The sequence below is a fragment of the Balaenoptera acutorostrata genome, chromosome 6 (genome assembly GCF_949987535.1).
Source record: "Balaenoptera acutorostrata chromosome 6, mBalAcu1.1, whole genome shotgun sequence".
Classification (NCBI taxonomy): domain Eukaryota; kingdom Metazoa; phylum Chordata; class Mammalia; order Artiodactyla; family Balaenopteridae; genus Balaenoptera; species Balaenoptera acutorostrata.
The window spans coordinates 92,172,983-92,244,487 of NC_080069.1; the positions used below are offsets into that span (position 1 = coordinate 92,172,983).

Sequence of the window (71,505 nt, forward strand, 5' to 3'; positions counted from 1 at the left end):
TAAGGAAGGAGATTGTTTAGGTGGGCCTGATTTAATCAGTTTAAGTCCTAAAGAGCAGAACTGAGATTGCCCTAGAAAATAAGAAATTCTGCCTGTGGATTGCAGCTTCTGCTTGTGTCAGAGGGTTTCAGCCTGTCCTTCCTGATGACCTGCTCTATAGATTTTGGACTTGCTTAACCAGTCTCTGCGATTGTATAAGCCAATTTCTTGCAGTAAATCTCTTAATATATCTCTTCCTGCTTTTATTTCTCTTGTGGAACCCTGACTAATACACAAAAGGATGATGTGATCTTTAAATACGTTTACCTAAAAAACGATGGAATTGCTGAAGGCTTCATGGAGGAGGTGGCTTTTGGCAGGGCCTTGAAGGATGGGTAGGAGTTGGCTAGGTGGGGAAGGGCATTTCCAGCAGAGAGAACAGCCTATGCAAAGGCCTGGAGTGAAACCGTGCCTCCCCTATCCCCCAGTGGCTGGGGATAGGCATTACAGAATTTGGAGTCACATTCTGGGGGTCTCTCCTGTCAAGCTGAGGACTTCAGCACTTGTTCTGGAGGCTAGGGGTTCTCCTTTTTTTATTCTTTGTTCTTTTATTTCTTTATTTTTTGCTTTTTAAAAATTGAGATATAACTTTCATAAGTCAAGTGCATGGGTTTTAAAGAACTTGATGAATTTTTACATATGTATTTAGCCATGTAATCCTCACTAAAATCAAGATATAGAATCAGGTCTGGGATTAGGGTGAGGTGAGTGAAGTGAGCTGTGCAAGCACAGGGTCAGATTCTGCCTTTAAAATTTTGGTATTTTGTTGTCATGGATTTTTTGCATTCATTTTCATTTTGAAAAATATTGTTTATTTTGATTACTGAGGCTTATTTGGCCCACACTTCAATTTTCTGCCTTGGAGAGAGCCTCATGCCTCACTCTAGTCTGGACCTTATTAAATATTTCCGGCACCCCTGTGGCTTCCTCATTCTCCCAATCCTCCCAAAGGAAACCTCTAGCCAAGACCCGGGCTACTTAACATGAGGGGTTGGCCTGGGGTGTGTGCAATCATGGGTGTGTTTGCGTGTGTTTTTCTGAGAGGATAGTTCATTTCTTTGATAAGTTTCTTGGAGGCGTCTGTAAAGTGAGGAATAAGAAACAGATTACCGACTAATAGGGAGCCAGAGGAGGGTTTGTTATTCAAGGGATCTGAGCAGTATGTCTTAGGTCGGTATGCCTGCAGGCCTCCATGAGATAGCCCGGTGTAAATTAGCCTCACTGTGCCCCAGTCTCCTCATCTGTAAAATGTACCTCTCTTATTGGACTGTGTAGGGGTCAGATGAGATAATGGCAGTGAAATTCATAGCACCCTGCACAGCGCGTTCGGCCAACGTTTACGGAGCGCTTACGACTTGACAGGCGCTGAGCTGAGGGTTTTACGGCTGTTACCTTTTTAATAAAGCACACAGCCCACCAAGAAGGTGCACGTCTCAGCGAGCCCTCGTGGGGACCCTGTAACATTTCGCCCCTTGGGCGGGCAGGCGGGGCGGGCAGGGGGCGGGGCGCAGGTGGGGCGGGCCGGGGGCGGGGCGGCGCGCCGGTTCCGGGATCCGGGTCGCGGGCTGCGCCACCGCCTCGGGGCGCGCCGGGCGCTGGGCGCAGCTCGGGGGCGCATGTTGGGGCGCGCGGCGTGGAGGCGCTGCCCGCGAGGGCTGCGGCGCGGCCGGGAGGCGCTGCTGGCACTGCTGGCGTTGCTGGCGCTGGCTGGGCTGGGCTCGGTGCTGCGGGCGCGGCGCGGGGCCGGAATGGCCGAGCCGGGACTCCAACGCACCCCGCGCTCCGGGCGGCGAGACCCGGTTCTGGCGCGGCCGCCGGTGCGGGAGGACGCTCTGGGCGCGCGAGGCGAGGCAGTGCGGCTGCAGCTGCAGGGCGAAGAGCTGCGGCTGCAGGAGGAGAGCGTGCGGCTGCACCAGATAAACATCTACCTCAGCGACCGCATCTCGCTGCACCGCCGCCTGCCCGAGCGCTGGAACCCTCTGTGAGTCCCCAGGTGGCGGGAGAAGCACCGCCCTCGGAGTCCCCGGGCCTCAGTTTCTACAGCTGTGAAGTGGCAAGGTGGAACCGGGGTCTCGAAAGACCTGGGGCTCTCGCGTCTTATTGAGTCACTTGGAAGTGGGCAGTGAAAGTGTTCATACTGCGGGGTGGGGGAGAAAGATTTAAAAAATGAAAATAGAAAAATCTCAGAAATTGACAAATCTGCAGAAAGGTTTCAGATGAGACCCTTTGGGTGCCCTTCCTGGGTCCAAAGGCACCCCCAGTCCAGTTACGCCTGTAACGTCCTGCTTTGGCGAAGCTAAGGACCTGTGGGGTTCGAGACAGGCTTCATTCACTTACTTGTGTGCACCTGTGTGCACCAGGGCCCATGAATCAACCAGGAGGGGAGGGCCCGCCGGGCAGGTGAGATGAAAGGTGGCTGGAAGGGCAAGTCGGAAGCCGCAAGCCTCCTTGCCCTCTCTCTGGGAGTTGGATTCCTGACCTTGAAGTGGAGGAAGTCAGGAAGGAGCGGCTGCTGGGAAGGGCTCCTTCTGGCTGTGGTCCAGCAGAGCTCACTCCTGTGGGTGACACAGTCCTGGAACCTGTGTGGTCAGAGGCCTAATTCCTGTTGGAGCTGCTGTCTGGAGGTGTTGTACCACTGCTTAGGTAAGAAGGGAACAAGCTGGCAGGTGGAGGATGGCCCTCCTGGCCTTCTATCTCCTTTCCTCTTTCGGTAGGGATCTTCCAGGTCCCTGCTGGAGCCCCCTCCTTAAAGACTTTGAGGGAAAGAGGGCTCAGAGAGGGGGTTCTGGAGCCAAGTGGGCGGCCTCCTGTATGTACCAGGCATCTGCCACTCCTCCCTGCTCCTTGTCCCTCCTGTTTTACAGGTGTGGAAATTGGCCCAGAGAGGTCAGGTGACTCACCCAAGGCCCCACAGCTGGAAAGTGGTGGAACTGGCCTTGGGGGACTGTGACCCTCCTGGCCCCCATGGTACTGTGCTGATTTCAGGATTTTAGGCAACTGCTCTGTGCATCCTTGGTCAGAGAGAGCATGAATGTCTGCAGGAGGAGGCCCCACCTCTGCCCTCACTGGCAGAGTTTGAATGGATTTGCACCTCACTGTCTCTGCTGTTTTTCAGGATCTGCTCATGCCTAGCCTATGCTTTTACCTTAGGCATTTTCACTGTTTATCTTTTCGAGTCGAGCTTTGTTTGTTGGGGTTGATGGTAGTTCCTCCTCTTCAGCCAAATGGCTGAATATATGTTTATCTCCTTGAAACGCCAAGGGTGCTCACTGAGGCAAGGTCTAGGGGAAGCTTTCAGGTCAGACTCAGGGTTCAGACCCAGCTCATGTGAAATAAAATCGTGGCTCTTTTGCTCATCAGCTTTGTGATGTTGGGCAATTAATCTAGCCTCTCAGCCTCAATTACCCTATCGGCAAAATAGGGGATGAGTAGAAATAACACAACCTAGGAGTTAATAAAACACCTAACACCTGGGAACACACTGTGTACTCAGTTCTTATTAGTTTTTCCTGCCTTCCCTGTTGCCAACAATACACTCAGGAGGTTGCTTTTAAGAGTCATCCAGGGATTGGTCATAAAGTTTTTCTTTTCCGGGTTCCAACTTCCTCTGTTGTCCCAGGTTGTGAAGTCTCTTTGAAACACTGTGGATGACCTGTGGGGCTTATGGTGTCCCATCTCCATGGTGACACAGCTGCCCTGTGTCCTATCAGGATTTGCTTATAGATCCTGCTATTGCAATGACCCTGGGAAGTTAATCCAAACCCAGCGTGATAAGGAGTGTGAATGCCTCCTGCCTTTAATTCCTGCAGCAAGGCCTGTTGGGTCATTCTTGTCTAGAGAGAAAGGTGAGCTCCATCTGTGTCGGTCTCAGCCCAGCCAGGCCTTGAGGTATAACTTAGATGTAGCCAGTAGCGTCCAGGCCTTTCACGAAGACTCACTTTTATTATAGTTCATACGGGCGTGAGGACCTAATAAGGTCTTGAGATTTAGCCTGAGAAACCAGAATGGCAGATTGAGTTCACAGTCGGGGTCCTGGGTGAGGGGGAGGGTTGGAACTAATTAATAAGCAAAGGTGTGGTTAGGATCCTTGAATGTCATAGGAGGGAAGGTCCTGAGGGAGCATCCAGTCTAACCAGAGAGGAAAAGCCATGCCCCCAAGGTAACACACAGATCTGGGGCAGAGCTGATCTAGAACCCAGATCTTTTATTCCCTCCTCTCTTTCGAGATGGAGGCAATTATTTATCTATTAATTTTAATTACAAGAGCAATACATGTTCACTCTAGAAAAGTTTGCATATACAGAGAAGCAAAAAAAAGAAAGAAAGAAAAATCATCCATAAACCTACCATCCTGGGAAAAACCACTATTAACATTTTGCTGTGTATCCTTCTAGACTTTTCCAGGTATAGAAATAGATTCTGAAAAAGATACACACGGGTAAGTGGGTGAGAACATATTCAGACATGAGTATGTACGAAGGCCCACACATGTTTTTAACCAAATTCTTTGCACTATAGGGGATAAATGTGTTATCATAGGCAAGGGACTGTTTGGCTTGGTTCTTCTGGCATCTGCAAGCCTTGGTAGCTAATAGAGACACTTCGAAGTATTGGCTCTAATCCCTCAAGACTTGGTGTAGACCCTGGCCCTTCTGTGAGGCTAATAATTCACATGCCAGTAGGTTAGTGCATCGCTTTTTTTCTATTAGTTACGGCACTGAATCGAGGAGGGAAAGGAGGAGGAGGAGGAGGATGACAAGGAATTCTTGCATGGTAGTATAGTAAGTATAGGGTTTGCAAAACTCTTTCACAAATACCGTCTCATTTGAGCCTAGCAAGGAGAGGAAACTTTCACTGTGAGATGGCAGCAGGCCAAAGTGGGGAGCCAGATAGCTGGGTCTGTGGCCTTGGGGAACTTTGAAAAATTATGTGAGGGATCTTTCCCAGAATGATTAAATAGAGTTTTGGTGGGTAGGGCCTAGGCTGAGGCTGATGTGCAACTAGTGTTGAAAGCTACTGGCTCAGAGCCTGTGGATTTCTCACTCCGAAGATTAAGGGTGGGTGCTTTTGAAGGTGTGGGAGAATACCAGAATTAGACAAAGTGGGGACTGATAACAGGTCAAATGCAGATGAAACTAGTGGTGACATCACAGTCAGTTACAAGGTGTGTCACAAGTGGATGGTGGCTAATCATGCACCAATACTTACAGGAAGTTTTAGTTTTCATAGATAAGGGAAGCCTTGAGATAATCCTATACTGTTATTCTCATTTGCATTCTGACCTCTTTAGCAGGAGAGAAAGGTGGAGTGACAGCGCCCTTGGGGCTGTGCATTTCCACCACACATGTATGGGGATGCCACGCATGTGACCATCAGCTGTTCTCTGCCACTGCCAAGGAGTTGTGAACCGCTGGTTAGAAAAGTGTGTAAATAATACAAACAGGTGTTTGCATTTCCTGAACGCTTGCTCTGGTTTTAGCCGTATTAGTGCTATAGTTGCAGAGTGTGTATCCGAGTTTAAGGACTAGGACTTGGGTGCTAGGATGGCAAAGTGTCTCAAAATAGCTCTAAATAGGTAATTCAGCAAAAGAAAGTGTTTGTGTCTTGCTGGGGTTGGCAGGAGGGAGTTGGTTAAGATTTCTCTTTTTGCAGAGAGGTAGCCTGCTTGTCTGTTCTCTTAACATTACCTTTGGAGAAACATCACACATGATGTGGAGATTAGACTGATGTTTCTTTGCTTCCCCAACAAGGTTGTAAACTGAGGCTATTTTATTAGTTTTTACTAGACCCATCTTGTGGTTGTCAGAGTGGCGTCCTTTCTTTGAATCAGTACTTTAAGTCTACAGAACATGTTCCTTTTGATTAGAGTTGTCATGATACCTTCTCCCATCCTTTTACTTTCACTTCTTCTGTGACCTTAGCTTTTAGGCATGTCTCTAATTAGCGTGTTTGTGGATTTTGTGTTGTCATTAAAAAAAAAAAAATCCAGACTGACAGTCTTTGACTTTAACTAGATAGTTATGTCCATTTATACTTACTGTGCTTACTGATACTTTAGTGTTTGATTATGCCATCTTACTTATGCTTTCTATTTGTTATGCTTTTTCTATGTTTTTTCCCCTTTTTTCCATACTGCTTTTTGAATTGATAGAACCTTCTGGTTCCATTTTTCTCTCTCTATTAATTTGGCAGTTATCTATTTCCAATCTTTAGTGGTATAATTTGAAAGTATATATTTAACTGAAAAAAGTCTAAAGTTAATCAATAACTATGGATCCTAGAATGCTTTAACATTGATCACCTTCTTTCCCAATTTGTATGTCATTTTACTCCACAATTTTAATTCTGTCTTGCTTTTTAAACCAACACATTAGACATTTTTAAAAATGCAGTATTTGTTTACATTTATCCACACGTTTACCATTTTCTCTTCCCATCATTCTTTCCTGAATGGTCATCTTTGGATCTCAGATATCTTTCTGGGATTCTTTTCTTCTTCCTGAAATATATCATGTATTTCTTGCTGTAGACAAGGTTATTGTTGTAAACACTCAGTTTTATTTATCTGAAAATGTTTTTATTTTGCTCTTGTTCTCAAAAAATAGTTTGGTTGGGTATATAATTCCAGGTTGATAGTTTGGCATTTGAAGATAGTATTCCACTGTCCCCTGGCTTGCACCATTGCTGTGAGATGTCTATACTGAGTTAAATTTGCCTGTCATTCTTGTTTCTTTGTCATTCATTTGAGGTCCTCTTTTATTTATTTAAGCATAGTAAGCATACTTATTTTATGCTCTGTCTGATACCTCTAATATCCAGGTTCATAGATTTCCTTGTTGTTCCTGCACTCCGAGGACTTCTTTTACTTTTTTGTAAGCTGATCCATGCATTTAAAAGATTTTTTTTAAGTATTTTATCAAGAATTTTTTGGGTGTCTTTTACCAAGAGGTGTTCCCAGATATTTTAAATCTTTCATACTGCCCTGAGTGGAAGTCCTATATTCACTTTAAAAAAAAACTTATTTTCTCTATTAGTTAGGGTTCTTTGGTTGAAAGTGACTGAAAACTCAATGCAAACTGACTTAAATATAAGAGAAAATATATTGACTTCTATGACAGAAAAGTCTGGGATTAGAACTGCATTCAGATTATTCTGGGCCCTGAATACAGGGACTCAACTGGTTTCATCAGCAAAATGTTGATTGGTCAGGCCTGGGGCATGTGACCTTCCCAGAGGGGTGTGTATATGTGCGTATGTATACACAAGTGTGTGCACACACATTGTATGTATGTGTGTGTGTGTGTGTGTGTATGTGTGTGTATGTGTCCAGCCCTGCACAAACCATACAGCTTGAGAGTCCAGGAGGCATGGTTCCTGAAAGAGCAAAGTGCAGTAAGATGAAGAAAGGAGAAAGCATTCTGGGCCATTAAAACACATCTATGTATATTATGACCTCCCTGGCCTGTTCTCCAAAGTATATGAATTTTCATTTTTTTAAAGATGTTTATGTGATAACCTAAATATAATATAAAAGAAGATATGGAAGTATTTGCCACACCCATTCATTCATATCCATAAAGTACATAGACATATATTGTACTGGTGGAGATTATGGTAGTCCATACCCAGTAGGGTTGTTATGAAGGCTAAAGGGAATAATGCATGTAGAATGCTTAGCACACTGCCTATCATATAGTAGGCACTCAATAAATGTTACTATTATTACTAGGTACAGTGCAAAGCATGCAGAAAATACAGGGAAAAACACAATTCAGCCCCTGCCCTTACAAAGCACATGGATTATACCAGAAAGTTAAGGAAAGGATGGCTTACTATGATTTAGCAGTGAATTTGGTTCTGAGCTCTTTTTTATCTCCTATGCAGAAGTGGAACCCTGAGTGATGCATAGTTGCCCTTGCCTAATGGAAGGATGCACAGCTTTTTATCACCCAGGAGAAGGGGAAAGTGTTTTTCCTGGATGCAAATTTAGAGATATTCAGGAAGGATATATTGAACTTCATGAAGGAGAATGCTTTTAAAGGATGTTTTATCTTCTTTTTTTTTTTTTCAATTGAAGTATAGTTGATTTACAATGCTGTGTTACTTTCTGGTGTACATCAAAGTGATTTAGTTATATATATATATATATATATATATATATATATATATATATATATATATATGCTTTTCCATTTTGGTTTATTACAGGATATTGAATATAGTTCCCTGTGCTATACAGTAGGACTTTGTTGTTTATGTATTTTATTTATAGTACTTTATATCTGCTAATCCCAAACTCCTAATTTATCCTTCCCTCACCCATTTTCCCCTTTGGTAACCATAAGTTTTTTATCTATGTCTGTGAGTCTGTTTCTGTTTTGTAAATAAGTTCACTTGTGTCATATTTTAGATTCCACATACAAGTGATATTATATGGTATTTGTCTTTCTCTTTCTGACTCACTTCACTTAGTATGGCAATCTCTAGGTCCACCCATGTTGCTGCAAATGGCATTATCTTATGCTTTTTTATGTCTGTGTAGTATTCCATTTTATATATATATATATATATATATATATATATATATGTGTGTGTGTCTGTGTGTATATACCACATCTTCTTTATCCATTTATCTGTCGATGGACTTTTAGGTTGCTTCCATGTCTTGGCTATTGTAAAACGATATTTTAAAGAACAAAGGAGAAACTATACCACGTCAACAACAAAAAAAGGAGAGGGAAGAATGTTAAATATTACTCAGTGAAGACATTTGCTATGGGAAGCTAAAGAAATATGATTCAGCTTATTAAAAATCTTTCTTGTGATTATAAAAATGATGCATGTTCATTATAGAACTATTTTATTTTATTATTTTTTAATAAATTTATTTATTTTTATTTTTATTTATTTTTGGCTGAGTTGGGTCTTTGTTGCTGCACGCAGGCTTTCTCTAGTTGTGGCGAGCAGGGCTACTCTTCGTTGTGGTGTGTGGGCTTCTTGTTGTAGTGGCTTTTCTTGTTGCAGGGCGTGGCTCTAGGCACATGGGCTTCAGTAGTTGTGGCATGCGAGCTCAGTAGTTGTGGCTCGCGGGCTCTAGAGCACAGGCTCAGTAGTTGTGGCGCACGGGCTTAGTTGCTCCGCAGCATGTGGGATCTTCCTGGACCAGGGCTTGAACCCGTGTCCCCTGCATTGGCAGGCGGATTCTTAACCACTGCGCCACCAGGGGAGCCCTATAGAACAATTTTAGAATGCAGAAAAATATAAAGAATTAAATAAGAATCAGTGATAATCCCACTGCTCAGAGATCACCATTGTTAACATTCTTGGTATATTTCTTTCTATTGTTTACTGTTTATGTGTGAGTGCATGCACACACACTTTGTTGTTCGAAGAACTGACATGATGCTGTTTATAGATCTGTACCCTGCTTTTCTGATTAAACGTCAGAGTGTGGTCATCCTTTTTTTATTGCCAAATATTCTCTGAAAACATGGCTTTGGATGGCCATGTAGCGTTTCTTCATGCAACCATGAACATTTATTCTCCTACATTTAAATTGTTTACAGAATTTCACTATTATAAATAATGTTACAAGGAAAAATTTTTACGACAAGCCTCCTTCAGGGTATCTCTGATTATTCACTTGGGTGAGAAATTCTTAGATGTATTGATATGAGATGAATGAGAAGAGGAACACTTTAAAGCTCTGAGTGTAGGGAATTCCCTGACAGGCCAGTGGTTAGGACTCCAAGCTCTCACTGCTAAGGGCCCTGGCTGGGGAACTAAGATCCCATATGCAGCGCAGCGTGGCCAAAAAAAAAAAAAAAAAGTTTAATAATAAAAAAAAAAGAAAGCTCTGAGTGTATATTGCTAAATTGGTATCTTGTAATCTAAGAGCACACAAATAGCCCACCTGGACATTTGAGAACAGTGCCCTTGAACTTCTGGATTTTGCATAGCAGTGAAAACACATAAACAAAAACACTGAGGAGGGGCTGACATACAGTCCCAACTCTATTTGGTCAAACAGAGTTTGTTCTGCTCTCCTATTTACTCCCATCATGAGAAGAAATAAGTTTTAATCCAAAACAGTAAGGATGTGATTTCAGACTAAAGGACAGTTCTTTAAATTGAATAAATTTCATGTTTGAAAACCTCATTGTCCTTATTTCTACCCATTTCTCTTTGGTGCATATGTGAAACTAAATTTTAGCTTTACCTTGTTTTTAAAGATAAAAAAATGTTTTTAGTTTCACAAAAACACATTTTTTTTTCATGTAGTATAAGCAGTTCTTTCTGATGCTTCTAGTGGGCTATGGTGGCTTTTCTAAGCACCCTGTCTAGTACTCAGAGAATATTAAATCCAGACATAATTATTAATATTCTTATACATATATGTGTGTGTTTTCCATTTGCTCTAACATATATTTGGAGGAAGGCAACTGTTTTTTGTTTTTGTTTTCATCAACATTTTTTTAATTAAAATTTTTGCCTCTGATTTTTTATTCTTTTTAATTTTATTTTGTTCTATTTTATTTTTAAAATTAAAAAATTTTCAGATTTTTTATACAAATTTTAAAGGTTACTTTACATTTAGATTGATTACAAAATGTTAGCTATATTTCCCATGTTGTGCAATACATCCTTGAGCCTATCTTACGCCCAATAATTTGAACCCCCCCCCCAGCACTGATAACCACTGGTTTGTTCTCTGTATCTGTGAGTCTGCTTCTTTTTTGTTATATTCACTAGTTTGTTGTATTTTTTAGACTCCACATATAAGTGATGTCATATAGTATTTGTCTTTCTGTGTCTGACTTATTTTATTTCACTTAGCATAATGCCCTCCAAGTCCATCCACATTGCTGCAAATAGCAAAATTTTGTTCTTTTTTATGGCTGAGTAGTATTCCATTGTATATATCTGCCACATCTTCTTATCCATTCATCTGTTGATGGACACTTAGGTTGCTCCCATATCTTGGCAATTATAAATAATGGTGCTATGAATATTTGGGGTGCATGTATCTTCAAATTAGTGTTTTTGTTTTTTTTCAGACATATACCCAGGAGTGGAATTCCTAGGTCACATGGTAGTTCTATTTTTAGTTTTTCGAGGAATGTCCATACTGTTTTCCACAGTCTGCACCAACTTACATTCCCACCAACAGTGTACAAGGGTTCCTTTTTCTCTACATCCTCAGAGGGCAGCTGTTTTGGTAGAAGTGGGAATGAATGAGAAAGGAGAGGGCCTTGGACAGGGCCACTAAGATTGAGATACGTGTAGGTCAGAATTGGCTTGGTGTTTGGGTACACCCTTTGCAACATTAAAAATTTTCTTTTCTTCTTTTTGTATTAAACTTTTAATTTTGAAAAATTCAAACCTAGAGAAAATTTGCTAGAATAGCCAAAATCCTCTATATCCTTCACCTAGACCCTCTCATTATTTTGCTACATTTACTTAATTTTTCTCTTTCTATATGTATCCTATAATATTATACACATTTGAGAATAAGTTACAGAGATGATAATCTTTTATCCTTTGTTACTTCAGTGTGTATTTTCTAAGAACAAGGACATTCTCTCATGATACCATGAAAGTAGTTATCAAATTTAGGAAACTTATACAATATCAGATGTTTCCAACTGTCCCAACTTTTAGAGCAACTTTTTTCTTCCTTACCCGGTATCTAATTGAGAATCAAGTAGGACATTTAGTTGTCCTGCCTCTTTAGTCTCCTTTAGTCTGAAATGGTTCCTCAGACTCTCATTGTCTTTTAGGACATTCACGTTTTTTAAAAGAGTACAGGCCTGTTGGTTTATAAAATGTCAATTCAGGCCTGTCTGATAGTTTCCTTGCGATTTATTTCAGCATATGTGTGACCGTAAAACTTAATGACTTAAAACAGCAATAAACGTTTATTATTTCGCATAATTTCTGTGGGTCAGGGATTTGTGAGTGCGTTATCTGAGTGGTCTGGCTTGGGAGTCTCTCATGAGATTGTAGTCGATATGCTACCTGGGGTTTTTGTCATCTCAAGGTTTGATTGGGGCTGTTGAGGCTGGAGGATCTGCTTTTAGGATGGCCCATCATATGCTGGAAAGTCTGTCTGGGCTGTCCTGGCTGTCAGAAGCCTCAGTTCCTCTCCACGTAGATCTCTTCATGGGACACTTGAGTGTCCTCACTACATAGTGGCTGGCTTTCCCCAGAATGGATGGTCCTTGGGAGGGAACAAAGAGGAACCTTCGGTGTCTTATGACCTGGTCTTAGAAGCCACGTACTGTTTCTCCTGCTGCATTCTGTTCATGTGTGGTGGTTTTAAAATATACCTGCAAATTCTTTGATAGTCTTCCCTTTAAAAGAAGGAGCCTAATTCTCCTCCCCTTGAGTATGGGCTGGACTCTCCTCTGTGGAGCACAGCGCTAAGTAACCACTTCCGTGATTCGGAAAACCAGCGTGTCCAAGAATTCAGGTCCCGCTGGCTAGGGCTGGTGGGAACGCCTTATCGCTTCAGGACACCAGCGTGGTCATGCCTCCAGCCTACAGATGAAGCAGGCATAAGAATGTAAAGGGGGCTGAGAAGAGCCAGCCCCTCTCAGAGACTCTCAGATAAGCCTATTCATGTGGCAAGGCCACCCCAGTGACAGCAGAGCCTGGGCTGCTGCCTGGGTAGCCTCGGAGCCCTCTACAGAAACTGTCCTGGCACTTAGGAAAAGGGACCTGGAGCTACTTAGAAGACCCTGAGAGGGATGAGAGGAGAAATTGCCTGTTTCTTGGTAGGAGGGAGGGCTGGTTGAGGAGAGGGCATGTAGGGATCTTTATTTAGATTCTGATGGCCCACCTGAGCCTCCCGCAGGGTCAAAGGCATGAGCCAGAACCCTGTGACAAGATCGCACAGGGACACAAGGAGCTCCTTGGACACAAGGAGCTCAGCCAAGTACATACACACTTGCAGGCGCTCTGAGAACTGTCCAGGTTACCCTGCCTCTCAGCCTTGTCTTTAAAATAGGAACAGTAAATACTAACATAGGAAGAGGTTTTGAGAGTGAAATAAAGTACTACATTTCATCGATTCTAAGGCATTTTTTTTTTCTTTTTTTTTGGCCACGTGGTGCAGCTTGTGGGATCTTAGTTCCCTGACCAGGGATTGAACCTGGGCCTTCGGCAGTGCAAGTGCAGAGTCCTAACCACTGGACCACCAGGGAATTCCCTCTAAGGCAGGGGTCCCCAAACCCCCGGCCTGTTAGGAACCGGGCTGCACAGCAGGAGGTGAGCGGCAGGGGAGCGAGAGATGCTTCATCTGCCGCTCCCCGTTGCTCGTGTTACTGCCTGAACCATCTCCACCCCCCCCACCCCCCATCCGTGGAAAAATTGTCTTCCACGAAACCGGTCCCTGGTGCCAAAAGGTTGGGGACCGCTGCTCTAAGGCACTTTTTAAAAAATATTTAAACTTTTCTGAAATTAGGATGTCTCTTAAAATCAGAGCATCCTGCAGTTATGATTGGTAGCATTTGTCTTTCTTATTGGTTCATAAGAGAATGGTGTGTCTTCCAACCATTGGAAGACACACCATTAATTTTGATGAAAGCTTATAGACTGGAGATATGATAGCACTAAGGAATTGCTAACTTTTAAAGTGTTAACAATGATACTGTGTTCATTATGAAAAGAATCTTTATCTCTTAGATATATATATTGAAATATTTATGGATGCTGCGGTATGCTGGGTTTTGCTTTAAAATAGTCTGGGATGGGGGGAGTGGGTGAAGACAGATGAATCAAGACCATGTGTTAAGGACCACTGAAGTTAGGTGAAAGGTTCACAGGACTTTCTTATACTGTTTTCTCTACTTCTTGCATGTTTGAAAATTTCCATAATAAAATAAAAGGAAAAAAAAAGAAATAAGTTGTGTGCACAAAAGGCTTTTCCTCTGCTTTTTGTGGGACTGGGTCCCTCATTATTCAGGTCTCATCCTATATGTCACCTCCTGGAGGGGCCCTCCCTGATTACCTGTTCTGTGGTTGCCTCCATTCCCCCTTCCTACTCCCATCTGTAGTTGCTCTCTCTTTCATCCCCCTCCTTTTCTTCATAGCACCCTAACTTTCTGAAATTATTGATATGTTTGCTTATTTGATTATTGTTCCCCTGATTGTAAGCTCTGGGAAGCAGGGGCTTTGCCTATCTGGCACATAGTAGGTGATCAGGAAATGATCGGTGACTGACTGATGCAGGGCCCACTGCTACCGTGCCTGGCACGTGGTAGATAGTCAATAGATGTTGGTTTCACCCCTCACCCTGCTTGGTTCTCCATCTTTTTGATCTTGCACTTAGCTTATCTGTAAGACCTTCCCTTTCTGCCCCCGGAGGCTGGCCAGTCTTCAACATTTATCTTCTTCTCGCATTTCCACCCCATCCCTTGGTCTAGCCTTTAGCCAGGCTAGCCTTCAAACCCTGGTCCTTCTGGTGTCCCTTGTGGGTTTCTGTTCCTCCCCTATCTTGCTGTCAGCCATGTCCTGATTTCCAGGCACTGCCTACTCCCTGGGATGACACTGGGAGTTTGTCATCCATTACTCTGAGGAGAGAATTCTGTGTCACCCTGGAACCTTCTGTGCAAAGTAACAGAAAACCTACCAAAGAAAGAGGGAGCTAAATGGTTCTTATCACTGTCAGCCAAGCCCTAACCCCAGAGAGATGGGTGGGCTCAGCCCACCCCTCACCACGAGACTGCCACAGAATGGAACGGGAGGGTGGGTGGTGGCAGTGGTATGGGGGCTGGGGGGTAGTCAGTGTTCTCTACAGAGCCCTTCCTGGAATGTTCACGCATCCTAGCCATGGTTCCAGTTTATGCATTCAGTGCATCACCTTTGAAAGCATAGCCCCTGCTGGGATGCAGAGTAGGAAAGATGCTGGGAGAAGGCAGGGGGAGACTCAAGTGGTGGTGAGTTCTGGAGCATGGAGAGTGACACCTGCTGAAACGGAGACATGGGCAAGGTGCTGGAGGAGCAAGGAGTGGCGAGCACCTGCCCCACACAGGTGTCCCCACGCTTTTCCTGAGAAGGCGGGGTGAGTTGTTCTTGAAAGAGGACAGAGAGTGTGCCAAGCAGGAAAGGGAGGAAAGGGCACAGTCTGAGCAAAGACCTCAGTGGGATTGGAAAGGCGTGGACAGATGGGAGAGCTGTTGGGCGGGGAAAAGTGACAGTCCCCCTCCCTTCTGATTCTGCTGAGTTTGTACATTGCACAAATCTGAAAATTGCTTTAAGGCTTAAAAACAGCATCTGCAGTTCAAGCTCGTTAAGTATTTAAAACCTTTTTAAAGAATCTGCTGGGGCTCTTAGTGGAACACGGGGTACTCTGGAAGATCCCAGCAGGCTATTTGCCATTCCCCAGGGGGAGGCCCCAGGACCGTGACCTACGTCCCCTTCATCACTCCATCCCCAGCACCAGCCTGGGCCTGGAACATACAGTCAACAGTGGGGTCTTGATTCCTGAAGTTGTGTTGTGTTCGCAGGTGCAAAGAGAAGAAATACAATTATGATCAGTTGCCCACGACATCTGTCATCATAACATTTTATAATGAAGCCTGGTCAACTCTCCTTCGGACAGTTTACAGTGTCCTCGAGACATCCCCAGACACCCTGCTAGAGGAAGTTATCCTTGTAGATGACTACAGCGATCGAGGTGAGCCCCTGACATGGGCTCTTGGAAGAGCCTGCCCTTCTGTGGCTGTGCCTGGGAGGCGAGAGTGTGACGTGGGACATATAGAACAGGCTGGGAAGGACAGGCTTCCTGCACCCCTCTGTGCCTGGCCTCTCCCCTCAGGGAGTTCAGAGCCAGGTGGGGGGAGGCAGACGTGATGGCAGAGGGCTTTACCACACGGTGCTATGGGACTCACCCCGCCTGGGTGCTCAGGAGGGGATGGTTGACCTTAATCTTGAAGGTTGGGTTTGCAGACAGCAAAGGTGGAGGGAGGCATTTCAAGTGGAGGGCACAGAATATGGAAAGGCTTAGAGGTGCAGTGCTGTGTGGACTGTGTAGGATCTGCAAGTAGTTCAGGAAGGACGGAGGGCCGGCTGCTTCAGTGAGTAGCAAGAGAGGAGCGGGGTTGGCGTGGGGGGAGAGGGCTCAGGCCTTCGATCCGAGGCCGAGGAGTTGGGGCTTTGTCCTGAGGGCAGGGAGAGCCAAGGCAGGATTTCAAGCAGGAGACCAGTTTTGCCCTTTGGGGAATCCCTCTAGGCTGGAGTGTGGAGAATGGGGTACTAAGGAGCTCTGCAGGGAGGCCAGGGGGCTGTGGAGGTGGGCCAGGTGGGAGATGGAGGCTTGGAGTCGGGTGGGAGGGGAGGGGAGGGCAGGGCAGGCAGGTAGGTGGGAGGAGGGATGCCTGGAAGGTGGCATCCACAGGCTCAGAAACTGGCTGAGGTGTGAGGCGGACCCTCGGGCTTCCGGCTTGGGTCTCCTGGTGAATGGTGATGCGGTCCCAGAGCTAGAAAAGCCATTTAGGGCAGGAGGGGCAGGTCTGGCAGGGGAAGGGGGGCATTTGGCCTTGACCATGTTGAGTTTGGGATGAGATCAAAAAGGGGCAGCCTAGACAGAAGAACTGAAGCCAGGGAGAGGCATTCCATTGAAAGGGTGGTGCTTGTCCCTACAGACCTAACCAGTGACCTGGGATCCAGCAATTCACATGCAGTCCAAGGCTGGCCCTTTATTATTCAGTGAACGTTTTTTGAATGTGTGCTAGGCGCTGGGGATTCCGTGGGAAACAAGACAAATCCCTGCTCTCATAAAACTCACATTCTAGAGAGGTGGGTGGAGATGGTCAATAAACATATAAAGAACATAACATAATATATACATCACATAGTACAACACAGTATAACATAGCATACCGTAATAGAACGTGATACTGTACCATAGCACGAGTAGGAAGTGCTCTGAAAGAATACTGGGAGCAGGAGAGCGAGTGGGGCTTGGGCACCAGGCCTACTCTAGCTGGTGGAGGTCAGGGAGGCCTCTCTGAGGAGGTAGCCTTTAAGCCAGAAGCTACAGTGTGGAGAAGGAGGCAGCCCAGTGAAGGTCTGGGGAGAGGGGCTGGGCTGGAAGCAGCAGGTGCAGAAGCTGGAACAGCAGCCGTTCTCCAGGTCAGACCACCGGCTGGTGGAGGGTGACCTGGGGGATGGGTTGCAGGGTGGGCGGGGCCAGATCAGGTGGGGCCTCGGAGGCCAATCTAAGGGGTTTAGCTTAAATAGGAGCCTGTTGGGAGCCGCCTGAGGGCTATCGGGAGAGCTGGAAGGTCGCTAGGTCTTGGGGACTCACTGTGCTGCCCTGTGGGGCAAGGCTGACGTTGGGGGCAGACACGGATGGAAGGGGGAGGGGGGTAGGGGCTGCCGTGGCCTTGCCTGGCTGGGGTTAGCCGTGTCCGTGGAGCGGTAGTCAGCCAGCACATCTTTGGCCACTAGCTGACGTGAGGGCAGCTAAGCTTAAGTGGGGGGAAATGTCACGGTCCTGCAAGAGGGAGAGCTGTGGGCTTGGTTGCTAGAGCCTGTTTCAAACCAAGTCACCACCCCTGGACCACCCATCAGGGTAGAGCCACTGCTTATTGGGCATCTGCTGCTTCAGGCTCTGAGGCTGGTCTGTCTGACTTCAGAGCCTGGTGTATAGGTCCTAATTGGTGGGTGTGCCGGGCTGTTCTCACAGAGACTCAAAATAACAGTGATTTACGTGAGATAAAAATTGATTTCTCGCTCACATCACAAATCTGGGGTAATAGTCTAGGGCAGGTGTGGCCCCTCCACGCTTTTAGGGCCCAGCTCCTCCTGCCCTTAGTCTCCTTCCTCTCGAGGATGGTGCACTGCCTCTGTCTGCATAGCCCAGGCTGGGTCTCCACCTCCTGCTCACTCCCATCAGCAGAAGGGTTTCAAGGGGACTGGGAGCTACACCTGGAAGTTGCCCTCAGTCCCACTGAGTAGAACAGAGTCACCTGGCCACGCCTACCTGTGAGGGAGGCTAGGAACGCCATCTCTATGGAGGGTGGCCATGTGCTCAGCTGAAAAGCATGGGGAGAGTGAGTCTTAGGGGAAGCTGGCATTCCCCATGGCAGCAGGCAAGCCAGGCTGGGGGTTGAGGCCTAGTGTAGCCTACAAGGTGCTGAATTCTGGGGTCAGGGGTCTTAGGCGAGCTTTACCATAACCCGTCATGTCACCTTGGGCAAGTCACTTGTCTTCTGAGCCTTAGTTTCTAATCTGTAAATGGGTTTATCTACACTAATACCAGAGACCTGTGGTGAGGAATACATGAGATCATGTGTAGGACAGAACCCCACGTAGCAGCCAGCTTATAGTAGGCATGCATCTCCATTTCCTTTCCTCCCAGGGTTGTTTTCAATATGTCTGTGTAGACGCTGGTTCTGGGTCACACCGCATAGCCTAGCATCCCAGCTCCAACACTTTGCAGCCGTATAGCCTTGAGCAAGGAGCTTAACTAGTTTCAACCTTGTCTTCCAGCCCTGTAAAATGGCATAATAGTAGTTCTTACCTTTCAGGGTCATTGTTGAGGATTAAATGAGATGAAGGTGGTAGCTTGCTACATCAGGGCCTGGCCCATTGCTGGCACTTGTTCAACGATAACTTCTGCTTTTATGAACTATTTAAAAAACTGCAAAGTGCCAAAAACGTTTCAGAAATGTATTCATTCAGAAGCAAATATCAGATTATTTTCTCTTTATGGGATCAAGCAGCTGCTCAGCAGACAGGAATACAGTATGAAGCCCTTCCAGTACAGCTCAGTGCTCCCATAAATGTAAGGCTCTGTGGGGCCAAGACTTCCCCTCCCCATCGTGGTAATTTGTAAAGCCAGCAGGATGCCCCTCTCAGCGTGTATTGAAGGTAAGAAGTCCTGCCCTGCCCCCTCCTCCCACCCTTCCTGCAGGGTCAGTCTGAGCTGATGAGGGATGTCAGCGCCTTCCAGGATGGGGGAAGACAGTTCAGGCAGATAGAAAATTGATGCAGACCAAACCCATAATGAGTACTGGGAGGCTGCACCACAGTTTTCCTGTGTTCCCTGGGCACTGCCACTAATTAGCTTTGCTTGGGAAGTCACCTCCCTTATTCCTGCCATTAGCTTATATGCAGTTATATTTAGGGTTGGAAAAAAATCAACCAATGAATGTTTTTTGTTTTTTGTTTGAGTATCAAGAGTACTTAGGGAAACATTTCACAGGCAACAAAGCAACTTAGAACATTTTACAAAGTTTTCCCTTCACTGATGATGAGAGGGACTTTGAGATGAAGCCCATGTTGATGTGGGGAGGTTCTCTCATTTTTATTTTACCTGACTGGTTCTCACCTGCCTCCACCTACCCATCGAGAGGCATGAATCGGGGCCTCTAGTCCCAGAGCCTGTGTGTGGAGTTGGGAGTCCTGGGGCCAGCTCTAGCTGTGGGCACGTCCTTTCAACTCTTAAGGACTCATTTCCTCTCTTACAAAATGGGATAAGCATGTCCTCCTGACAAAGTTTGGATTTGTTTAACAAGGATGGGCAGCTCTAGAAGAAAGCTCTGGAGGCAGCGTTAAGCCTGTAGACTCGAGCCAGAGTCCCTGGGTTCACATCATGTCTCCTCAGCTCACTTGTCTGGGACCTCGGCACGTCACTTAGCCTCTCTGGCATCAGTGTTCTCATTCATAAAAGTAGTACTTACCTCATAGGGTCGTTATAAGACTCAGATGAGTTATATGAATCACTTGGACTGTAATTAGCACAGTAGGCTTTCTCATTTTGGCTGCCATTATTATTATTATTACTGTGTCTACTGAAATGTGCTTCTGAGAAAATTTGTGTTAACGTAATTTTATTATAAATAAAATTTATGTTAATATAATCCCATATAAATTAAAATTTTATGACGTATTGCATAATTAACATAAATGAACAAAGTTTATATTAACACGATTTTTTGGAAAAATCGTGGTTGGATGGTTCTTGTGCTTTTTATTTAAATGTTCACAAGTCAAGCTAATTTTGGGAGGTAATAGCTTTATTGAGATACATCCACATGACACATTCAGTCATTTCAGGAGTACAGTTCAATGTGCGTGTGTTTTGAGCGGGAGCGTTTGGTGGTTCTGGAATCCTCCACCCCAACCTCCCTGGCCTTCAGGGGCTTCCAGCCTTGGTTCCGGGTGCGGTGAGGACGTCCCTGGTGCAGAGCAAAGGAGGCTCGTGTCTACTTAGTCTTCTTTTGGGGACAGGGAGGCCCTGGAAGGACACGGCTGGGGATGTGTGGCGGTGACCCTCGGTGTCCCGCTTGCCTCCCCAGAGCACCTGAAGGAACGCCTGGTCTCCGAGCTGGCCAGGCTGCCCAAGGTCCGCCTGATCCGCGCCAACAAGAGGGAGGGCCTGGTGCGGGCACGGCTGCTGGGGGCTTCCGCGGCCAAGGGCGACGTGCTGACCTTCCTGGACTGCCACTGTGAGTGCCACGAAGGGTGGCTGGAGCCGCTGCTGCAGAGGTGCGTGGACTGTCCGTGGGGGGGCGGGGGTGAGGGGGGGCCCTGACCAAACTGGCATGAGAGGCAGGGGCGCTGGGCTCAGATGCTCCTTGGGCAAAGCCTCTGTTCCTGGGCGTGGTAAAAGTCCCTACCTCCTGGGGCTGTGGAGGCTGTTAAATGACTTAATACACGGACAGTGCTTAGAACATGCCAGCATGTGGGAGGTCCTAGATGAGTGTTTGCTTTTATTACTGCTTATTATACACGTTTATTGTAGAAAACTTAGTATGATCAACCAAGAAAAAAATAATGGTCAATCACACAGAATTGCACTCCTGGAGGGTATACATTTTGATGTATTTCCTTCAAGCTGGGCTGACTTATTCATTACATGCAGTACCTACAATACCTACGGCCCACCCATGAAACTTTAAGGGACGCCCCCCCCCAAAAATTTATGTTAATTTCTTTTAAAATTGGAATGGAAAATGAATATCATAATAATGAATATATAATAATGAATCTAGCCTGGATTGTTTGTCTTTTTACCAATATAGTCATAAAATATTGTTTTAATATATTTTTTATAGAGTCATGAAAGTATAAATATGGCTGTGTCTTCAAGGATATTTCCCCTGCTGTCCCACAGTCTCTTACACTCACCCTCCCACCTGCCCCTGGGCCTACTTTTGTTCTCTTCTCTTCTCTCTTTCCCTTTCCATCCTACTGATTCTGCATCAGGAGCTGAGCTGGCAAGCCCAGAGCTCCTCTGGGTGGGAGAGGAAAGTCTGGGGGCGGTTTCTGTTTGGTCCTCTCCCTGTGGAGTGGGTGAAGGGCTGGAGGGTCAGAGTCTGTGCATTTGGCAAACTGCTTTCCCTTGGCATCCAACGCTTGGTTGTCAGGGTGTGTTTGGAAGAGCTAGGGACCCCCTCGCCTCTCTTCCTGCATGGGACCGAGCTCTGCTCTGCCACTTCCTGCTGTCCCGGTCCTTTGCTGCCTCATTCTCCCCCTCAGCCCATTGCTGGCACTTGTTCAACGAGTGAGCTTCACCCGCAGAAAGGACTCAGCGTTCCTCAGGCCAGTGATGGACTCTGAGATTACTTAGAACATAGTGACAGCTAGGTGCTCACTCTGGAACCTGGACTAGTGAGTTCGCCCTTCCCCCCTTCCCCCACTGTGCATACAGAGGGCTGCCTCTAGGCCTGTCTAAAGTCATGGTAGCGGCACTTTTCCCCTTCAGCTGATTCATTAATGCCATCTAGAATTCCACTTCACTCCGTCCCACCCTTTGGAGAGAGCGAGGCAGCATTCCCCATAATCACGTCCTTGCTCCATACCTGGAGACAAAGGGATTCTCCCCTGGTTACCCTTTAGAAATAACTGGGGAACCTTAAAAACTCCTGGACTGGGCTTCCCTGGTGGCGCAGTGGTTAAGAATCCGCCTGCCAATGCAGGGGACACGGGTTCGAGCCCTGGCCTGGGAAGATCCCACATGCCGCAGAGCGGCTGGGCCCGTGAGCCACAACTACTGAGCCTGCGCGTCTGGAGCCTGTGCTCCGCAACGAGAGAGGCCGCGACGGTGAGAGGCCCGCGCATCGCGATGAAGAGTGGCCCCCGCTTGCCACAACTGGAGAAAGCCCTCGCACAGAAACGAAGACCCAACACAGCCAAAAATCAATCAATCAATCAATCAATCAAACATACGCATCTGATTCAAGATCCTCATTAAAAAAAAAAAAAAAAAAAAAAAAAACTCCTGGACTATTTGGATCTGAATCTCTGGGGTGGATCCTGGCCTTCTGGATGTTTCAGAAGCTCCCTGAAGACTTGAGGGTGCACGAGAGTCGAGACACTGGAGCGTAGACTGTCCCAACCAGTCACAGTAACCCCTTTCCTCCAGGGGCTTTTGGAAGTGGAAGATGTTTTTGGTTGTCACATCAACTGGGTAGTGCTCCTGGCATTTTATAAGCTGCTGTTGACATCTGGGGCAGAACCATTCTTTGCTGTGTAGGGCTGGACTGCACACTGCAGGATGTTTGGCATCCCTGGTCCCTGGCTCACAAGATGCCAGGAAACACTACCCAGTAACCACTGCTACTGGGCCTGCACGTTCTCTAACCATGATTTAGAATTCTTTACTCCAGTGCAGGATCCCCCCGTTTCTCCCTTTCTTGTAAAAATTAGACTACCCATGGTTCCAACCAGCTGGGCTGCAAGTCACAAGTTTATGATTTATAGGTCTCAAATTCCAGAGAACTGCCCCCAAAATGTAACCCAGAGAAATCTCGTGTTCACACATGGTTCAGTCTCAGTTCATGTTTCCTGGTGTGCTGTCAAATGCAAAGAAACACAGTCTGGAAGCCTGCTGAAGGATGGCTGGGCTTGTAAGAATGATTGTGGAGAGAACTGCTGAAGACTACGCACAGGCTGATGCTTGCAAAAGGAAATTATCACATTTTCCACTACGTGTAACATTTAATAATAAAAAAGGTTAAAAGAAAAATATAGCAGTAGTTCCGGGTTCTCTGCCAGCCTCTTACAAACATTCCCGTAGGGAGTCCACATTAACCTATGAGTAGGTGTATTTTTCCAGTGTAACCCATGAGGCAACAGGCTCTAAGCAGTTAGGTGACAACGCTAATGTTACACAGCAAGTACGAGGCAGGATTAAAATTTATTTTCTAACTCCAAAGCAGACCCTTTGGTCTGGGCGCATCTCTGTTCATAGGGAGATAATTATTTCTTGACTTGAAGATGTTTCATTTTAATTAAATGAAGAAATCTCTTGCAGTCTTGAGAAACTGAAAATGTGCTTTCCATTTTAAAATTTAGCTTTAATTTTGACATCATGACTTTCATAGAGGGATTCAAATTTAACCAGACTATCCCTAGATGGAATCAGAATATTAAAGCTATGGGACTTTTCATATCAGGGCCAGAGTCCTAGCTCCCTGCCTCCCCCCACCGCCCAGCAGCCCCCTTTTGCTCACCTGCCAGGGCTGACTTCGCTGTAGACCCCTGGAATAAGAGAAGCAGGCCTTTCTCAGATAGGTGTTCCTCCTTCTAGTGGAAGGCTAAGGAGAATTAATTCTCAGGTTTCCTAGTTGTCCTCCTGCTGCCTGTACACAGTGGAGCAAGGGGCTGTTCTGACTGTTTTCAGGATCCATGAAAAGGAGTTGGCAGTGGTGTGCCCTGTGATCGATGTGATCGACTGGAACACCTTCGAGTACCTGGGGAACGCTGGGGAGCCCCAGATTGGCGGTTTCGACTGGAGGCTGGTGTTCACGTGGCACGTGGTTCCCGAGAGGGAGAGGATCCGCATGCGGTCCCCCATTGATGTCATCAGGTCAGGGGTTGACTTCTCTGAGCGTGCCTTCTCTGAGCATGCATCTGGCCAACTTGTCAGTGAAGGCCCTCAGGAGGGATGGTTAGCTGTTGCCTCTCCTTTCTTTTTCCAGAGTATTTGTTTACTTTTATTAAAAATCATTGCTATATATGTGGATTTTATATTGGTGTATATATATATATTTTTTTAAGTTTATTTTAAAAATTGTGGTGAAATATATATAACATAAAGTTTACCATTTTAACCATTTTTTAAATGCACAATTCACTAGCATCAGGCACATTCACAGTATTGTAGAACCATCACCTCCACATATTTCCAGAACTTTTTCATCAACCTAAATAGAAACTCTATACCTGTTAAGCAATAATTCCCTTTCCTCCCCTCCTCCAGCCCCCGGTAACTTCTACTCTACTTTCCATCTCTATGGATTTCCCTATTTTATGTACATCATATAAGTAGAATCACACAATATTTATCCTTTTGTGTCTGGCTTCTTTTCCTTAACAAAGTATTTTCAAGGTCCTTCTAGAACTTCATTCCTTTTAATGGCTGAATAATATTCCATTGTGTATGCATCCACATTTTATTTATCCATCTGTCTGTTGATGGACACTTGGGTTATTTCCACTTTTTGGTTATTGTAAATAATGCTGCTGTGAATAGCGGTACACTATTATCTGTTTGAGTGCCTGTTTGCAGTTCCCTGGGGTATATACCTAGGACTGGACTTGCTATGGTAATTCCATGGCTAATATTTTGAGGACACACTGCCAGGCTCCTTCTGAGCTGCGGGGATGAGTAGACCTGGGGGTACAGGGGCCAACTTTGGCCAGTGGGTGAGCCTGGGTCTGAGAAGAGAAGGCTCAAGCGGTGCTGGGTTGCCCTCATTCTTGAGGTGTTGAAGTCATAGTCTGGCTTCTTCCTCTCCTTCCAAGTTTAGCACCAAATGGGAGACAGATGTGGGAGTCAGGCCGGTGGAGGTCGGACTTCAGCTTTATCACTGGGGTATTGACCCAGAAGTGGTGTCGTAGATCTGCACCCATGTTTGGCAGCTGGCCTTCTGAATCCTTCCACCTGAGTCCAGACCTTGAGATGACCCAGTGCTGGCTGGAGAGGAACGACTGTGGAGATGGTGTTGAGAGACAGGGCTGGAGAGGTGAATGGGGCCAAGTCATATCCAGCCTTGAAGGCCAAGGAAAGGGGTTTGGACTTTACTGTGGGTGTTCAGAAGCCAGTGAAGGGATTTGAGCTGGAAGTGACCTTATTTAGCCTGTTGCATTCTTTAAAGTCTGTGCTGGATGCCACATGGTGAGGGGTGGGGGCCTGGAGGGGGTGGAGCTGCAGGTAGGGGCACCACTGGGAGGCGTTGCAGTCTTCCAGCTCAGAGATGATGGTGCAGGAGAAGATGGAGGGACATGGTGGACTCCAGAGACTTTGTGGTGGGAAAATTGGGAGGAATTGAATGGGAATGAGGGGAGGACTCAAGAATGACATGTAGGCTTCTGTGGGAGCCCTGAGGGGCGGCATGCTGCCCAACCCCTCATTTAGCAGGTTTGGAAACTGAGGCACCAAGTAGGAAGGATCATATCAAGGGTCACATATGCAGCCTGTGAGGCTGACACGAACTGCCCCCCCCATACACACGCACGCACGCATGCACGCACATGCTCAGGGACATTGTGGCCAGCTATCCTTCCCCTCCCGTAATATCCTTGGGCCTCAGTTTTCTCACTTGTGAAATAGGTATGAACATATCCACCCTACCTATTTCCTAGCCTTTAGGATGAACACACATGAAAATGCTTTGTAGCCTAGAACCTTCTCTTCCATAGTCTTGCTGTCCTGTTCTCATTGGCCCAGAGCTTGGAGTGCAGGAAAAGCCAATACTTTGTCAAGGCCCGGAAGCACTACTGGAGGATCTTAAAATTTTGAACTGTTAGGCTCTTCATGTTATATATTTCCTCATTTTTAAATTTATTCCTCTGCACCTCTGTGGTGTGTTGACCCTGTAGCTTTCTGCGGGGGTAGGATGGAAGCCTTGGGCCATTTCTGAAACCAGTGCCGTCTCCTAGATGAACCCGGCAGGGAGAAAACAGGGCTGGCCGAGGCAGCAGGCCAGAGCTGGCCTTGTGGGTCCTGGAGGGGAGGCCATTCCTGCAGGAGAGGCTCAAGCCCTTGGGGAGCTTTAAGATGCCAGAGTGGCCTCTACTGGCCCCTAAGGGACATCTGTGAGGGCTGCACTGTGACTGCATGAGCAAGGCCACTGCACCCTTACTCCTGCCACCCTCTGAGAACCTGGTCTCTCTCTGCTCATCTCTCCTTGCTCTCTGTGCTCCTAGAAGTACAAGGGTTTCTCTCACCCTTAGGCCTTTGCTCATGCTCCTGTCTTCTCGGAGGACCATTCCATTCCTCTTCTTGGCTCACTCCCCTTTGTGCTGCAGACCGTGCCTCCTCTGAGAAACTTAGCCCTACCCGCCCCCCTCCGCATCTCATGGCTGCTTCTGCGTTCCCGCTGGGCCCTAGGTTGGCCTTAGTCATCCCACACCTTGCTCTGTGCTTGCCTGGTGAGATGTCTGCGAGCTTCCCCAGGGCAGGGGCTATGGGGCACGTCTGTGCCTCCAGCCCAGTTCAGCACCAGGCACAGAGCGTGAACTCAGGGTATGCTTATGTGGATGAATGGACTCCAGGCTTGTGGTGAGAAGGGATTCAACTAACTGTGATGGTTTCCTGCTGCTTACCTTGAATTATGATTCACACGCTTCTAGGTCTCCAACCATGGCTGGTGGGCTGTTTTCCGTGAGTAAGAAATATTTTGAATACCTGGGGTCTTATGATACAGGAATGGAAGTTTGGGGCGGAGAAAACCTCGAATTCTCCTTTAGAGTAAGTATTCCAGTCTTCTGTTTGGACTCATTCTTAACCTGTTCTCTTTCTCTCTGGGAAGGATGTATTTGCTAGGAGAGCCTGGTGGACTTTTCCTCCATATTGGCAGTTTATCCAACGATCCTCAAAGATGACAGTGGCACACATATCCTGTAATCACGCCTGTCTTCTTGTGTAAACTTTTAAAAAAATACACTTTTAATAGATTTGGGGCTGGAAAGGGTCTTGCAAGTCTCACCTAGTTCTTTCCTCTCACTCCACAAAGGGGAGGGACAGAGGCCGGAGGCGGGTAGTGACTGGCTGAAGGTCACTCAAAGAGTGCATGGCAGAGACTGGACCAAAACACAGGTCCCTGCCTCCTGATCCCATGTTTTGGAGCCTTGATTTGCTTGACTGCTTGATAAAGTAGCCTCTTTATTTGGCACAGTGACTTTCAAACTTTGACCCATAGAAGAATTGTTAGGGAAACTTGTTAAAAATGCAGATTAACAGGCGTGGTCTCTGGAAAGTCAGATTTGATAGATTTACGGTAGGGACTGGGAATCTGCCTTTTGTAATGAGCCCATCTATTGATTCTGCTGTATGTGATCCACAGATGCCCCTTTGGGAAATCCCAAGCATTTGGGTGGATTTTCTAGTTAACTGAATCTTGCATTTTAAGTATCAAAACCTTATGTCGATGTTCGTGCTTTTAAATGGAAAATTTAAAACTTTACAAATATTTTATATGGTTTCCTGCTTTAAAAGAGTTAATAAACAAGGCTTTGACTCTCCACTGAGGACTCACCCCCACCCCCCCCCCCATTATAAGCACCAGATGCTATCCTTGGTCATACATCCAGGGGACAATGGGGTATACACAGCCGTTTGCCCCAGCATGAAAAGGCTCCAGATGACTCCACCTGCTGAGTTTTGGGGTGTGCTTTTAATGGTCTTTCTACCTCTTCCCCAGGTGTCAGGCTGCTCTGTCTGCCTCTAGAAGCTCTTCCTGTCCCCCTTCCAAACCTCTCTTCTTACTTGCTGCTTTCCTATCTTCTGTGGCTAGGAGACCAGGTAATCAGCCTGTGCTTTACATAATAAGTAAGTTCCCAGCGAGGTCCACTGTGGGTGCTCCTAGGAGTCAAGCGCATGAGCCTTAGTGCATGGACTTTGGGGTCTGGATTCCGATGGCTTAGTTGTCTTTGGGGCTGCTTTCTTGCTCTTTGACTGCATCCTGTGTCCTGAGTATGCTGGGGGAGTGGCCCCCTGCCCCATGGAGGGTGAGGCCTTGGCAGTGTTCACCATGACCTCCGTGTGTCCAGCCTCCTTGCTCTGGGCGTTGTGGACCTGCAGCTGACTTCCCACTCACTCCCCACCCCACACCTCCTCCCCGCTCTGTGTACAGATCTGGCAGTGCGGGGGGACCCTGGAGACACACCCGTGTTCGCACGTTGGCCACGTTTTCCCCAGGCAAGCTCCCTACTCCCGCAACAAGGCTCTGGCCAACAGTGTCCGCGCAGCTGAAGTGTGGATGGATGAATTTAAAGAGCTCTACTACCATCGCAACCCCCAGGCCCGCTTGGTGAGTTCCCCGGCCTACCCACGCTCCATCTGGCTGCATCCGAACAATAGCAGCTAATTCTGTCCTCCTACCATAGTAGATCTAGTTCCAGAAATAGAGAGGAAATTGGGTGCTCATGACACTTGTATGGGAAAACTTTATTCCTTCACTTACAATAACAACAGACAGTTGATTCTCACTATTCGCAGTAGTTAATGCTCCATACAGTCACTGCAGTCACTGAATTTGGAACCAACTACTGAGCCATTGCTCGTGGGGGAAGTACAGGGTTAGATTCCTGCAAACCTCTCGCAGGTGGACTTTTTTGTCGATCGATCAATGCATAACTTGGTTTTATGTGTGTTTCTGTTTAAATAATTTATTTAATATACACTGTTGATTGGCTACATTGAACTCACGCCCAAGTGAAGCTCATACAATGCACCTATTTTCTCCCTCCAGCACATCATAGCCTTCTTGCACTAGGAACACTGGACAGCACTTCAGCGCTACGCTTGGGGGCCATTTAAAACAGTGAAATCACCAACACAGTGCAGAACAATCTGAAAACTGTGCCACTAAATAGACCATGAACAGGACACTTGCTTTCAGGACAAGAGCTGAGACGTGACCTCAGCTGGGAACGTGCACATTGGGTGACTGTCATGTTTGAGAATGACTGAAAGCGTGAAGACACCACAAGTGTTGATTTTGGGGTTACAAATAAATTTTAGCAAAGAGCCCCACTGCCTCTGACAGGCCACCTCTGCACACCCCAGGACAGGGGTCCCACTTACCTGTGTTCACATAACTAAGGGGCCACGTGGCAAGACAAGAAGGTCTGCCCCAAGACCTCTTTCCTGGCCACTTGATGAAACTCTCTTCTTGTGAATCCTTATAGCAGCCCTTCAGGGTAGCTCTGAAATTTTCATTTTATAGGTGAGAACACTGAAGCTCAGAGAGAGAGTGATTTAAGGAACTTGCCCAAAGCCTCGTAGCTGATGCGGGTAGAACTGGGTCCACCCCAGTGGATCTCTTTCTGCTCTGCGGAACTCTCGGGACCCTCACCCTGACCTCCCCTTTGGTCTCTCTCTGCCTCTGGGCTCCAGGGTCATTGTTTCCTCTCTCTTGCCCAGGGCTGCAGGGTAGAAACATCTGCTTTTCCCTGTCACCCAGTCTGAAACCCACAGATCCCTCTTCCTGATGGTTCCCAAAGAATAATATGTTAGAAAGAGGGGCACTGCATGCACCTTTTGTCTGAATGACCAGTGGCCATGTGTTGAAATGGATATTTGGTTGAAGATGAGGGCATGGTGACTCTCATCAAAGAATGAACTTCTGGGAAATAAGGAGAAATTTGAAATTTTATTCAAATGTTTTTCCTTATCATTACCATTTTGTTAAATGTTTAACTTGTCAAATTTTAATAGTTGAACGTCATAATGCAAGGACAGTCATATCTTTGCACTCAGCATTGCTCTTGTGGTTGCACATTTGCTGTGCTAAATAGATGCTTACTTTATTTAATTATTCAGAAGTTCTTAATCATTGGTTTTGTCCATAAAACTAAACTTCTACAAGTATTTATTATTGCAGCATTTTGCTCTTACTATCCGAAGAATATATTTAGACTTCAATAGGTGGGGCATATAAGGTTTTCATTCATAATTACCTCTAGAATACTTACCTATGTTTGGAAGTGAGTGTTCAGGTATCAGTGGTGAATCAGAACATTATAGCATACATGTGCTACTGACTTGTTCCTGGTCTGTGATCACACGCTCATGGATGACACATGGGGCCAGGGATGCTGGTGCAGCCCCAGAATTCAGCTCCCTGTCCCATCTGCAGGTGCTTTGTGTTCTTCCTTCCTGTACCTGGCCACACCTCCCTGCAGTGAGAGCACCTGGGGGTGTCATTGTTTGTGCAGCAGTCTCTCCTACTAAGGTGCTGCAACTATGTCTGAGGCCGTTCCTTATCCTCTGTGCCCCGTGCAGGCTACGCACACAATAGGTGCTCAATAAAAGCTTACTGAGTGAGTGAGAGAGGGGCTTTGATAGGAAGCACCGTGGCCTGCAGGGGCTCACCGTTTTGTCATTTTCTCAGGAACCCTTTGGGGATGTGACAGAGAGGAGGCAGCTCCGTGCAAAGCTCCAGTGTAAGGACTTCAAGTGGTTCTTGAATACCGTGTATCCAGAACTGCACGTGCCTGAGGACAGGCCTGGCTTCTTCGGGATGGTGAGCGAGGTGGGCCCATGCTGGGGAGGGTGCTCCTGGCCTCCAGGTCTGATTGACGAACCCTGTGAAAGAAAGACCCCTTCATGGCGACAGCTGGCCTCTCCCACACCCCGCCCCCCTTTTCATCCACTGTCCTTCCTTCTCTCCTTGAGTCTCTGGGCCTCAAGTCCAGAATGTCAGCACTGGAAGCATCTCAGAATTGGTGAGTACAGCCTCCTAGTTTACAGATGGAAACTGAGGCTTGGGAACTTGGTGTTCCCAAGTCCTATTTTTTTATACTAACTCCTATCACATGACTTCAAGTCTCAATAACTGGACCAGTTACTAATTCCCAACTCAGGGATCCACAAAAGCATTAGTAGGGAAGGAGAGTCACTTGTGTTATTTCAAAAAACCTAAAAGAAATGTTGTTGGGATGAGGTCAACTAAAATGTCCAGCACCTTTGGCTTTTGCTTGAAACTCCACCAACTTAGGGAGGCCTCCTCTTCTGTGTTGTGTTCATCAGAAGAGCTGTGTTCCGTTCTGGAAGTCTTGATAAATACAGAGCAGGGTATTGGTGTGTTCATTTCAGTTAGCATTATGAAAATGTTCAAACATACAGAAATGCAGAGAGAGTGGTGTAATGAACCCTGTCCCTGAGATTCTACAATTACCAAGATTTTGCCTCTCTTGCTTTCCCTCTTCTCTGCTCCACCCTCCCACTGACAGTGTGATACTGAATGAGGTTTAAGATTTCTTGCAGCTCTATTTATTTATAAAATATATTTCACTGAGGAGGTGTAGTCAAACATACTATGCTCTAAAGTCATTCAAAATCATCCTCTATGTCTATCACCAACTTGATATAGTTAGCTTAATCAATCTGTTTTAATCTTTAGGGGTTTCTCCTTTATTTTCTTCTTTTTTAGTTTTTTTTGTAGTTTATTTGGTAGACCACATCTTTTGAACGTAGAGAGCTGATTTGAGGTTGAGGTTCTTTGGTGGTCAAGAGTGGGGACAACTTGGCTTAATGACATTTGAGTTCTTCTAAATATAAGATGCTCTGATTATTCACATCTCCTGTTCCCAGGTTCCTTCACAAGCAAAGGGACATCAAGAACATGCTGGTCTGTGTTTTATGAGCTAGTGGATTGTGGATTCTTCTTTCTATATGGCTAAGCCTTATCCTCAGGACCAGGCTAGTCAAAGGTGGACAAGGGCCAGGGCAAGAGTGGGGTTCAGAAGGAGGTTCTTTAAACTCTCCAGAAAGGGATTTGCAAGATGTTTGGGTCTTTCTCTGGAAGCTCCTGGAAGGGAGGAGGGAGCATGGAACATCCCATGGTTTTTTGCTCTACGAATGATTAAAGGGATTTAGATCCCAAAGTACCTTAGAGATGACATTAGATTAGGCAATGTTGAGTGATGGAGAGAGTACTGGACTTGGAGTCTGAGGTCCTGGATTCAAGACTCAGGTATCTCCGCTTACCTGTTGTGTGACTTTGTGTGTGAATCATTGGCTCTGTATTATGCTGTTCCTGTAATCTACAATGATGGACTTCTGATCTGTGGAATGCCGAGTCTCTCAATTGGGGTGTCCTTTGCAGATGCGCAGTAGCAGGAGCTCCTTGGTACATACGCAAGGTGACAATCCAGCTGTGTTTGGCCTAGTGCAGCAATAAGGCTGTACTAATGAGACATGAGGTGGTATGAGCTCTCAGGCCATAAAGAGTTCATCTCTCTGCTCCTCAGGTGTATCCTCTTAAAATGGAGGTTATGATTCCTGCCTGTGGTATAGAATGGGAAAACACTTTTAAAACTAGAAATGGCAGGGGCTCTTAGCAATGAGTCCAGTTCTTGAGGCAGCCACTCCTCTTACTCCATTCACCCGCCCTCACAGCCTTAGGTGGAATCTGGACTAAAACGCCTTTATGTTTTGTTTAGCTCCAGAACAAAGGACTAAACGATTACTGCTTTGACTATAACCCTCCCAATGAACACCAGATCACAGGACATCAGGTCATTCTGTACCACTGTCATGGGATGGGTCAGAACCAGGTAGGTGCTGCTTCTTTAATAGATTGACATTCTCAAGCTCTGGGACAATGGACAGTGGGATGCTCAGTGCTCAAGGGATCATTGGTGTGGGCCTTCAAAGAGGGAGATGAGGGGAAATCTGTGTGTTTTTAAATCATTAAATATGCGACTTTTTTTTATTATAAAGGTAATATATACTCATCACAGAACATTTGGGAAATATAAAAAGTAGAAGCAAGTAGTAAATGACAGGACCCAGAGCGACCACCATTATAATTAAGATATATTTACTTCCCATGTCTTTTTTTTTTAAATTAATTAATTTATTTTTGGCTGCTCTGGGTGTTCGTTGCTGTGCGCGGGCTTTCTCTAGTTGCGGTGAGCGGGAGCTACTCTGCATTGTGGTGTGTAGGCTTCTCATTGCGGTGGCTTCTCTTGTTCGGAGCATGGGCTCTAGGCGCATGGGCTCAGTAGTTGTGGCACGTGGGCTCAGTAGTTGTGGCTCACGGGCTCTAGAGCGCAGGCTCAGTAGTTGTGGCACACGGGCTTAGTTGCTCCACGGAATGTGGGATCTTCCTGGACCAGGGCTCGAACCCATGTCCCCTGCATTGGCAGGTGGATTCTTAACCTCTGTAACACCAGGGAAGTCCCCCCATGTCTTTTAATGCATGACCTTGGTATTATGTATTTTAAATAGTTGTTATAATGTCTACATGTTTTATAGTCTCTTATTTCCATTACTTAATCATACTTTACTTGTGTTGTTAGACACCCTTTGAGGATATCATTCCTAACGGCCCCTTGATATTCTTTTGTGTGGCTATATTAATTACTGTTGAGGTAACTGATTCCCTCCCTCTCTGTTTTTGTGACTATAAATAACCCTGCCACTGACATCTTTGGTCAGAAAAAAATAAGAGGGAAAAAACACCAACAGATCTGCATTTCAGATGACTTACTCAATTAATTCTTTTTTTCTTTACATCTTTATTGGAGTATAATTGCTTTACAATGGTGTGTTAATTGCTGCTTTACAACAAAGTGAATCAGCTATACATATACATATATCCCCATATCTCCTCCCTCTTGCGTCTCCCTCCCACCCTCCCTATCCCACCCCTCTAGGTGGTCACAAAGCACTGAGCTGATCTCCCTGTGTTATGTGGCTGCTTCCCACTAGCTATCTGTTTTACAGTTGGTAGTGTATATATGTCCATGCCACTCTCTCACTTCGTCCCAGCTTACCCTCCCCCCTCCCCATGTCCTCAAGTCCACTCTCTACATCTGTGTCTTTATTTCTGTCCTGCCCCTAGGTTCTTCTGAACCATTTTTTTTTTCATATATATGTGTTAGCATACAGTATTTGTTTCTTGTATTTTCTCCATTCTGTTTCCACGATTTTGGATCATCTTTACTATCATTACTCTGAATTATTTTTCAGGTAGAAAAACTTTCTTCTTGAAAGTTTTTTCAGGAAAGTAGACTGCCTGTTGCCTCTTCATTTGTTAGGTCTGGTGGGTTTTTACCTTGCTCCTTCATCTGCTGTGTGTTTCTCTGTCTTCTCATTTTGCTTAACTTACTGTGTTTGGGGTCTCCTTTTCGCAGGCTGCAGGTCCGTAGTTCCCGTTGTTTTTGGTGTCTGCCCCCAGTGGCTAATGTTGGTTCAGTGGCTTGTGTAGGCTTCCTGGTGGAGGGGACTGGTGCCTGTGTTCTGTAGGATGAGGCTGGATCTTGTCTTTCTGGTGGGCAGGACCGCATCCGGTAGTGTGTTTTGGGGTGTCTGTGACCTAATTATGATTTTAGGCAGCCTGTCTGCTAATGGGTGGGGTTGTGTTCCTGTCTTGCTAGTTGTTTGGCATGGGGTGTCCAGCACTGTAGCTTGCTGGTCGTTGAGTGGAGCTGGGTCTTAGCATTGAGATGGAGATCTCTGGCAGAGCTTTCGCTGTTTGATATTATGTGGAGCTGGGAGATCTCTGGTGGACCAATGTCCTGAACTTGGCTCTCCCACCTCAGAGGCCAGGCCTGACACCTGGCCGGAGCCCCAAGACCCTGTCAGCCACACGGCTCAGAAGAAAAGGGAGAAAAAAAGAAAGAAAGAAAGAAAAAAATAAAATAAGATAAAATAAGTTATTAAAATAAAAAATAAAAAAAATTATAAAAAATTAAAGAGTAATTTAAAAAAAGAAAGAAAGAAGAGAGCAACCAAACCAAAAAACAAATCCACCAATGATAACAAGCGCTAAAAACTCTACAAAAAAAAACCAAGAAACAAAAAACGGACAGACAGGCCCGCGCACCGCGATGAAGAGCGGTCCCCGCACCGCGATGAAGAGTGGCCCCCACTTGCCGCAACTAGAGAAAGCCCTCGCAAGAACCGAAGACCCAGCACAGCCAAAAATAAATAAATAAATAAATAAATAAATAAAATTAAAAAAAAAAAAAAACGGACAGACAGAACCTTAGGACAAATGGTAAAAGCAAAGCTATATAGACAATATCACACAAAGAAGCATACACATATACACTGACAAAAAGAGAAAAAGGAAAAAATATATATATATCTATATATTAAAAAAAAAAAAGGAAGAGAGCAACCAAATCAATAAACAAATCTACCAATGATACTAAACTCTAAATACTAAACTAAGGTAAACATAAAACCAGAAACAAATTAGATGCAGAAAGCAAACCCCAAGTCTACAGTTGCTCCCAAAGTCCACCCCCCTCAATTTTGGGATGATTTCGTGTGTATTCAGGTATTCCAGAGATGCAGGGTACATCAAGTTGATTGTGGAGACTTAATCCGCTGCTCCTGAGGCTGCTGGGAGAGATTTCCCTTTCTCTTCTTTGTTTGCACAGCTCCTGGGGTTCAGCTTTGGATTTGGCCCTGCCTCTGTGTGTAGGTCACCTGAGGGCATCTGTTCTTCGCTCAGACAGGACAGGGTTAAAGGAGCAGCTGATTAGGGGGCTCTGGCTCACTCAGGCCGGGGGGAGGGAGGGGTACGGATGCGGGGCGAGCCTGCGGCAACAGAGGCCAGAATGACATTGCAACAGCCTGACGTGCGCCATGTGTTCTCCCAGGGAAGTTGTCCCTGGATCACGGGACCCCGGCAGTGGCAGGCTGCACAGGCTCCCGGGAGGGGCGGTGTGGAGAGTGACCTGTGCTTGCACACAGGCTTCTTGGTGGCTGCAGCAGCAGCCTTAGTGTTTTATGCCCGTCTCTGGGGTTTGCGCTGATAGCCACGGCTCGCGCCCATCTCTGGAGCTCGTTTAGGTGGTGCTCTGAATCCCCTCTCCTCGCACACCCCGAAACAATGGTCTCTTGCCTCTTAGGCAGTTCCAGACATTTTCCTGGACTCCCTACTGGCTAGCTGTGGCGCACTAGCCCCCTTCAGGCTGTGTTCAGGCAGCCAACCCCAGTCCTCTCCCTGGGATCCGACCTCTGAAGCCCGAGCCTCAGCTCCCAGCCCCCGCCCGTCCCGGCGGGTGAGCAGACAAGCCTCTCGGGCTGGTGAGTGCTGGTCGGCACCGATCCTCTGTGCGGGATTCTCTCCACTTTGCCCTCCGCACCCCTCTTGCTGCGCTCTCCTCCGTGGCTCCGAAGCTTCTCCCCCACCCCACCCCTGTCTCCGCCAGTAAAGGGTCTTCCTAGTGCATGGAAACTTCTCCTTCACAGCTCCCTCCCAGAAGTGCAGGCCCCGTCCCTATTCTTTTGTCTCTGTTTTTTCTTTTTTCTTTTGCCCTACCCAGGTGCGTGGGGAGTTTCTTGCCTTTTGGGAGGTCTGAGGTCTTCTGCCAGCATTTAGTAGGTGTTCTGTAGGAGTTGTTCCACATGTAGATGTATTTCTGATGTATTTGTGGGGAGGAAGGTGATCGCCACGTCTTACTCCTCCGCCATCTTGAAGGTCTCTCCAGAATTAATTCTTAAATGAAATTATAGGATTTGATGTGTAGTGCCACATTGCAAAGCGGTTTTTAGGGCAGTTTCATCAGTCAGGGCCCAGGTAGATCTGTCTGGGTTAAGTGCTGAACTGCAAGCTGGGCAGGGGAGCAAGACCTGGAAGTTCTGAGGACCATAACAGGACCCTGGCCCGGGAAGCAGGCAAACCCGCCAGGGCGGGCCCAGCGGAGGATGCAGGAGAGAGCGAAGCATTGGTTCTGGACCTTCAAAGCCTTGCTGTCCTAAGTAAGGTGTCAGACACTGGAGACAAGGGGTTCAAGTTTTCCTCCAAACTGGAGTCACCCCAATTCCGTTTGAATATTATGCCGTATTATGGTCAACAGTAAGCTTTCATAATTCGGACCCCTACAACCTTAAAATTTTCAGGTTCTTCCACCCCCTTTAGAATAGCACTCCTCAAAGGTGTCCCCACCTGGTACCATCAGCATCACCTGAGAGCTTAGAAATGCAGATTCTCAGACCCATCCCATCCCTCCCCAACCCATCTCTTGTCTTGACCAGCTTTCAGGGAGATTTGTTTGAGAAGCAGTGCTCCATATGCCTTAAGAACAGTCACCTGTGTCAGAATCTCCTGGAAGCAAGGGGATGGATCAGTGTGGATGGGTGGCTGCGTGTCTTGTTAGAAGTGTAAAAGTGCAGCTTCCTAGGCCCCATCTCAGACAGAAGGAATCCTCATTCCCTCTTTGGGGGTGGGGCCTGGAATCAGCATTTTTCCTAGGCACACTAGGGTAGGAAAACCATTGCTCTGAAGAACAAGTCCTCCTGTTAGCAGTCCTGTTGCCTGCTTGTGCACGGAACTTTATAGTCTCCAAGGCATGGTTGCCTCCATTATATTTCGGGGGAAGAAGGAGGAAAGGAATGAAGAAAAGGAGAGGAAGTGGCTGATCAAGGTCACAGAGAGCCCCTGAGTGCTGGGACCGGTCCATCTTCTTTCCTGCCGTTCTGCAACAGCCCGGGGATAGGCACAGCGGGTGTGGGGTGACCCAGGAACCAGCCCCGCCCTCACAATCTAGCAAACGAGAAGGGCATGGGAAAGGACCCCTCCATTCATGTTTGCTAAGCACCCCTCCAGAGGTGCACGTGGTGCTCCGGGGACACAGGCTGGTGTTGGTGGGTGAGGGGAGAAAGCTGGATCCCAGCACCCATGCCCTGGTGACCCCAGGTTCTCATCCCTCTTTCTAAAGACTTCCCTCTTTGCACATCAGAGGGTAACTGGCACATGTTGGCCGCCCTGTTTCTAGTTTTTCGAGTACACGTCCCAGAATGAAATACGCTATAACACCCACCAGCCGGAAGGCTGCGTGGCGGTGGAGGCCGGAACGGATGTTCTCATCATGCATCTTTGCGAGGGAGCCACCCCAGAGGATCAGAAGTTCATCTTGCAGGAGGTAAGGGAGCTGTCTCACACCTTCCTTGCTGTCACTCCTGGTCCCATGGGCTGCAGAGGGGAGTCTGGAAGTAAAGCGAGTCCCTAGCAAGTCTCAGGGATGTGGCCCCTACAGGAGACCAGGAACTTCACAGTGACCCCAAGGGGTCCCATGGCATCCAGCACCGATAGCACTTTCCTTCTTTCCTCACTGTCCACTCCCTTTCAGTCTTCCTGACCTCCTTACACTTGGAGCTGCGACTGGCTGGAATGGGAAGAGGCGCTGTCCCCGATGCGTTCAGAGATCATGTGGGGTTCAAACGAGAGAAACAAATTGCCAAGTGTAAGGACATGAGGTTAGATCCAAGTAGAAGCCACTCCCGTTGTCTAAGTCTCATTTTTCCCAGCTCTGAAGTGGGGACAATAATCACACCCTTGTCTGCCATAGTGAGGAGTAGATGTATGGCCAGAAAGAGTCTTTGGAAGCTGTAAAGCTCTATAGACATTAATTGTTACTTGTATAATAACCAAGAAAACCTCTCTGATGGAGTTGGTTCTCTATCAGAAGAGCCATTGTTGATTTGGGACTGGGTGTTATTTCACGCCTGAAAGGCACTACCCCTGCCATGTTTGCAGTAAGCCCGTGGTGGAACTCATACATCAGTCATCTCCAAAGACTCACTAAAAAAGCACTTGAGGGAATAAATCCAAAGAAAATAATTCAAAAGAAAGAATTAGTTCACTTTTATCTCAATGGAAAGCTTTCATTCCCAGCCTGGCCCCAGGGATAGAAAGATTCATCTATACTACTTATAAATGGATTAATTCTAAGTATAATTAGAAGTTGGAATATGCTTTCCTGTAGAAAGTGTTATGATTAGCAACGAAATTTGAAGGTTTCCTGGAAAAGCCAGGCACCATAGTGCTGTCTATGTGATATAAAAAATAATAGGGAAAAATATTTTTGTAAACTCCAAAAGTTTTGTCCTTCCCTTCTTTCTTCCAACTGGAAGCCATTGTAAGCCCTCAAAGAAGAGTAATGCAAGATAGAAATCATGAAATTGGTTTGAAATGTCGTTAAAATTTTACCTTAAAAATCTTTAATTTCAGTGACCATTTAAGCAAGTTTCTTTAGAAGGGTGGGAGGAGGGAAGTTTTAACTATTTACTTTCACATTATTCTAAAGGCAACTTATGAGCACCTTTAAGGGCTTTCCAGATTAATATTATTGAGATTCTTTTGCATCTAATTTTATTCCCAAGGGTTCTGTTTCCCTGGAACAGGTATGCCACTTGTTCTGCCCTTTTGCTGCTCAACCATGATGAAGTTCCTTGGGGCTGTACAGCTTACACCAGAGAGAGATGGAGGGAAGAAAATAAACTCCAGAACTTGGGGAGAGACTTGCCGAGTTAACTCAGCAACAGTTGGGGAAAGAAGAAATGGGAGAGGCGTTAGAGAGGGTCATTGTCCTTCGGGGTTTGGGAATTGGCATACTTTGCAGAACCCGCTTCCTCTCTGGTGACCTGTCCCCTCACCCAGCTGGTCTGTGGCTGAGCTGGGACTAAAGCCAAGTTTCCTGATTCTCCACTTAAATACATAGGAGAAAGAGACTACCAGAGATGGAATTAGTTGACCTAAGAGAAGTGGAAGAGATTAATAAAGGATCTTTGGTCCTGGTTACCCTGAAGGAAAAGAACATCAGTAAGGGTGAGATATAGGGTCTGACCGATCCCAGAATGGCCAGCAGGTGGCACCATCGGCCCTGACGGTAGAGTCAAGGACCCCATGAAGAGCTCCGGGGAGAGACAAGCATGACATACGTTTCTACAAGCCTGGCCCTCTCTATGCACAGACAGTCATGGGCTGCCTTCATACCTGCAGACACTCATTACTCAATAAATATTTCTGAAATAATAAAAATCACCCTGAGCACTTAACAACACATTTTAAGGAAAAGATACTTTCTGAGGAATTGCTTATAATTATCTTGAACACCCAATGTCTATTATCTTTTGTAGGATGGTTCTTTATTTCATGTACAGTCCAAGAAATGTGTTCAGGCTGAGAGGAAGGAATTGAGCGACAGTTTTGTACCACTCTTACGAGACTGTACCAACTCAGATCATCAGAAATGGTTCTTCAAGGAACACATGGTATGAAATGTCACTGTACTACGGAGTCCATCTAGAGGAGATGGGGGGAGCCCCTGGACTCCGTGTTTAACAGACTTACCTAAGCGCAGAGACAGACACACCAAAAACTTGGCTGCTCCTCTTTTCATAAGGAAATCATTTTGTGATTTGTGAAAGTGATGTTGGCTTTAATAAAAATGTGAATAAGCTTTGTACTGATTTTGAAAACTTTAAAATTGTTCCCAAATACCCTGTTTTCAAAGGGTAGTCATAAAATGTTAACTCTAGGTATTCAGAGAATTAAAAGCTTTAACTATTTTTCTATCAAGATGTATATTCTACTGTCATGTCTTTTTATTCCCCTTAACAAAAAGGTAAATATTTTATTTTGGTATTTGAAAGGATTCCCAGGTATGAAGATGTTTGCATGGAAGTTAGACTCATGCAATGTACTTTGCATAAATTGATCATACCTCAAACACTGGGTTAGATTTTTCTCATTGTAGATAGGTGGACACTGGAACATTATATTGATTCCTTCAGGTCATTGAGATAATCTAGATTTATTTAGTAAAGAATGCTACTTGGTTATGTGTTGCTGTCATAGTCAAAACTTTATGTTAGTCAAAGAGCACTCACCAAAGCTGAAACTTCAAGGGAACAATTTGATGTCCTGGGCTAATATAAACTTCAACTGCACAGAGTGGACTTCTGACAATGCCTAGCTATGGGATGGCTGGCTACTTTTAGTAATTACCACAATGACTTTAAAACATTTTGATATCATTTTTAATTTTTATCACACATTAGTGTCAGGGAGAAATGTAATGCTGTATGTGAAATTCAGTTTTCAGATTTGTTCATTAATAATATTTGGTCATTTCAATCCATGTTAGATTTTGTGCCGCAGCAGCTGTCGCAGTTTCTCTTCATAATTCTGATTTGTGAACGATCCCAGATCTACTTCTGAGATCTTGTCAACTTGATGAAGTCAATATGAGTGATTTTTTAAAAAAAAGCAAGAACATTGCCAATCTTTGTTTTTGCAGTCAGTCAGATTTGAGAGATGACACATGTCTTCAATTGATTAAAAAGCATCAAATTTTGTCTCAGGCTCTTTCTTACACATTCCCCTCTGAGGGATGCAGTTTAACAATTAGCCAGGAACAAATCCAGTTGACCTGGCTTGGATCAATCTGATGCATCTTAACCACTCTGAACTTCAGTTTCTTCATCTGTGCAATGAGAATAATGAAACCAAGCTTGTGGGGCACTTGTGAGGATTAAATGACATAGAGCAGGTGAGGGCTTAGCTTAGTCCCTGGCATACAGTATGGGTTCATTAAATTTCTGTTTTCAAAAATGCACTTTATAAAATGTGAAGCACAGTAAACATCAGTAGGTGTTTATTCAAAAATAAATATTAAATAATTTAGTTATTTTATCTTTACAGGATTAAATAGCTCCTCAGCAGGCAGGAATATGATATGAACTCCTTCCAGCACAGCTCAGTTCTCCTGTAAATGTAATATGCTGTGAGGCCAGAGCTTCCCTCCTCCATTGTGGTAACTTATAAAGCAGGTGAGATGCCCCCTTGGCCTGTAATGGAGGTAAGAAGTCCTGCCCTGCCCCCTCCTCCTGCCCTTCCTGCAGTGTCAGTCTGAGCTCCATTGAAGGGGTGTCAGCCCCTCCCAGGGTATAGGAAGACAGTTCAGGCAGACAGAAAATTAATGCTGATCAAATGAGTGCACTCCCAAATGAGTGCTGGGAGTCTACACAAGCATTTTTGGGTGTGTTCGCCGAGCACTGCCGGTAATTAGCTTTGCTTGAGAAGTCATCCCTCTTACACTCGCCGGCAGTTTCTATGTGGTAATTTTTAGGACGGAAGAACAAATAAAAATATTCAGGGTGTCCAGGAAGATATTTTCAGACTGTAAGGCAATTTACAATATTTTGAGGAATCTTCCCTTCACTAATGGATGAGGAGTCTCAGCCTGGGCAGGTCTCCACCTGCCCCACTGGAAGGTGTGGATTGGCCTCCAGTCCTGTTGTGTGGAGGCAGGATCCTGGGGGCCAGCCCCAGCTGTGGTAGGTTGCTTCACCTGATAGCACTCATTTCCTCATCTGCATGATATGGATAAGAATGTCCTCTGTTAAGTTCTCAGATATATTTTTTAGTTACTTTTTTAGCAGTTGCCCTAAGGGATTATATTATGCTTCCTGGATTTATTACAATCTTCTTCATTCTTAGTATTGAGTTAATTCCAGTAAAATTTAGCAAATTTGTATCAGTATAGCTCCTATGTCCTCCCCTGTGCTATTATGGACATATATGTTATATCTATATGTTATAAACTCAGTAACCGAGTGGTTTACGTCTTGCTTTAAATAGTAAGAGAAAAAGAAAAAAATGCACATACAATATACACACAGTCTCTTATATTTACCCATCTATGTACCATTTTCCATGCTCTTCATTACTTCCTGTGAATCTGAGTAACCCTCTGGTGTAATTTTCTTTCAGCATAAGGCCTTTCTTTGGTATTTCATCTAGGATAGATATGTTAGCAATAAATTCTCTCAGTTTTTGTTTATTTGGGAATGATTTTATTATGCTTTCAGTTTTTGGAAAGATAGTTTAGCTGGATATAGAATGCTAGTTGACAAGGTGTTTTTTCTTTCAGCACTGTAATTTGGGATTACACTACCATAGTGTCACCATTGTTTTGACTGAGAGGTCATCCATTAATCATTTTGTTACCTGTATGGGATGAGTCATTTTTCTGTTGCTGCCTTTAAGATGTTCTCTTTGTCTTTCAGCAGTTTAAGATATGTGTAAATGTGGTTTGTATTTATTGTACTTGGAGTTCGTTGAGCTTGAAATGTAATTTAATGTTTTAAAAATCAATTTGGGAAGGTTTTAGCCATTATTTCTTCAAATATTTTTTCTGCCCCTTTCTCTGTTCTTCAAATTGGATAATTTCTGATGATCTATCTTTAAATTCACTGATTTCTTCTGTCAAATCAAACCTACTATTGAGCTATGTAGTCATTTTATTCCAGTAGTCATTTTTCATAGTCATTTTTTTTCAACTCTGAATATCCATTTGGTTCTTTTTGGTAGTATCTGTTTCTCTGTTGAGATTTCCTATATATTGACTCATTGTTAGCATATTTTCCTTTAGTTCTTTGATTATAGTTTTCTTTAATTATTTGAATATATTTTTAACAGCTGCTTTGAAGCCTTTGTAACTTAGCAGCTTAAAACGTTAAATATATTATCTTACAATTCCTGTAGGTCAAAAGTTTGCACATGGCTTTTTTTTTTTTTTTTTTGGCTGTGTTGGGTCTTCGTTGCTGCACGCGGGCTTTCTCTAGTCGTGGCGAGCAGGGGCTACTCTTCATTGCGGTGCGCAGGCTTCTCATTGCGGTGGCTTGTCTTGTTGCAGAGCATGGGCTGTAGGTGCTCGGGCTTCAGTAGTTGTGGCTCGCGGGCTCTAGAGTGCAGGCTCAGTGGTTGTGGCACACAGGCTTAGTTGCTCCATGGCATCTTCCCGAACTAGGGCTCGAACCCATGTCCCCTGCATTGGCAGGCAGATTCTTAACCACTGTGTCACCAGGGAAGTCCCTTGCACATGGCTTGACTGGATTCTCTGCTCAGGGTCTCCCAAGGCTTCAGTCAAGGTGTCCACCACGGCTGTGATCTCATCTGTGATCTCACTGATTGTTGGCTGAATTCAATTTCTTGAGGCTGTAGAACTGAGGACCTCAGCTCTAAAAGGCCATTTTCCATTCCCTGCCATATGGCCTTCTACACAACATGACAGTGTTCTTCTTCAAGGCCAGTAGGAGAGTGTCTGTTGCTGATTCTTATCTCTTTTAAGTTCTCACTTGATCTGGTCAGGTTGACCCAGGATAATCTTCCTTCTGTTAACTCAGAAGTCAACTGATTAGGGACCTTAATTACATCCAGGTAATTCCTTCTCTGGAGTGATATGCCATCATATTCACAGATCCTGCACACACTCAAGGGGAGGGGATTATATTCGGCATGTATACCAGGAGGCAGGAATCTTGGGGGGTCATCTTAGAATTCTGCCTATCACTGTCCACCTTTGATCCCCAATAATTCACATCCCTTACACACAAAATACATTCACTCCCTCCCAAGGTTCCCAAGAGTCTCATCTCATTACAGCATGAGTTTAAAGTCTAAATTTTCATCATCTAAATCTAGATCTCATCAGATCATCTAAATCTAGATCTCATCAGCTAAAAGTCCAAAATCTAAATCAGGTCCAGGTACAGGTGCAGCTCCTGGGTATCATTTCAGTATATGCAGTTGCTAGGACACTGTTGCTCTCCATCTGTTACACTGAAGAGGCCATTTATCCACCCCAATACTCCCAACATACGGTTGTAGGAAGGCATAGGATAATGTTTATAGATATTTTGGCTCAAACAGGGGGAAGTGAAAGTCAAACTGAGTCATGGGTCCATTATTGTTTTGAAATCAGGTAAGTGTTTGACTTTTCTTGATTCAATTTCAAGACCTGGGAATAATCATCAGGGGCTTTTGGCTCTGGACACGTGGTTCCACCTTCTTGTCATCCTTACTATTTTATGAAAAGTAACACATGTTTGCAGCTGAGTAGTTTTGTGAGCCTGCTTCCCACCAGTAGAATTTTGGGTGTCCAACCTCCTCTTTTCATTTTGTTCTTTCTCTCTCTGTCCCATTTAGTCCAAGCTGGCAGGATTTCTTTTCTTTTCTTTTCTTTTCTTTTTTTAGTATTTATTTATTTATATATTTATTTGGCTGTGCTGGGTCTTAGTTGTGGCATGCGGGATCTAGTTCCCTGACCAGGGATCAAACCTGGGCCCCCTGCATTGGGATCATGGAGTCTTAGCCACTGGACCACCAGGAGAGTCCCCAAGCTGGTAGGATTTCTGCTGAGATAATTCTCAAGAACTTTGTGGTCTTGCATGGATTCACTGCTTTTCACTCCATTAAACAGAAGCCACATCCACTAGATCTTTTCAAACAAATCCCTTTTCTCTCTTGGCCTCCTGTTGAGAAGCCTGAGTGATAATGACCTTAAGCTTCCTGGATGCCCCTGGTGTAGTCAAGAAGATCCATGACATGCACACACTCTTTATCTCTTAAAAGGGCCCTTTGTGTGACTGAACGTTCTGAGCTGTTGATCTTTCTGAGGTTTTAACAAAAGATTGTACAGTCCCACACTCAGTCTTTTCTCTATGCCACATTTTCAGTAGCCATTCTGATTTTTAGCCTCTTTTGCCATCTGGAGAGGCTGAAAATTTTCTAAATAATTCAGTCCTACTTAATTTTTATATGACAGTTTTCCCTCTGAATAATCTCTCTCCTCTTTCACTTTACCATAAGCAGCAAGAAGAAACCAGGCAGCATCTTCAGCACGGCTTGGAAATCTCCTTAGCTATATAACTAGGTTCATCCCTTAAAAATTCTACATAACTGCTGGAGACGATTTTGCTAAGCTTTCTGCCACTATATAATAAGGATCTCCTTCTTCCACTTTCTAATAACATGTTCCTCACTTTTTTCTTAACCTTCACCAGCAGCATCCTCAACATTTATATTTCTGCTAACAGTCTGTTTAATTAAGGAAATTTAAGCTTTCTCTATTATGTGCTGCCGAATTCCTCCAGCTTCCTCCTACTGCCCAATTCTAAAGCTGCTCCTACATGTGAGGTATTTGTTACAGTGTCATCTCACTCCCAGCTACCAAAATCTTTATTAGTTTTCTATTGCTGCGTAATAGATTGCCTCAAATATAGTGGCAAATATAATGGTTCCTGTAGGTCATAAGCCTGGACATGGCTTAGCTGGGTTCTCTGCCCTGGATCTCACTGGCTGAAATCAAAGTGTTGGCCAGGGCAGCTACCTCATCTGGGACGTGGTCTCTTCTTCTAAGCCCACTGTTTGTTGGCAGAATTCAGTTCCTTGAGGTCGTGGGACTGCAAACCTCAGCCTCTAGAGGTCGCTTGCTGAGAGATTCTCCTGCTGGCTTTGAAGAAGTCAGCTGCCATGTTGTGATGGGCCATGTGGCTGGGACCTGAGGTGGCCTCTGGGAGCTCAGAGTGGTCAAGTTCATGTTGAATTTGTGGAAACAAATACTCATCAGTATGATTATTACATTAATAACAATGTAGACAATGCAGGTGCATTTTGAAACTCTGGTTCAGGGATGCCCATCTCATCAGATGCCTACTTACCATTCCAGAAGATTCCTTTTTGAAAACTTGTAAAAATTCCCAAGAACCTGAACCTTCATTGCATGACAGTCTCCTTACATGTGAGTTGGGAAGGATTTGTTTTATTTATATGGGTCAATTCTGGATATGTGTTAAAGGGAAATTTCCTGCGCTAACTAGCTTCCCTTTTCCCCTCCTATGAAAGCAGTACTTTTCACAATTTAATGTGCGTGGGAATCACTTGACATCTTGTTAAAAGGTAGATTCAGGTTCAGTAGGTCTGGGATCGGCCTGGAGATTCTGCATTTCTCACAAGCACGCGGATGGTGCCGGTGCTGCTGCTCTGTGGATCAAATTTTGAGTAGCAGATTGTTCAAGTGAGAATAAGAATGCAGGTCCTGGTTGCCTGGTCACTGGTGTCTATTCTCACACACACACTAGATGGTGTTGTCAGCTCGGGAAATATCACAATGCTTTAGTTGCGGGCGTGTCTGTTGATCTAAAAAAATCCTCCAAATCTCAGGTCCATGGGATGCAGACCTGGAAGGCACCCAGAGATCAACCTTTGCCCAGTGTAGCTGATGGGTGGAGGTGGGAATGAGGCCCATGAGGGAAGGGGGTTGCCTGAGATCACACAACAAGTTAGGGACAGCGTTTTCTTTGTCAATACCTGTCAATCTATGTAGTAATCAGTGTTCTAAATTTGGCCTGGGTGTGTTTTTCTTAAAGTGTTAAATTGGTACTCTTTTTATAAAAAATTGTATCTTCAAATATTGGCTTTGCTGTATTACATTAAATTATAAAGGAAAATTAGTTTCCTATCTTGATAAGAAGTTCTAAAGACTTTGCCACATGGTTTGTTGTATCACAGCCGCAATGTTTATTTAGCAAGTGGGGTTGGAAATGCTGGCCTCTTACAGTCTCCTGATGTTTGTGAGATTTAATGCACTGTACACCAAATTTCTCACACTTATACACAACTTCAGAGTTTTGTTTTCAAGAGTTTTATTTTGTTTGCTCCTATAAAGTCAACTGAGTGAGGATTGCTGTCTCCTTTTTATTATCAGCATCTGCTGATAATAATAAGAATAATACCACAAGTTGGGCACTGCTCTAAGCACTTCATGTAAATGAGCTAATTTAATGCTGAAAACACCCAGTGAGGTAGGTGTTGGTCCTCCCCTCCCCTCCTCCCAGCTTCCCCCATCCCCAATTTAAAGGTGAGGATACTGAGGCTCAGAGAGTGTAGGGAACTTGTCTCAGCTAATCAGTGGCAGTGCTAGAATTTAACCCAGATGGTCTTACTCCAGAGCTCAGTTGTAACTGCTGGGACCTGGTACCTCCTGGAGGGGAGGGGAGGCGACTTGCCCAAGCCAGGCAGCTCGTACACCCTGGCCACAGCCCTCCCCTCACTCTTAGTCCAGTTACAGCACACTGCTGGTCATGGCACGAGAATTAATGAGAGTCTGTCCTGCTTGGAGAGTACAGGGGTCACAGCAGAGTCACGTCTCTGGGCAAGTGCCAAGTCAGGGAGCAGAGCCAGGCATAGAGCTCCAGGCTCAGAGCCGCTGGGGGCGCAGACCTGCTCCTCCAGGTGCCATTGTCCTGGTGGACTCCGTTTTGCCCACACCCACACTCTGCCCTCTTTCTCTTTAAAACCAGGCAAGAGTAGGAAGGCAGGATTCAAGAAGAGGGTGGGGGGTGTTTCTTCAGTTTCCCCTCTGAGATTCTTGCTGCAAAGCCAAGGAGGCCCACAGTCCGTGGCCAGATCCCCTGCGGTTGCCCCATCCAGCACTTTGCTGTCTTTGGAGGGCTTAAAGCCCGTGGGACTGAGAGTTCTGTCCCATCTGCCATGTCATGATTGCTCTGTGAATCATCTCGAACCTTCTTTTACAAGGCAAGGGTCAGTGGAACTGATTGCTCATCGGACTGTTAAGATGGTTATTTCAGTGTCCTAAAAAGAAATTGCCCAATGGGTGTGTCTATTGGGCAGCTCTGGTTATTAACTCAAGAGTGCACAGCACCACTGGATTCTGACTGCCAACTGTTATAAAAGGAAGCAAGTTACTGGGTTATAGAATTTGCAGGGACTTTACAAGTCATGTGTTCAACTCCCTCCTAAGCAGCAGTCCCTCCTTGTCCCCAGCAGTGGCCAGCCAACCCTAGCTTGCCCACTGCTGGTGGGGGGATGCTCCCCCCTTCACAGGTCATCCATTGTGTTCTTGGACAACTTCTTATGAGGCTGAAATCTGTCTCTCTGTAGCCTCCTTATTGCTCTGGACCCCCCGCTTGGAGGCCACCCAGCATGTGTGCTCTCTCTCTGCCCCTCAGAGATTCAAGGAGAGAGGATATGTGTCTCAGTCTTCTCTCCTCCAGGCTGTCAGCCCTCCCTTCTTCAAAACATCATGGAATGTGGTTTTCACTGGAGTTTTGTGAGGGAGTAAAGATAGAAGCTTGCATTAAATTTTCTGCATTTAACCGAAGGTCAAGACTCCATTCCCCATCCCTGCAGAGAAGTCTCATCTAGCTCAGGATCCCCCAAATGTTCTGAGGGCAGTGAAACGACATTAGTGGGCTATAGGGTGGGACAGCAAGAGCGAGAGAAATGGTATAAGAGAAACTTCATTTTCCATAATAGGAAGTCAGTAATAATGGTCTAAAACTGAAAAATCATGAGAGAGCAGGGCTAATGTGTTATTTGAAGTTCTGAGGCAAATACTGGAAGAAATTGCTGAAAATGTTGAGAGGAGGGGCTCTCTTGAGAGCCAGATCTGGGTAGGGTTGGGGAGGGGTGGGACAGGGGACTGCTGATTTTATTATAAACCTTGAGTACTATTAGGCTTTTTAAGCTAAGTACATGTACTTAAGCTAAGTATATTTGTTGAAAATTATCTTTAAAAATTCTCCCAAATGGAGTCTGGGCTCAAAGTCTTGTTAGTAGGGAAACAATTAGGGGCCTAGGTTTGGCTTTATTTGGCAGGGTAGATTTAAAAGACGTTGGGATATGTGGTAGGACAGACCTGGATATAAATTTGGTCTGGTGAACTTGACAGCTTTGTGACTTTGGACAAGTTACTTAACCTCTCTGAGCCACAGTTCCTCATCTGTAAAATAGAGGTAGTGCTAGGAGCTAACTCTAAGGGGTTGTGAGGATTAAATGAGATGAGGCAGGCTCAGGGCACCCAGCAGAATAGGGGCTCAGGGACTATTTCCTGACCACAGATTCTCTGTTGCTCGATCCCAGAGATATCCTGAGGACCAGAGCAGCTGTCAGAAAAAACACGTATCTCAACTCCTGCCCGCAGAATGTTTGCTCTTCATAGCAGTCCTGGATTCAGTGCCTTATGGCAGAACAAACAAGCAGGAGTCCTTAGTGGTTCCTAGTCCTCCTTCCCTCTCCATCCTCAAGGAAATTAGCTTTTTAACCCTTCTCCTCTCATAACTAGTTCATCTCTGGGAAGACTTTGAACCCAAGAGCAGCAGGGGGTTGGGGGTCACTTCAGTCCAATCTTTTTGCCATGAAGTGGGGGCACTGCTCCTTGAGAGGGACCAAGAAGGGGGCCACCAGGCCAGTTCATTCTCTGTGCCTGCAGGTGGGGGACAGGAGCAATAGCCTCAGCCTCTCTGCAAAACCCTAGCAGGCCACGGGATTTGGAAGACTCGGGGAGCTTGTCCCGAGGTAGACTAGGCCCAGCTCACTCCTTTTGGAACCATAAACTGAGGCAAAATAAAACTGCCTTTTCTGGGTAGGATTCTGGACAGTTCTGGGAACTTGTCTGCAAAACAAATTGATTTATGGGGATCCAGCTGTGAGGAACTGTACCAAACAGGGATCAGAGGAGATATACTCCAGATGTGGCTTCATTAAGGGCAGGGGTAGAACAGTGGGGTTGAAAGACTTCCGAGGTCCATTGGGCCATGGAGACTTTGAGAAAGTATGGCCAAGGGCCTGTGGCTTCCAGCTGCTGATTCCGAGCTGTAAAACAGCTTAGAACTCATTCTGTCCAACCTCTTGAAACTACAGATGGGGACCCCAAGGCCCAGAGAGGGAAGGGGCTTACCCAGCATCACACATGGAGGGGAGACAAGGCTGGACCCAGAAGCCACATCTGCTGCTGCCGGTACCAACATCTGTCTCATCACCCACCCCTGCCTCTCATTCCTGCCTTTTAGAATCCAGCCCAAGGTTGTTTTCTTAATCAAAAGTTGAGGGAAGACTTAACTCTGCCACACTCTGATGGTAAGTTGCCCAGTGAGGAGACCAGGCTCACCCTAATGCTGGGGGGAAAGCTCCCTCCCCACTTCACGGGCTGCTGAGACCCTGGGTGACACCCTCTGTTGGAGCAGTCGGTCCCTGTGCTTCTGGAGCTGGAAGTGGTACTTTGTCAGCTGCCTGTTCCCTGTCCTCTGAGGGTGAGGGCAGGATGCCCTCCTACTGCATTGCCTGTATTGGGAATGAATTTCAGTTTTTTTTAATGCAGTTTTTTTTTTAATATTACAGCTATTATTTATTTATTTTATTTGGCCATGCCTCAGGGCACGTGGGATCTTAGTTCCCCGACCAGGGATCGAACCTGTGCCCCCTGCATTGGAAGTGTGGAGTCATAACCACTGGACCGCTGGGGAAGTCCCAGATTTCAGTTTTCTGAAGCTTGGAAATGAGATTCACATTTGGCAGAATCTCGAATCAAGTCTGGTCTCCCACTTCTACTACAGCATTCCTGACATGTCTCTCTTTTTTTTTAATTTTTAAATATTTATTTATTTATTTATTTGGTTGTGCTGGGTCTTAGTTGCGGCAGGCAGGCTGTTTAGTTGTGGCTCGAGGGCTCCTTAGTTGCAGCTCACTGGCTCCTTAGTTGTGGCAGGCAAACTCTTAGTTGCGGCATGTGCATGGGATCTAGTTCCCCAGCCAGGGATCAAACCCAGGACCCCTGCATTGGGAGCACGGAGTCTCAACCACTGCGCCACCAGGGAAGTCCCATCTTCTTTTTTTTTTTTAAACACTTTATTTTTTCCAGATTATTAAAAAATATATATGCTCAGCTGAAAATTTGGAAACTGCAAGAATATAAAGAAATCACTTAAGTTCTCACAACCCAATGACAGCACCATTTGGAAGCATTTCCTTCCAGTCTTTTTTCATTGTTACAATTCCTTTTATTTGGCTGGAATTGGCTCAATATTAGCTTTTGCCAAATGAACATGGTTCTGTCCTTTGGGGAAATGCAGAATTAGTCTCCTTCCTCTGCCTATAACAGGGGTGTAGATGTGTGACAACAATATGCACCCCCAGATTCTTCCCTCCTCTAGGAGAAAACCACAACTCCATTTTAAATGCCAAGGTTTTTAACAGTTATGGTCATTGCCATTTATTAAGAGCGTGCTACTTAAAAGGCACTGAACTAATATTTTCATACATTGTTTAATCTTCACGACAGTCTTACAAAGGAGGTATTTTCTAGCTTCAATTTATAGAGGAAGAAACTGAGGCTCAGAGAGAATGGGTCCCATTTGAACTAATGGGAATTGAGTTCAGTGAGATTATCACCTCCCTTAATCTGGCCTTTTTATCTTTATTAATGCAGCCTTACTAAAACTGCCTCTTGAATGCCAGACTTGCAAATCACACCTTTACATTTGTTCCTGACAAATTTATCTCCTTGATTCTGGCCCACAAAGATCTTTTTTTTTTTTTTTCTCTTGTGATAATCTCTCTGATGCAACATGACTCATGTAGAATTCCTAGCAATGATTTAAAAAAAAGGAAAAGAAAGCCCTCCTAGCACAGTGCCTGGCACATAGTACTCGCCCAGTACCTGGTTGCTATTATTATTATATGAGGTGGGTGACACTGTTTGTTTGGTTACCTGGGTTTCCCTCTGTTCCCCACAAAACACAGAACAATGTGCTAAAAGTAGCATCCTGCTAAGGAGGGGTCCATCCACCGTGGTTGGTCTCTGAGATGGCTTCTAGAACATCCTTCCTTTCCAGCTGTTGGCAGAAACAAGAAGCCAAGAAGATGCTCCCTTGAATTTGGACCCCTCTGCCCCATGCCTGGCCCTGCCCTTCCCCTGGGGTCTCATCATCCCAGCCGGTGGTTGATATGGTAGGTCTGTCTTTGGTGCGAAGGGCTCCCTTCCCCCCACCAGCCTCCCAGCCCATGACGTGGCAGCCTGCCTTGCCGTTGCTCCTGCTGCTGCCCTCAGAAGAGACATTCCTTTTTGCGGCGTGGAGCTGTCAAAGTGGATTTTAAAATATGGGTTGTATTTTATTGTAATTTTTGGTTGTTTTCTAAATTTGGTCACAATCATGTCATCTTGTTCTAAAAAGAGAGGGAGGAAGCAGCTGCCCTCTGGGAAGGCTTCAGAGAGGAGAAGGAAGGGAAGAAAGCCCTCAGGCTTCCCTGCTAATTGTTCTGCTTCCTTCCTGAGCTCTCGAAAGCCCTCTCTGTGGGAGTAGAAGGGACAGATGTGGACTTGAAGATGCCCGCATGGTCTCCCTGACCTGGGAACTTCATGGAGGGTAGGCTGTCACCGGCCCCTGATGACACTCACCAAGGCTACTGGCCCCGTACAAGTGCCAGACAACACAGACCCTGTTCCCACCTGGACCCAGGAGATTATGATTCAAGGTGGAAGCAGAGAGATGGGAAGAGCCTGAAGAAAGGGCTGATCTCGTCTTCCTCAGAGAGGGGTGACATCTGTGCCATCTTGAAAGGCTGAGCAGCCTGTGGATAGGTAGGGGGAAGGCGGTCCAAGGGGAGGGCAGCCTGGCCATGAATGGTGGGCAGTGGTGTTACTGGAATGTGGGAAGAGAGGCTGGGAGGTGAGGCCAGGTCCTGGCAGGGTCCACATCTTGTGGGGGGCTTGGATGCCAAGCGGAGGAGTTTAGAGGTCATCCTGGAGGCAACGAGGAAAAATGGTCTTTGCAGTCAGGACAAGACTGCAGCTGGCCGAGGGGCAGCTTCCTCCCATTGCATCACCCTCCCTTGAGCGTCCATCCCCAGAGCTGCAGATTTCTATCACATTCTGTGGTTTGGCTTCTGTCCACAACGCTGCACTGATCCACCCCTGCCAAGGTCCAGGACCTCTTGTTTGCTAAATCCATTGATAAGTTTTCTTCCTCATGTTTCTGCATCTCACCGTTGCATTTGGCCTGGTCCACCCCTGTCTCCTGGCATTTTCTCCTCCTCTCCATGTAGGCTCCTGGCTACCACATCTCTTAGTTCTCCACTCAACCCAGACTTCAGTGGGCTTCCTTTCCAACATCCTTGAGCCACATTCCCCAGGATCCTAGGGGACCCTTTATGTTCTCCCCCAGAGATCTCAAACACAGATGTGGCTTCAATGCCAACGGTTACCTGTGTCCATCAGTTAGGAACTGTATTCAGCTGCAAGTATCAGAAACCTGAAAACCAGTGGCTTAATCAAATTCAAGGCTTTATTTTTGTTACATAAGAGGACGTCCAGAGTTAGGCATTTCAGGGCTGATTTGGTGGCTTTGTGGTGCTATTAAGGATGGTGCTCATTCTGTCTTCCCATTCAGCCATGCTTAGCATGTGCCTGTCACCCTGTAGTTGTAATATGCTCCCCCACCCCCCACCAAGCATTTAGTTGGTTGTCATTCAAGGAGAATGAGAAGGGTAAAGAGCAAAAGACCTGCTAACTGAGTCTGTCCCCCATTAAAGAGCTTTCCCAGAAGACCCTTCCTGTTTCTGTATTAGTCAGTTATTGCCACAGTAACGCTCTATAACAACCACCCCCAAACTCAGCTGGCCAGGCTCAGCTGGGCAGCACTCCAGACTTGGGCCAGCCGGTCTTGGTCTAGGTCGGTTCCAAGTGCACTAGTTCTGGAACCCAGGCTGAACAAGCAGAGATGAGCCAGGGAGGATTCTTCTCATGGCGAGTCATCAGAGCAAGCAAGCCAAACTGCGCAAGCAAATTTAAGGTTTCTGCTTATTCCTTCTGCGAACGCTCCAAAGGAAGTCATGGAGCTAAGTCCAACATCAGTGGGTGAGTACTCACCCTCCATCCCCAGTGGCAGAGGAGAGCACATGTTTGTGGAGTAATATCCACATTCACACAGTCTCCGTCCAGTCCTGTGTCCTGTCACCCCTTCATTGAACAGGAGGCCGGCAAGTGTGGGCTTTTTGGTTGGCACTTTGCCATCCTAAACAAACTCAAGGTTTTGATGGTGAGGAAGGAGGGAAGAACGGAAATCTGGTAGGCACACTTTGGCAGGACTTTTTTCAATAGTTGTGTCCCAGGAACTACCAGGTAAAAAATAATGCAGTTAGAGAACACGCTGGCAGTGACACTAGTGACATTTATTATCCTTGGGAAGCCACCAGGACACAGAGACAGGCCATACCACAAGACTTATGTGGCCACCGAGTCCCCTCCTCCTGTTGCAACATTTCACAAACCTCCCTTATTTGGTGCTGTCATAAGTCCCACTGCACGAGGGCATGGGAGAACATTACCAGGAGAGGTGGGAGAAGTCATCGACGTCATCCCCATTTGGAGTTGCTTGTCCTTCTGTCTCTAGTGAAGTGCTGGCCTGTGTCATTCCCAGCACATGCTCGTCAGCCCTGAAGGGTCCTGGCTCTGTCACATCATGGCCTGGCACCAAGACCTGGCTTCGATCTCTTGCCTTTGCTGTATCCATAGCTCAGATCACTGTCAAATATATTCAGGTCCTAATATCAACTAAGGGAGAGGAAGGTGCAAAGCATCTAAGACAAGAAGAAAGAGCTAGAGCTGTAAGATGGAAGCTGGGGCATTGCCTGCCTCAGGGCTGCAGGGGCTGTCCCACCACCAAATCCTGAGGAGCAAAGGAAGGAAGAGATGTTCACTAGACCGGATGTGCTGTTCCTGAGACAGGGAGCCCAGAATGGTTTCCAAAGCCCACGGCATTACTCGCCCTCTTAAGCCTCTCTCTTGCCATGTACACACTGGCAACTCGCAGATCTCCCCCCAGCCTGGGTCTCTACCAACCTGCTGCCCACTGAGCACTTCCCTCTGGTTGTCCCATCCACCCTGAAAAAACAACACATTCTAACCTGGGCTCATCATCTTTTCTTTCCCCAACCTGCTATTCTTTCTCCCCTGCTGTCCTCAAAGCTGGAAAGATGTGGTTTGTCTCCCTGACCTCTACTTCCCTTTACTCTGGCAAGAGCCCCAGTATTTCTTCGGGATCCACCCCTTCCCCTCTTAGTCTCTGTGGTCTGTATGACTCCAGCAAAACTCATGGATCTAAGTCAGTTAACACAACTGTAGCGATTGGTTCAGTGGTGAGCATGTGACCTAAGCTGGTGAATCTCAGAACTTTCGTGCAAATGCTAGGACACAAGCTCTCGTCTGTTTCTGTTGGATTTAAACCTGGAAGGATATAGCTCCAAGAGGTGCTGGCTGGCAGCCACCTTGTGACCATGAGACTGGTAACCATCTTGTGACAATGCAGGAGGAGCTGTCAAGACCAGAGTCAGCACAGAGTACCTGAGTTACAAGAGATGGAGAGAGAATATACTGATGATGTGGTTTGAGTCCCTGGATCCAGGTGGGCCTGAAATGATTGAGATCTACCCTCATGTTATTTAGTCATATGAACCAGTACACTTTCCTTTTCCTCTTTTTAAAGGTCAGTTTGATTCGGTTTTCAGCCAATTGTAACCAGAAGTGTTCTGCTACACCTGTTTCACTGAATGGCAGCAGCACTTAACCAAATAAGCCAGAAGCCTCTGAGAAACATCCTCTGTTTCTCAGTGTTCCCATTAAGGGCTGGTCCCCAGAACACAGCATTCCAGGTGCAGCCTGACCAGCCTGGGGAAAGCTGACCACTCACCCATTTGTTCTGAACGCTAGCTCTGGGGACAGACATACAACAGCAGATACACTGAGCTGGGGTTCAACTCAGACCCCCAGATCTCCCGTAAACACCTGCGTGATCTCAGCTTCCTTTTGTTGTAGGAAAAAATGGGGCACAAGCGGAGGGTCACGTCCCAGGTCTTGAGTGAGTCCCTGGGGTGGGCCACCAAGTGAGGGTCCTTGGCTTCAAGTAGGAAAGAATTCAAGAGCAAGCCATAGTAAAGTGAAAGCAGGTTTATTCAGGGAGATACACACTCCCAGAATGCTCAGAGTGTGGGTCATCTCAGAAGGCAAGAGTGGCCCTGAGAGATACACATTCCATATACACACTGCGGTATGTCTCAAAAGGTGAGACTGGCACTGAGGTGTGGGTGTGGTTAGTTTTTATGGGCTGGGTAATTTCATAGGCTAATGAGTGGGAGGAATATTTTAACTATCTTGGAGAAGGGGCAGGGATTTCCAGGAGTTGGGGCACTGCCCACTTTTTGACCTTTTATGGTCAGCCTCGGAACTGTCATGGCGCCTGTGGGCATGTCATTTACATATGCTAATGTATTACAATGAGAACATAGTGAGGCTCAAGGTCTGCTGGGAGTCAAATCTTCCACCAACTTGGAGCTAAGTAGGTTCTAACCAGTTTTTGTGGTATCCTGTTCTTAATGGTTGTGTCATTCTTTTAATGGTTGTGCCCTGCCCCTTTCCTTCCTGTCTCACTTTCTCTCTTTCTAGCATTTGGGAGAGTCTAAACTGAAATCCCAGGTTAGACCACACATTCAGGTTTCTGTCCTGTTCCTTAACTGCCCTCAGTGCCCTTGCCCAAAGGCATTTCCACCCCCCAACACACCCCCGCCAGCCTCAGTTTCTTCACAGGTTTGTTGGGATGGTCAAATATATAATGAAAATACTGGGGCTTTGAAATACATTTTTTTTTAAATAAATTTATATTTTATTTATTTATTTTTGGCTGCATTGGGTCTTCGTTGCTGCACGCGGGCTTTCTCTAGTTGCGGCGAGCAAGGACTACTCTTTGTTGCGGTGCACGGGCTTCTCATTGCGGTGGCTTCTCTTGTTCAGAACATGGGCTCTAGGCGCGCGGGCTTCAGTAGCTGTGGCACGTGGGCTCAGTAGTTGTGGCTCGTGGGCTCTAGAGCACAGGCTCAGTAGCGGTGCATGGGCTTAGTTGCTCCGCGGCACATGGGATCTTCCCGGACCAGCGCTCAAAGCCATGTCCCCTGCATTGGCAGGCAGATTCTTAACCACTGCGCCACCAGGGAAATCCCTGAAATATGTTTTTTAAAGTTTCTGTTACTTGTTATTTTGGAAAAGATTTCTGGTTGTTTCCAAAATCCATTTCCCCTTTCTTTCATAGGAATAGAACCTTAGCACACAGATGCTCAGCTTAAGGCCATAAATCCCGGCCTGCCCTGTGTTAAGTGTGGCCCTGGGAGGTGAGGGGAGCGATGCACTCAAAATGCAGTCATACTCTTCAACAGAGAGTGTGCCTTTCCTTGCCCTCTGCCCCTCCCCTGGCTGTGGACCTTGTGGTGTACCATTTTGGAGCACAAGTATGAGTACAACACCCCTGGAATGGCAGAGCAACAAGACGGAAGGTGTCTGGGCCTGTGATGACTTCAAAGAGCAGCCTCCTCAGACTTGGGATGACTTTTATGTGAGTGAGAAATGAACTCCTATCTTCTTTAAGCCACTATTATTTGTGGTGCTCAGCTCAGCCTTATTCCAGCCTGATGAATGAATTTTCTTGAGGCGTGTTAATTCTAAGAGGCAGGTGTTGGCTTCAAATCAATAGGGAAGAGTTAGGGACTTGCAAATACCCTGAAGAAACCTATATTTCCCCCTTTCTTTCTACTTTTTTCCTTCCTTTCTTCCTACTTTTTTCCTTCCTTTCTTCCATTTCTCTCCCCCCAATCCAGTTCTCCAACATTTAGAGGGTTATTCTTCTGTACCAGGCCCTCTACTTGGCACTGTGGATATGAGATGATTAAGGCACAGTATCTGCCAAAGCCTAGCAGGGGAGACAGATATAATGACTAATTGTCCTCCAAGTCCAAGTCGCAAGATCACTGTGAAGGTGTGTACAGGGTGATGGGTGAACCCAGCCACCACTTTGGCTTGGCAGGTGGGAAGCAGGGGGCCTGAGTTGGTCCATGAGGGTTGAGTTGAGGTTCTCTAGAAAAAGAAGGACTTGCTTTGCTGTTACTGCCTTGAGAGAGGTCAACTTCCTTCTGACAAGCCCTGAGCAAGGAAGAGACAACTGCTTTGCAAACAAACACCTCATGTATTATTTCCTCTGTTCTCCTCACATATTTCGTCTCCTCCCCTGAATGATATGCCTCCCTGTGTCACTTAACTTCCACAGGAAACTGGAAAAAGCAACATCTGTCTAAATTTCCCCTAACTTGCTCCAGATTTCCAGGGTCAGAATGTGGACCCTGGGAGACATGGTCTCCGTGGGGTCAGAGGTGACAGCCCCAGAACTGGTGGACTCCCGCCGAGCCCCTGTGGCAGCCGGGCCGCCCCGGCGCCAGTTCCCTGCGCAATACAGATGTTCTGCTTGGCAAGAATTTCACTGGGAGCATAATCAGTGGCTGAGGGGGCCCCTGGAGAGGGGAGTGCAGGCCTCGTTCCCACGGGCTCCTGCCCAACGTGGTTCCTGAGTTTTCTGTTCCTGGGAGAGGGGGTGGCCAGCAAATGCTCCAGCTCCCACACCAGTTGCTCCAAGGAAGCAACTTCCTCACATGGCCCCAGGCTGCCCCAGCCATGGGGACATTGTTTTGTTCACAGCCCAGTCATAATGGCATTTATTTAGGGGACACTTTCTCTTCTGCTACCCACAAGGAAGCAGCTCTGAGCAGGGGAAGGAGCAGAGATGGGCCTCTAGGGATCAGGTTACAGCCCTTGGAAAGCCACCTTGTCTCTCTGAGTCTCAGTCTCCTTACCTGTAAAAGAAAATGGGTTGGTCCAGGGGGCATCCAAAGGTGATGCATGGCCAAGGTGTGAATTTTGGAGACCAGCAGAATCCCACCTGTGCCACTTGCTGCTCTCGTGGTCCTACCTGGGTGGCCCTGCACCTCACCAGCCTTGGTTTCCTCATCTGTGCGCCGGGGAGGTGGGACCAGGTCACCTCCAAGGGTCCTGAGGGCTTCATAATGATGGGAGCGTCTGCCTTTCATAAGGAAGCTGAGGAAAAGTGTTCTATTCTCTCCTCATGGCAGAATATTTCTAATTCTGTGCCTGGTGAAGATAAGCAGGGTCATCTCGAAAGAACTGGCCTCCATGAGTTACCCTTCTGCCTTCTGCCCCCCACCCATGAGTCTCTGCAGATCAAAACACTATTTTTCTAAAGCAAGAATCAGATGACTCTTTGGGACATCCTTCCAGGTCTTTTAGGATCCAGCCCTTCAGACACCGCCCACACTGCTCTGCCCTCTCACTTTCTCTGGCCCCTTTCTGGCCCTTACATGGTCCAGCTGCAACCTCCTTTGGTCCTGGCCCCAATAGTGATGCCAAGGGGTGGCTGGGGGTGGGAGTGGGGGTAGCTCCTCTTTGCTCCTCCAAGGCCACTCCAAAATCCTTGATCTAGGTAAAAGCCAGGTGCTGTTGGTACAGGACAATGCCCCGTTCCCCAGGTTGCCCTTTCAAGATGCCGCCCCCCCAGCAGGCCCCCACTACAGCGTTTTCTCTGCCTGGAGCACTCCTCCCCCTCGCTCTCCTCTCTCACAGCACCTGGTCCTTTTCTTCAGAGAACTCATCACATTTGTAATTACACAGGTATCTTGTACCTTCCCTGCTTAATGCCTGACTCTTCCACTGAACTATAAATTCCAGGAGGGCAGGGGTCATGCAGGTCTTGCTATACAGTTGACCCTTGAGCATGAGGTAGGGGGCGGTTAAGAGAGCCCATTCCCTCTGGGGTCGAACATCAGAGTAAAACTTTACAGTCAGCTCTGGAGTTCCACATCCTCAGATTCAACCCACCATGGATTGTGTAGTTTTGTAGTATTTATAGAAAAAAAATCTGCATATAAGTGAACCTGCGAAGTTCAAACCCATGCTGTGCAACGGTCAACTGTATTCCCATTGCCTAATACAGTGCCAGTAAATAGTTTACTCTCGATAAATAATTGATGAATGAGTGAATGAATGAATCGCCCAGAGAATCTAGAATTTGGTGGTAAAATGATGACAATGGGAAGGCAAATGGTTGCAAGTGATGCTGTGGTACCTGCAGGATTGAGGCACTAGGCTTTGGCACCAACACTGTGGGCACAGTCCTGGCCTTGACACTTGGGTCTCTGGGAGGGCAAAGTCATTTTTCCTCTCAGCCCCAGGGAGAAGAGTGTCTTGAGAAAGATAGGAAGGTCCCCTGTGTTGAAATGTTTCTGAGAGGTGCAGGGAGGAAGCAAACGTCTGAGACATGTCTATTGATTCCACCACAGGAGGTTATGGTGACCTTGACAAGAACAGTTTCAAAGGATTGAGGAGTCAGAAACTAGTCTGCTGGGGACTTAGCAGGAGGTAAGGAAGTAGAGACTGTGACTTAATGACTATTTCTAGACATTAGAACAGGAATGGGAAGAGAGGTGACATTAGCTATTTCTTATCACACAGGATCACATCAAAATCAATTTGGAAAAGTTTCTGAATAATAAAAATGATTCATTTCCTGGATGGCTAGCAAAATACGATGCCTCAACTCCTTGTCTTACTACTCTCAGAAAAGTAGGATGTCAGAGTTGAAGGGATCTCAAAGGCCACATGTTCCAGCACAATCCTCTCATTTGATAGATGAGGCACCTGAGACCCAGAGAGGGGCAGGGACTTGCCCAAGGTCACACAGCAGTCGAGGGTCAGAGCCAGATTTTAAACCCAGGCTTCTGTAGGCCCAGCCTGAGGTTCTTTTTCATATTTCATGTCTTTCTTTCCTCTGTCCTTTCCAAACAGTCTTTATTGGCTCCAGGAAATGGGGAGGATAGTTATTTTTAGTTTATTCAAAATGAATAAAATGGGTAATTTTTTTTCCCATATATCAGATCCAAAGTCTGTCTTATGTAAGAGCTAAATGGGATGAGAAACGGTTCCACAGCGAGAACAAAGACTCCTTTGAATATTAAAAGCTCCAGAGTGAACTCCAAATGGGCCCAAATGACTGGGACCAGCTCCTAGCCTAGCTGACTGCAGAAGGCTGTGCAGGGCCGTGTGTGTGTGTGTGTGTGTGTGTGTGTGTGTGTGTGTGTGTGTGTGTGTGTGTGTGTGTGTGTGTGTGTGTGTGTGTGTCTATGGTAGCAGGCTCCATCTGTGGGGTGTGATTGCCTGAGCACCAGGACAAGCACCACAAACCTCCTCAATACCTCTTTATTATTATGATTATTTTAAAAATATTTTTAGAGCAGTTTTAGATTCACAGCATAATTGAGCAGAAGGTACAGAGATATTCCCATATACCCTCTGCCCCTACACATGCACAGCCTCCCTCACTGTCAGCACCCAGCACCAGAGTTATGCAGTTGGCCCTTGAACAACATGGGTTTGAACTACATGGGTCTACTTATGCATGGATTTTTTCAATAGTACATACTGTACTACTATAGGATCACCAGATATGGAACTACAGATAACAGAGGAACCTTGGATATGGAGGGCTGACTATAAGTTATACTCGGATTTTCAAATATGCACAGGGTCAGCGCCCCTAACCCCTCTGTTGTTCAAGGGTCAACTGTATATTTGTTGCAATGGAAGAACGTACGGTGACACATCATTATCACCCAGAGTCCATAGTTTACATTAGGGTTCACTCTTGGTGTTGTATGTTCTAGGGGTTTTGACAAATGTATAATGATGTGACCCTGCACCTTCTCAATACCTCTTTATTATTATTATGGTAAAATACACAAAAAAATTTACCATCCTAACCATTTTTAAGGGTACAGTTCAATGGCATTATTCAGATTGTTGTGCAGACATCACCACTATTCATCTCCAAAACTCTTCTCATCTTGCAAAACTGAAACTCTATACCCATCAAATGCTAGCTCTCCATTATCCGCAGCCCCTGGCAACCCCCATTCTGCTTTCTGTCTCCGAGACTTTGACACTTGAGCTCTGTCACAGAAGTGGAATCCTACAGTATTTGTCCTTTTGTGACTGGCTTGCTTCACTTTCAGTCCCTCTCTGCATGTGCTCCCTGCACCCCAATTCCACCATTAGAAAGCCTCACCTCTGGCAGAGGATTTGATTCTCTGCTGAGGAGGGGCACACGCCCTGGGAAGAAAACACTTCAGGCGTTACTGGCACTTTTTCTTTAATGCCAATCAGTGGATGATTTCTTGAGAGCAGGTTTCGATGGGGGTAGGGTGACCCTGGTTGAAAGCACTAGGTGTATAAGAGGGAGAGACATTAATGACAGAGAAAAAATTTTCCTGCCTGAAAAATAATGTTGTTAGGATGATTATAAATGAACCTGTATAATTGTTTTTATAACATAGCCACCACCTAAATTTATGTCTCTGGGTCTGTTGACCTCATGTCTTGCTCTGACTTAATTCCTTGGGGTGTCATGGCTGAGGCGCCCTCTAATGACTGCTAGTGATAATCACCATAATACCTTTGTGTTTGGTTGCAGTCTATAAATTAGCACACATTTTTTAAAATTTATTTTTTTTGATTGAAGTATAGTTGATTTACAATGTTGTGTTAGTTTCAGGTATACAGCAAAGTGATTCAGTTATATATTTATATATGTATTATATATATATATATTCTTTTTCAGATTCTTTACCATTGTTTGTTATTACAAGATATTGAATATAGTTCCCTGTGCTATACAGTAGGTCCTTGCTGTTTATCTGTTTTTTTATTTCTATCCACTTATTTGATCAAAATGGCAGTGGTGTGAAATAGTTAGAATAGGACTTATTATCTCTATTTTTCAGGTGGGGAAACTGAGGCTCAGTGGGGTAGAGGGACCTTCTCTATTTGTTGGTAGAACTGGATCAAGAACTCAAGTCTTTAGTCCAGGGCTCTTCTCATGGCTCCACATTTTGCTGACATTTATTAACCTAAAAATGTCTAAGGATAACTGTTATTTGCAAACGCATGGTCGTCTCCCCACCCCCACCCCCAGCCTTCCACTTGACCCAATCCTCCTCCAAGAATGAGGCATCACCATCCAGATGCTCAAATTAGAAATCCAGGAGTTGTCCTTGATATTTCCCTCTCTCTTGCTCCATATCCAATCTTCAGTTAAATACTGTGGTTTTTAATTCCTAAATATGTTTTCAGTATACCCACTTCTCTGCAGTTCTGGACCCCCATAGTCTAGGCCTCTATCTCTCACCTGGAGTTGGCCCTTTATATTGTTATGCTGTCCTTTCTGCTCACCTGTTCCTCTGCGATTTCTTGGGAAATGTGGATTTGAACAATGTTAATCAGGTTTCTATGTTATAGGATTTCTCTTTGGTATGATAATCATGGTCACAGTGACTCTTCAAGGTGAGGGATCAAGCATTTTGCAAGCCCCAAACTTTCTTGGTCATTCCTGGACTTCTGCAGTCCATTCTCCCAACGGAAGCCAAAGAGTTGTCTGCTAACTGCAATCTTGATCATGCTGCCTGCCCTTCCCACACCTCTCCTGCGACCCTGGCCTTTCTGCTTCTCTGACGTGTGTAGGACACACCGTCAGTGCCCCACGCAGACCCCTTCTCCAGTCTCCTGCATCCATCTCCAGCTGCAGCAGCAGCGCTGACTGCTGACACCACAGCTGCCTCTTCTGGGGTGCCACCTACCAGGGAGGTCACATTCCCCCACCCTCCACAAGCATCTCCTAACCATGATCTGACGTGGTGGGTGGGTTCACAAAAGGCCGCCCACCCTCACCTCGAGGAGAGGAACTTTGCTGTGCAATTTATGCTCCCGAGACAGCTGTGGCTCAGGAACCAGTTAGACTTTACCGGAGAGCACCTCCTTGCTCTTGTTCTGCTTCCCTCACTCCTTGTAGGTTTTTCCTGTCCAGCACTCCCTGGATACTTCCCTCTGTTAGCCTCCACCCTTCAGGAGCCCTCCCTAAGACACCAGCCACCCCTCAGCCACCAGATGGGTCCTCGCACACTGTCCCTCACTCCCGTGCCTCATTCTCTCATAAAGCAGGTCTGTCTCCCCCATGGCGCTGCCAGTTCCACCAGGGACCATGTATGTTTCTGTCCACAACTCCATCCCCCATGCCTGGGAGGTGCTCAAGATTTGCCAAATGAAGTTAGAAAGCATCATAGATATCCAGAAGGCCAATGAGAAATATTCATAAAATACAGCAGGCAGCAAGTTAACATCTAGAATATATTAAAACTTTTACCAATAAGAAGAGGCAAATGTCTTAATACAAAAAAAGAGCATGATCGGACAATTCATGCACACAAATGGGGATGATTGCTACATCCATGGGAAAGTATGTTAATCAGAAAATAGAAAATTAAAACAATAGTTGAAAGAACACTTTTTGGCTACTGTGTTACCCAAGGTTGATTCTTAAAAGAGCATCATGCTGATGAGGGGAGGAGGAGCCAGCCAGGCATTCTCATACATGGCTAGTGGGAAGATAAGTTGGTACCATGTTAGAATAGAGCTCCCTAGGGCAGAAAGTTTGTCTCATTCTCTGTGGTCTCTCCAGTGCCCAGAACCATGCTTGGCACTGGGCCCCAAATTAATATTTGTTGAACAAATAGAAGGCAATTTGGCAATATCTATCAAGAACCTTAAGTTTTTCATACCCCTTGGTTTAGTAATTTTACTTCAAAAAGAGACCCTTAGAGAGTAGGACAAAGATATTTGTATCAAGACATTTTACACATTCATTTATAAAATCAGAAGGCTGGAAACAGCCTGAGTGTCCACAGCCTGATGACTGGTTAAATTAATTATGGTACATCCACGCTAATCAATCTGATATAAATGATTAAAATAATGTATTTGAAGAATACTATGTATATAGGATTAAGCTACTGACAAATGCTAAATGAAAAAATAATATAAAATTTTATATACAGTGTGACCTCAATTTTTGTTACCAAAAAAAAAAAAAAAAACCTGAGTTGTTAATGGTGGGTTATAGTGATTTTTATTTCTTTGTTTTTCTCCTTATTTTCCAAAATTTCACCAATGAATATGTATTACTTTTATAGTCAGAAAAAAAAACTTTGAAAAAGAGATCATGGTTAATAACAAAATTGTGGGCATCCAGGGAAAGTAGAAATGACTGGTAATCTTATTTTTCCCATTAATACTTCATAACAGATCATTTTATGGTGGGTTAGGGAACATAGCCCCGATTGAATTAGTCTGGTTTTACTTAGACAACAATGAGAAGTAAATTTCGTGCTGTTGGAGACACTTGCTATTGTTTTCATGTTCTTAGTATATATTTTTCCATGACCTGGAGAATCTTAAAAATATTGGCTCCACTTTTTAAAAGAATTTCGCAACTCGTTTGACTGGAATTGATTTCTCCTGTGGCTCCTGGGATCTGTAAAAGGCATCAGGATGCGACACGTTCATTGACCTTTATTCTTTGCCTTGGCTAGAGAATTTCCCTATGGCTGGCTCAAGGTTTTCAAAAGGAAAGCAATTAAATGACCTAGCACAATTGCCTGGATTCTCAACCCTGACCTTATCTTGATTAGGAGGAAGTGGATGGCTAGTTGTTCCAAATTTAGAGAATAGAAGAGAGCCAGATGTTTGAGACTATCACGTGGAGGAAGCCTTAACCCTTTAGGGCTTTTGTACCGCTCACCACTTCTCAGATATCTGCTTGTGCCCATCTTGACACAGAGCAAAGGAGTTTTGATTTCCATTTTCCCCTTCCCAAAAAATTTTTCCTGGCTTCTAAGTCCATGGCAAACCTCATGCTAAGTATTGAAAGGACTCAGACCACATCTGCTAGCTTATTATTATTATTATTATTATTATTTTTTTTTTTGGCTGCATGGCACAGATTGTGGGATCTTAGTTTCCCGACCAGGGATTGAACCCGGGCCCTCGCAATGAAATTTCCGAGTCCTACCCACTGGACTGCTAGGGAATTCGCCTGTCGGCTTATGTTAAACCTTCAGCATCTCTAAGATCAAGTCCAGGATTCAGAGCCTGGTAGTCGAGGCTCTTTACCGCCTGGCCACTCCCTCCTTCTCCTACCATTCATTCTGACTACAGTGAGAGAACAGCATTTAAGAGAGCAAACTACAGGCAGTTGACACAGATTTGGCCCCTAGGATAGTGGGGAGACAGACATGAAGAAGGAGAGTACATTCATCTGATAGAGATCTGGGTCTGAAGACCAGATACGCCTCTTACTAGCTGTGTGATCTTGGGCAAGTTATTTCACGCCTCTGTGTTTAGTCATTTCCTATTAAAGGGGGATAATAATAATAATATTAACAATAATGATAATACCAAATCCATAAGGTTTATATGAGTCTTATCGTCATCATCATTGCATATAAGTAAAGCACTCAGTACAATGCCTCCCACATAGTTAGTACCTAATACACATTAATTCTTCTTTTCTCTTACTCATTCACTTGGAAAAAGTTTGTCAAGTTCTGAGTAGGTGCTGGCAATTCAGAAGGGGATAATGCACAGCTTGACCCCAAGAAATCCATATTTTAGTGATGGAGACTTAGTGAGAACAGGCCAACATAACCCAGCTCCAGATATCACATTCCAGAAACCCTGGTCTCCTTCCCTTTCCCCAAAACACCATGCACCCTTATACTTTGTGCCCTTGCTCACCTGTTCCTTGTGTCAGAAAAGCTTCCCCTCCCTCCTCTGCCATTTGAAGACTTTCAAGATGCAGCTTAAATGGCATCAACATTGTGAAGCCTTCCTGACACCCAAATTATGACCTCGCCTTTGTCTCCACGGTGCTCTGCACAAACTTTCTGACTCTAGCCTTCCCCTTCTGTCAGGGCTGGTCAAATAGGAACATCTCCCAATAGACTGGGAGCCTCTTGAAGGCGAGTATATGCTTGACCCATTTCCATGTCTCAACGTCAGCACAGGGCCAGGCACACTGTAGATGTTTAAGAAGTGTTTGTTGGTTGAATGAGTGAATGAATGAATTAAAGGGCGCCTGACATCATAGGAGAATCTGCTGCATTAACAGGGGAGACAAGGAGGAAGGATGCTTCCTTTCTGCTACAGTATTTTATCTGCTCTGCAGATAGTTGGGTCCCTCCTACTAATTCCATCTATGGACAAGGATAAGTTTACTTAGTCACAGGAAACTTGGAGAAGGTCCATGTCCTCAGCAGTGTCTGCCTGAGGAAGCTGTCCTGAGTGTGGCTTTCAAATTTCTGACATTGTCAGGAGCATCCTGAAAGGGTTAAGAGCTTGTCCTGTTGCTGGTCTTGTGCCATTCCATTCTCTTTTCACTGTGTGGGAGACTATTTAATTGGAAGTGGAGTTGCTAAGGCCAATATTGCAACAGAAATAATTGGGTGTACAACCACATGTGCTTTCAGGACTGGGACACAGAAATTTAATTTAATTCTAGTTTCCTCTATTTGTTGGGTAATCTAGGGATGACTCCTTCTCCTTTCTGGACCTCATCTATTAAATAGTGATTGTAGGAGGCGAAAGTTAGGGTGGTGAGACATTACTCTCTAAGGTTCCTTCCGGCTCTGATAAACCATGTCTGTAACTTACATGTTATCAGGTTGACCAAAAGCCCACTGACACTGAGTTGCTGGAAAGTGATGTGGATGGAGTTCTGGGAGAGTGTCCCAGTCCTTGTGAGTTCATGGCCATGGTTTAGGAACCAAAAGCTCAGAAATGCTCTGAAACCACAGATGGCCAAATCCACCCACTGGAAGTTCAGTACACACTTGCTCAAATTTGTAAACTAAGAGCAGAATTTTTTGAGTTGTTGGGAGCATGCATGGCTAGATGTAACCTGGTAGTGGGTGTGTAGGTTGGCTCATCCTAATGCGGGAGGCCTTCTCTGGGGCCAGTGCCGTAAAGTGAGGAGGCATCTCCCTGGCTAGCCCACCCTGGCCATCAGGATGGAAACATCCCTATAGTGAGTCTTATTCAAGCACCAGGTATTAATGATACCCTAAGGGAATTCTTTTAACTCACTATGTTATAGAGGCAACAGCAGGGTCAGTTGAGAACTGAACCCACTCTTGGGTGTGAATTGCAGTATACACTTTTTTAAAAACTTGAGATATAATTCACATACCATAAAATTTACCTCTTTAAAGTGTACAATTCAGTGGTTTTTAGTATATTCACAAAGTTATGCAACCATCACCACTAATTCCAGAATATTTCATCACCCCAAAAGAAACCCCATATACATTAGCAGTCACACCCCATTCCCCTCTCCCCTTAGTCCTCAGCAACCGCTAATCTGCTTTCTGTCTCTATGGATTTGCTTATTCTGGACTTTTCATAAAAAAGGAATTTTATGACATGTGACCTATCAGGTCTGACTGCTTTCATTTTAGCATAATGTTGTTGAGGTTCATCCATGTTGACTGTATACTTTTTGAACAAGTAAAATTTATATATGCATATCATCTTTCAGCTAGCATAGAGGCAAAACTATAGTTAGAGTTTGGTGAGATCTACCAGCCCGTCTTCATGGATAAAGAACCAGGCTAGCTAGGTCCTCCTTACTTTATTATTCCAGTTCCATTTTGGCCTTTTTAAAGAATTATGTATATAGATCTTTAAAATTGAGTCAAATTGGTTGATATTTTCAATTTTTGTTTCATATTTGCTGGCAGGTTTAAGTATTTTCCCAACCCAAGATTATTTAAACATGTATATGTATTTTCTTGTCATAGTTTCATGGTTTCATTTTTTCATTTATAACTTTAATGCATCTGGCATTTGTGAATGGTGTGAGGTAGGCACCTAATTTTAAGTTTTCCCATATGGTTAGCAAGTTGTACCACCAGACATCATTTTCTAATGATTTGGAAACAATAGCATTAGCATCTACTACTTTTTATATATAGTTGGGACTGTTTAGGAGCTTTCTTTTCTGCACTAATCTGTCTTTTCTTCAGCTGCTAGCATACTGTTAAATTTCTTGCCCTTTTATGATACAATTTAATATTTGTTAGGATGAGTTTATATTATCACTCATTTTAAAGCATGCCTAGTTATTATCATACATTTATTATTCTAGTTTAGCCTTATTTGTTAAAATGACATATTTATTTTGTGTAATGTATATTGCTATGTTATTAAAAATTTTAAATTCTGCCTTAGAGAACAATAGAAACAAGCAGCTGTGTAACATATTATAGATAAAGTTAGTAAAGCATGTATGGGCTGAACATAGATGGGAAGGACAGAAGGACCAAGGAAGCACTAAATATTCATGAGGTCTGAGACATCAAATACGTGTGACAGCTATAGCAGAGCTACGATATGAGAGCCACCTTGGTGATGACTGAGCAGAGAACAAGAAGGTCAGGGTCTCTGGAGTCCTAGAATTGCTGCTACACCAGCCTGGTCTGCTCCCTCCAACTTAGGCGAGAGTGGAAGACACTTCTATTTTGTTTAAGCCATGATTACATGAAACTGAACATACCCTCACTAATATCACCCCTAATTTCATTTTCGTATTTTGTTGTCTGGCTTAGGATTTGCAGAACAGTGTTAATAACACTGATGGGAGTGGATATCCTTCTGGTTATTTATGTGAATGGAATGGCTCATTAAGCATCCCACTGGCTTTGATTTTTACATAGAGTACATTTGTCACTTTAAGAAAATATTCTTCTCTCTCTCTCTCGATGATGATGATGATGGAATGTTGAATTTTCTCAAGTGATTTTTGTCACCTATCAAAAAAATTATGTGGTATTTCTGTTTTGCTATATTGATATGATGAATTAGACTAATACATTTTTCTAAAGTCGAAATATATATGCCACTTCAATTTTTTTCTCTATCTCCTCTGTTCTCTTCTTCTATATGTAGAAGCTCCATTGCAGCTCTTGGCTCTCCAACTTTTCTTTCACCATTTTTATCTCTTTAACCATTTCCTTTGAGTTCTGGGAGAATTGTTCATGTTTGCCTTCTGATTTCTTGCTCCTTAAAGTGTGGTCCAGGGACCAGTAGTTTCAGCATCACCTGAGAATTTCTTAGAAATGCAAATTCTTGGGCCCCATCCCAGACCTACTGAATCAGAATCTGCATTTTAACAAGACTCCTAGGTGATTTGTGTGCATGCTAAAATTTGAGATGTGCTGTAAAATCGCTCTTTCCAAGTTTCAGACTTTCCCCATTTATTATAGTAGTTTGATGATTTTAGTGTAAATTTGAAAGGAGAAATTCAATGTGAGGCTTTGGGTCACCATTTGGGACCGGAATCCACAGGCTCTTTGTGGCAAGATGTGGGGAAGGGCGGTCAGCTACTGTGTGTGATGACATGAAATGAAAATGACATCCCAAAGGTCATCAAAATCACCACCAGGCATCATTAGCCCAACAAGAAAGGATCCTTGTGTTGCATTTCTGAAGGGCAGTGTGTATCCCCTAGAGGGCTTTGCCCACACAGTTCTTTGACAAATTTATAAATGCCAAGTGGTATCCACATGAAAGCCTCTTGTCCTGAGCTTATAGAAGGGGAAAGGAGGGGTTCCAAGAGACTGGTTTGGTGTCAGGCATGAATTTCCCTCTTTTCTTGGTGAGTAGAAGAAATTTCTACAGTCACTGATGTTCTTCAGGACCCCAGCATTGTGCCTGAGAGCTGCCTTGGAGGAGGTGGAGTATTCACAGACCTGAATTATATGAGTATTAGCATGTGGAAAGATTTCCCTTAATTTTTTTTAAGGAAAAAATTAATTGAATAATACCCAGTTCTCATCAGTCATGGCAGGATTGGCAGGAAAAGTCTTGGTAAGGCACAAAAAGCTATTGAAATGATTCTAAAGAGAACAAGAATCTTTAGGAAAAATTGGCTCATTCTTTATTGCTGTCAAACCCTTTATTCCCTGGAGATGGTTGAAACAATACCAGCACATAACTCTCATTGTGGAATTAACAAACATCCTAGTTTTCTTAATGGTTTCATGAAGTTATTGTCTCAACAGGAAATTCTGGGCATTGTCACACATTCTTCTTGTTTATTAGTAGTAATAATAACTCTTTGCATCATAAATGGGCTCTAACCTTACAAGGCTTTTCCCCACAAAGTAGGTCATTTGGTCTTTCCTGAGAATCCGGTTAGACAGCAGGGTGAGCAGGCGTTAATGTGTCCATTTCGTAAAAGAGGGAACTAAGGGTCCAAGGAATTAAAAAACTTTCTTAAGGGCATGATATACAGTAAATGGCAAACTCAGGCCTCAGACTCCTGTTTTCTGGCACAGGGGAGAT

General features: G+C 45.4%; 1 protein-coding gene and 1 non-coding gene across 2 annotated transcripts; one reads left to right on the plus strand and one right to left on the minus strand.

The window, feature by feature from the left end:
• The first annotated feature begins 1,602 nt into the window (after window positions 1-1,602).
• GALNT12 (polypeptide N-acetylgalactosaminyltransferase 12) lies at window positions 1,603-40,982 on the plus strand. Its single transcript, XM_057549428.1, has 10 exons — window positions 1,603-2,020; window positions 15,549-15,718; window positions 20,349-20,538; window positions 23,678-23,863; window positions 26,632-26,749; window positions 28,134-28,310; window positions 30,396-30,527; window positions 32,449-32,562; window positions 37,744-37,890; window positions 39,887-40,982. Exons 1-10 carry the CDS (start codon window positions 1,656-1,658, stop codon window positions 40,025-40,027), a joined length of 1,740 nt encoding a protein of 579 aa, XP_057405411.1. The 5' UTR covers window positions 1,603-1,655; the 3' UTR covers window positions 40,028-40,982.
• On the minus strand, window positions 13,172-13,244 carry TRNAA-UGC (transfer RNA alanine (anticodon UGC)). The gene has a single exon. It is a non-coding gene; the product is annotated as a tRNA-Ala (tRNA).
• Window positions 40,983-71,505: the final 30,523 nt, after the last annotated feature.

Bases quoted from the DNA above. Each gene is read 5' to 3' on its own strand.
- GALNT12 (XM_057549428.1), top strand. From the start codon at position 1,656: ATGTTGGGGCGCGCGGCGTGGAGGCGCTGCCCGCGAGGGCTGCGGCGC. The intron at 28,311-30,395 runs GTGAGTTCCCCG...TCATTTTCTCAG, and splicing joins GCAACCCCCAGGCCCGCTTG to GAACCCTTTGGGGATGTGAC. The intron at 32,563-37,743 runs GTAGGTGCTGCT...CCCTGTTTCTAG, and splicing joins ATGGGATGGGTCAGAACCAG to TTTTTCGAGTACACGTCCCA.